This window comes from Elgaria multicarinata, chromosome 5 (genome assembly GCF_023053635.1).
Source record: "Elgaria multicarinata webbii isolate HBS135686 ecotype San Diego chromosome 5, rElgMul1.1.pri, whole genome shotgun sequence".
NCBI classification, from domain to species: Eukaryota; Metazoa; Chordata; class Lepidosauria; order Squamata; family Anguidae; genus Elgaria; species Elgaria multicarinata.
Genome location: NC_086175.1, coordinates 77,178,244 through 77,250,332, shown reverse-complemented (window position 1 = coordinate 77,250,332; position 72,089 = coordinate 77,178,244). Strand labels below are relative to the sequence as shown.

Here is a 72,089-nt window from a genome sequence, read left to right as displayed (position 1 = left end):
CAGGCATTTGGAATTCCAAAACAGTGAGGCAGAGGGGCTGCTTAATAATAATAATAATAATAATAATAATAATAATAATAATAATAATAATAATAATAATTTTCTTACCCGCCTCTCCACTTGGATCAAAGCGGGGAACAATAGTGAATATAAAACACATTAAAAACTGATTAAAAACATAGCATACATGATTAAAACATCTTTAAAACATCCTAAAAACATTCTAAAATTTCACTGGATACGCCTGCAGGAACAGATCAGTCTTTATTGCTTTTTTAAATGCTAAAAGACTGTCAAGTTGACAAATCTCCTCTGGCAGGCCATTCCACAGTCTGGGAGCAGCAGTAGAGAAGGTCCTCTGGGTAATACCCATTAGCCTAGTTTTGGTTGACTGAAGTAGATTCTTCCCAGAGGACCTGAGTGTGTGGGGCAAATTGTACGGGAGAAGGCGATCCCGCAGGTAGCCTGGACCTAAACTATGTAGGGCTTTAAGAGTAATAACCAACACTTTATACTTCACCCAGAAACTAAGGCCGTAGCTAGACCTAAGGTTTATCCCTGGATCGTCCAGGGGTCAAACCTGTTCATCTAGGTGACACACAGGGGATACAGTGCTCAGGCAGGGGCGAACCCTGGATGATCCCACGATAAACCTTAGGTCTACCTGTGGCCTAATTGGCAGCCAGTGAAGACATTTTAAAACTGATGTAATGTGATCACCCCTAGGTGTACCAGTGACCAGCCTGGCTGCCATATTTTGGACTAATTGAAGTTTCCAGTAGCCCTGTGTAGAGTGCATTGCAGAAGTTGAGCCTCAAAGTTACCAGCGCATGCACTACTGTCTTTAGGTCTTCCGACGCTAGGAAGGGGTGAAGCTGGCGTATCAGCCGAAGCTGATAGTAGGCACTCCTGGCCGTCGCATCTATCTGGGCTGTCATTTGGAGTGTTGGATCCAGAAGCAACCCCAAGCTGCAAAAACAGTCTTTCAGGGGGAGTGTAACCACATCCAGAACCTGTTGACACAGATTCTGTGTCACAGGTTCTGCGGCCTTTGACAGCGAGCACCTCTGTCTTGTCTGGATTCAGTTTCAGTTTGTTTTTCCTCATCCAGCCCATTATCGCCTCCAAGCATTCATTCAGAGGAGACACACTATCCTTAGCTGACACTGTTGTCGAAGGCATAGAGAAATATATTTGGGTGTCTTCAGCATACTGATAGCACCCTGCCTTCAGATGATCTCTCCCAGCGGTTTCATGTAAATATTAAATAGCATTGGGGAAAGGATGGCACCTTGCGGTTCGCCACACAGCAGCTCCTTTTTTGAGGAGCAGCTATCCCCAAGCTTCACCATCTGGAACCTGCCTGAGAGGTAGGACCGGAACCACCGAAGCACAGCTTAACACTTTTCCCCAACTGTCAGGATCAAATCGGGCTGGCTGCTTCCTGCCCCAGGTTCTACAAGCGCACATTTCAGATCCTGGTGTCATGCAGAAGTGACAGAAAAGATTAACCACTCTAGGACCATTGGAGGCTTGCTGGCTTGGATATCAGTGGGGCGGTGACTCTGCTCCAGGTTTCAATCACAACCAGTCGAGTTCTTGGATAGCTCCTTTGGAGTTCTGACTGAAATGTGGAGTGGATTCATCACCCCACTGACATCCAAGCCACGAGCCTCCACTGATCCACCTTCTCCCCCTCTCCGCACCCACAACCCTCCCCAACGTCAGAGAAGTAAAGAGTGCAGATCTTCCCATAGGGGAAGGGAGAACAGGTCAAAGATCAGACCTCTGAGATGGGAGCTCTGTCTTCGACCTCACTGGGAGATTTCCAATCTATCCTATAGGCCCTGGGACACTTCCAGGGACCATTGGATTGCCCTGCCCCCTTCCTTCAGCTGTTTCTGCCATCTGAGTCTCCCCTCCTAAAACACCCCCCTTTCTCTCTTTCAAAGAAAAAGAAAGTCCACTTGTTAAACACATTAGTATGTAATGTTCAGTTAAGTTGGGGGTGAATATTTGCATAGAGAAAATGAACTAATGACCAAAGTATTTAGTATTTTGAGAGAAAGACAAACAAAGCCACAAGGATACCTTACTTAGATTTCAAGAGACGTGGGTTTACAAAGTAAACACCCACAATTTCCCCATTTTCCTTTGAAGCGAAGGGGCCAAGTTTATGCCTCTATATATTGGAATGTGAATGGCCGTTCTCTTGGTATTTTCTCTCAAAATCTTTTCATAGCTTAGATTCCTATCAAAGGAAGCTGTATCCACAGGTATAGATAATATGTGAAGATTGAAACAAGACCCTGAGCAGCTGCTTTTCTCGTTAGTTTCCTTATAATGAGTGTGCCACTAAGAGTGTTGTAACTTACAGACTTCAAATGTGCTGTTGGCTAGCAAGCAACTGGTTGGGCAGTAGTAGTTAGCTTGCCATATAAATAGAATTGGGAAAAAAATTTATTCAGCCCACATTGCATAGGAGTAACCCTGTTATTTCTGGACAAAATATTAAGGCAAAGTGAAATATTCTCTGTGGGCTACTTTCCAAAGCAAATCAAAGCTTTCAATCCTGCGGGCAATAGAACAATTGTCTGATAGGCCCTGTGTCATTGTGTTAAAGAAAAACAGTTGCATATAAAAGTTCTATAGGGAAATCAATGAGAGGCAGTGTGGTGTAGTGGTTAGAGTGGTGTGCTGGGACTTGGGAGATCTGGATTCTAGTTCCCACTTGGAATGAAGCTCACTGGGTGACTTTGGGAAATCCCTGACTCTCCACCTACTCTACCTCACAGGGTTGTTTTGATAAAACGGAGAAGAGCAAAGTCATGTAAGCCGCCTTAGGTTCTTTGGAAGAGAAAAAAAGTCATGATATAAATGTAATAATAAATAAAGGTAAACACTATTCAAAATGTCATTTGCTGATGTGTGGGTGTTTACCTCCTCGCACCCCAAATGCAAAGTATCCACTGAATTTATAAGCCTCCCATTGTGAAGTCTGGTGAAAATCTCTCAAAGAATAACAATATTCTAAAATTTTGGGAGGGCAAGTGGAGATCTCAAATATTCTTGAGTTTGGTTTTTTCACCATTGATACTAGATCATATCTGTGCCCAGTTTCAATGGTCCATTCTTTCTCTTTACTTCTTAAAGTAAAAAAGCAGCTATTTATACACAACATGTATAAACAGAAGCCACACAATCAAAGAAATAATCCAGGTTCAGTTTACAGCTGGACATTTTGTTGTTGTTGTCAGACACAATCTACAGGAATGATTCAGGCCTGTAACACTGTTTATTACTTTAATTGAAGCTGCAAAATCAGTGAAGATTTACAACTGGTCACTTATACATTGGTCATCAGTTTTACAGAACCAAGCATTGACCTTGAGTGTTTCATAGTACAGTACAAACCTTGTTCAATGGCTGACACTGTAGCGTTCTCCAGTGTTATTTCATCATGGTAAGGCATGTTCTCAAAGTAAAACCAAAAGTTGGTGACATACAGTTTCAGTTTCCTAATGTGTACTTATGTTACTGATAAATGTATGAAACATAGTGCAAGGTATTCCAGAATACATTGGCCACACAAACAGTCAATAGTGAAGTGTTTAATATAAGGCAAGGAAATGCAAAATTCCATTTTGGTTGGCATTAACAGCAGATTGGGATGAAAGACCTGAGAGATTATAGCACCGTTCTGCTTAGCAGTGTTGGTTCTTAGATGGGGTATTATCCAGCTTTGGTCACTACTTCGTCAGAAGAATATGGGAAAAGACAAGGCTCAAGAAGAAAGAAACAAAAGAGGGTGAAGGCTTTGAAATAGATAGAAACTGACGGAAACAACTAGATATCTTTACCCGGCTGAAACTACTGGCATGGGGAAAGAAATCAGTCTATGTGGGTGATTGCAACAAAGCAATTTTAGCTTGACTATCAGGATGTTTAAAACTATAGAATAAACCAATGTACAAGTGATGCAATGCACATGATACATCCCTCCAAAAATGAAATAAGCAACCACAAGTAGCACATCCAATTTATAAATGTTTACAGATTTAAACTTTTTTAAAAAAGTCTACAATTTAAAAATTTATAGCTTTGAATTTTTTAAACACACACACAGCAGATTTTAAAATCTGAACCGTTTTGGTGTAAAACAACTCCAGTCACAAATAAGAATATGCTACAATGAGTATGCCATTAAAAAAAAAAATGCATACTCTTACTTGTGACTGAAGTTGGCGTTTTATAGCTAAATGTTACACATTTTAAAGTCTGTTTATATATGTTTATGTTTTAAAATGTTTAAAGCTATAACATTTGGCATTTTAGAAGTTTTAGAATTTTTAAATCTAGAAAAAGTTATAAACTGGATGTGCTACATGTGGTTGTTTGTTTTGTTTTTGGAGAACTATTGAATAGCCGGCCCCAGGAAGATATTGCCCGGAGCATAGAATCATAGAACAGCAGAGTTGGAAGGGGCCTACAAGGCCATCGAGTCCAACCCCCTGCTCAATGCAGGAATCCACCCTAAAGCAGTTGTCAAAAGGTTTTAAAGAAAAAGCTGTGGTGCTTTAGTGCAGTGGTAGACAATCTTTTTGGCACTATGTGCCAGAAAAGAAGTCGGCAGTGTGAGATGGTCACTTTTGTACACAGGCAGGAGTGCAAGCTTAGCTTCATGCCATAAGCAGACACACACCTTGGACTTTCCTGCTCATATCAAAGAGAGCCGCGAGTCCCTGCCACTTGTGGTATGCATGCCACAGGCTGCTTGCCCATGTGCAGCATTACTCAACTTGGTGCCTTTCAGATGAACTGGAATGCAATTCCCATGAATCCCAGCTAGCATGGCCAATGCCTATGCTGGCTGGGAATTATGGGAGTTGTGGTCCCACACATCTGGATGGTACCTTGTTAGGAAAGGCCCATTTAGTGCAATATCATCTATCAGTGCTGTGAGACTCAACCCAATGGTTGTTACGATGTCTTCCAATGGTTAGATCTGTCAGCTTTGCTTCTTGGGAGCCCTAGAATATCTACGCCTTCCCCTGCTCCCCCCTCCCCAAATTAGGTGAATATTCATGTGATTGTTTTTCTGTAGCAAGATTTCAATTATTATTAGATTACAATATTTTCCTAAAGGACAGTGACACTGAGTTGCAATGGTTTTCACTGGGTAGTGCTTTTATCTGTTTATAGTTTAATATATCAGATTTTTACCTAATGAGTGGTAAAATGTATTTTGCATTATGACACAATTAGGACATAAATGTTTGACTCTAGTGAAATTAAGTTAGTCTGGATACAGACTGATGTAGTGGAAGTAATAAATGCACACTTGGTACACAAGAATTGTATAGATCCTCTTGCTCATCCATATACAGTATGTATTTTATATAGATACATGATTATACATATTTACACATGTACTTAACTGTATATAAACATCTTCAGCTGTCATACACATTTTCAATGTCTCATTTTGTCATGTGTTTGTATATGTATTGCATCTGAGCTTTGAATTAGAATTTAATAAGCAGGAAAATGAAGCTAAGTGATTTTGCACTACTAGTAGAAATAAACAAAATCTCATATTTTAAGAATATTGCGTTTGAAGATTCCCTGACAACATAAAATGGTGCCTTTGGTTACTATAGACAATGCTCACAGCTGCTTTAATTGTCCTATTGAATCCAGTGTAATAGACACAAGAATTTATTTCCTAATTAGTTATGGAATTAAAATGTTGATTTAATGGAATACCTGCCCCTAAATGTTTTTTTTTTTAACCTTCTAAGGCTGCAATCCTATACACACCTACTTGGTAGTAAGTCCCATTTAACTCAATAGGACTTATTTCTGAATAGACAAATATAGGATTGCACTGTAAAAGTCTGAGTTCACACATCTGTACCTATAAAGTGGAAAGTATGTGTGTATCATGTATGTCCCAAACTGTTTACCCACTTCCACATATGGTGCTGCCTTAATGCTGTTCACCCAGACAGGTCTTCATGTACATGGATCAGAAAAAATCTAAAAACATGAATTTTTGGGATTTAAGTATTTTAAAAGAATTTAATAAAAACCTAGGATTATGCCTGCAACTCCCAGCATGCCTTGGGTGGGAGGCCAGACTTACTGGTCTTTGGCAGCCATTGTGATTCGTAAAATCAGTCAACCCAATTCCACATAGAAGGAAACAACCCACATAAATGGGTTGCATTCATTTGCGGTGCCTCCTCCCACCTGCCATGTTTGGTTTTAAAATCATAAGTAGATACAACAGCACGTCTTTGAGAGGCCAAACTAAGGACATGCTCAAAGGCACCCCATCCTGATATCGCTGTTTTTTCAGAAACTGAGGGAGCACACGCACAGCCTTCACCCTTAAGAGGGAGGGAGGGAGGAAAGGGAAGCACTCTCAACATGCCCAGAAACAAGCTTGACAAAGGGGGGCAAGTGCCCTGCCCAGTTGCAGCCCTTTAGTACAGGCTCCTGATGGAGCACTTTGTGGGTGAGAAGTGTGGGCTGAGGCAGTCCAGCAGGACTTGGCCAGAATTGTGGGCATCCACTGAGGATATGGGTACCTGAGGACTGCCAAAGGCATGCTGGGAGGTGTAGTACTGGCATGTTACCATCTCTCAGTCCTAACTCAGCCCCCACTTTCCTGACCTTTGGCGAACTGTCCTTGTTCTTCTAAATGACTTTCCCCAACTGCCACTAACCCCGCCCACCATTCCATTCTAGCCTCAGCTATCAGTCATTCCTCCATTCACTCTTCTGTTTCAATAGTAAAGTCAGGCTTTTACATAAAAATAATAAACTATATCCAGTAATTCTTGCATCTGTCTTGGAATGTTGTGGTTTAGTTATATCGGGGGAAATGCAGCATAAAAAATCTTATCAAGTTAAAAGGCCTTGGAATTATTATTACTTTAAAAAATCACCTGGCACTTTAAAGCCATTAATGCAGTCACTAGGCAAGCCTGCCTGGGAAAAAGAAATCCTTAAGCAGGGTGCTACAACTAAGAAGGCCCGCTCTCCCACCACACCTCAGAAGTGTTCAAAGATTAATGTGTTATTCAGGGAGCTAGGCTTGTGCCTACAACTCTTAGCATGCCTTGGGCAGGAGGGAAGACTTATTAGGCTTTGGCGGCCATCACCTGGAAGTTGCTTGCCATCCTGGGCCTGAAGGGAGCGTGCTTGGGCTGGCTGGAGCAGAAGGGAAGGAGGTTTTGAGTCAGTCAATCAGCTCCCTCAGAGAGAGAGAGAGAGGTTACCTCATAGGCCTAGTACTGGCCTACCTTGCAGGGTTGTCATGAGGGTGAATTTAATTTGTTTAAAGGTTAACTCACAGGCCTAGCACTGGCCTGCTACTTTAAGATGATTCCCTAGCAGACATATATATAAGCAGAAATTTAAAATTTGGCACGCTGATAGGTCTGGCTGTACAATGTACCAGAAAAATCTAAAAACATTAAATTTTAGATTTTAAGTATGTTTAAAGAATTTAATAAAAAACCAAGGCTTATGCCTACAACTCCCAAAATGCCTTGGGTGGAACTCCCATGAGTCTTCTCTTGCCACCAAACTATGACTCATGGTCATGACCAGTACAAATTGGCATTATTCCTTCAGGACATTCCATAAATAAAATTTCTGCAGCAGGAGATATTGAAAATTTCTTTACGTTATAAACACTATTCACGGACACAAGCAACACTGGGTATATAAGCTAGTTTTAGTATAAACTAAGTTGTAAGCCACGATTCAGACAAAAATAAAGTAAGATATTAGAAGTCATTTGCTAATGCTAAAACAATTGTGTGAAACTGGACAGAATAGTAGTCTTAGAAAATGAAGTAAAACTACATGGAAAGAAAAGCTAATACATTGAAAAATATATTATGTACAAGTGTGATACTTTGTGTGTGTTGCACTTCTTAGTGCCTAGGTTGCTATATATCTGGCTCATTCAAAAAGACTGATAGATAGAAGGCACTATATTTTTAAAAACAATCCTGGCATTGTTAATGTGAAGGAAATTGGAAAAAAATGTTTTATGGAGTGCAGTCAGCAAAATGATCTGTGTACAATTATACATAGCATTGCATAAGCGGCTTGAACTTAAATGCCCATCTCATTTGTGTGTGTGCATGTGCGCATATGTACACACAATTGCAGATGTGCAGTACTGGTAGCTTCCAGAACTTCTGGCCATTTAAAACAAAAACAAACCTTTCTTGAGACATTTCAGATGTTGTATCTGGATAAATCAGGAGTTTGTTGGAAATGTGAGGGAACCACCAACTGTTGGTAGTAGGCAAAAGGAGACCAAACTTCCAAACTGAATCAATTCTGAAAATATTTCAGAATTCCAAATATGGTTTGTGCTATTTTTGTTGCTTATTTCACATCTGCACCAATGAACCCGTCTCTAAACCAATGAATCTATTCAAAGATTGCTGTAGACTAAGTAGCACAAGGATTGTAGTATTTACAATGTGGTTTAAGGAAAGTTCATTCCATTAGCCAACTGCCTTGTTATGTTATGCTGTGTTGCATACTTGACCCCCAGAATGTCATGTTTTTCTTCATCCTTGGACCTCTGTGGCATTCTCTCAGGGCATGTCTAAACCAGTCTTGGTTTCTCTCTGATGGGAACTAATCTGTGGGTCATCAGAAGTTCTTCTGAGGAAGAAACAGAATCAGCTCCAGTACATCTTCACTAGAATCAGTGGAAAAGTCCATGTATAAGAGAAACATGTTGGTTCTGGTTCTGATAATGCAGGCTTGTCTGGAAACCTTCAATGCCCATTATATTTCCCCCTATACTACTATTTAAACAAGCCTTCCCCAATCTAGCACCCTCCAGATGTGTTAAATGACATGCTGGCTGGGAATTATGGAAGTTGGAGTCCAACACATGGGTGGCAGAGATTAGAGAAGGTTGCTTTAAGCAAGTTATTTTAGGTTATATACCCACTGAGCTCAAATTGCAAGTCCATGGAATGAATTGGCTTGCTCTGTTGATGAAGTGGGTTTGAGAACTACAGTCCCATTCAAGCCCACTGAAATCAATGAAAATTAAACAAATAGATGTTTGCTGAGGTCCTATTGACTGTAATACTACCTCGAAGGCATTATTGCCATATAAACATAAAAATAATGTAAAATGGAACTGCTTGTCCTGTTGTCGTAACCATGTTTTGCACTGGCAGTAGCTGCTCTCCTGTTCTTGGGAAAGGGGTTGTGTGACTTGCTTGAGATTAACACCAGTGCTAATAGCTTCAAAGTGAACTAATTGGGCTAACCGGTAACTTGCTGCTTTTGCTCATGTGAGTGAGGCACACCCACCTCAGGCATTATTTTAGTAACAAAACTGCCAATGAAACTGGGAACTACAGTTTGCATGGGATGCCATTTATGCTTAGGGGTCCACTGGTGGGTAAACCATCGAAAGCTCTTGTTTTCAAGGGAGGCAGATGGTTGGCAGGTGTAGTTAGCATCTACCAGATTAAATCACTTGGAAACTACTTCACAGTTTCCCCAGAGGCACAAGATTGAGGTTGAGATGAGAGAGAAGCTACCAACACCTAAACCTTCTCAGATTGCCACCAGTAAGTGCAATGAGAAGCTTTGAGAATAGTATACTGTTGTTTTTAAGAAAGAAAAAGCTGTTGAAGAAAAAACATCTCAGTATACATATACAGATGCATACATGTATTTGTACGCATGTGTGATCTGTATGTTAATATATGTGATACACGCACACTTCCATACACCCAAATATCTTTATTCATACTATTTACCATACACACATCTGCATGCACCACATTCATATACACACACATTCCAATTAAAAAAACCCAACTCAAAACAATATAAAAGCAACCAGTTCTGTGTGTTGAAAAAGTCACATAGTACTTTCCATTCGAATATAAGGTATAAATTAAAAAAAAGAGGGCGAGAAAGACAGACAAAGAAGTGATAGTAAAACCATTTAAATATATAAGAATTTCCACAATTGGCATTTCATGTTAAATAAGAATAAATAAATTCATTACATCCATTCACATACCAATTTGTAAAAACAATAAATTATTTATTTTTTCAGTGCTATGTTGCTTTTTACTTTTTTGTGTTTTTTTTAAATGATTTTTTTTTTTTACATCTGTGATCAGTTACCAACATTTTCCCCCACTTCCTTCCCATAGGATAAAGCGTTTTCATGTGATTGCATCCAACCAGGCTCCATTGGTTTTGGTGGCCATCTTCAAACCACTACTCTCAATGCATTTCATACAATGACATGATGTGGCCTGAGGTTTACAGCTTGGGTTTTTTTTAAGGATAATTTGGGAAGTCATTGCTGAGGCTAGTGCGGATAGCTCTACCCAATGTGGAGATACTCATAATCATGGCCCCAGTTATTAACTTTAGCATTCAATGTGCACCCATTTAGATAGTGGGATTTTCGGAGAAAATGTGAATAACTGAGCTGTGTCTAGATCTGAGTCCTTGGGACTGACCTGCTTCAAACACAGTTAGAAAATATAAAGTGACATAATTGGCACCAGTTTCACATTCATGAGCCCACAAAGCAATGTGGAAGAATTGGAGATGTTCAGTGAAAACTAGTAGTACAGTGTAGGAAAAGGTTAAAACATACTAATCACCTTCTTTTTGCTTGTTTGTTCCTTGCTGAAATTTACCATGATTACCACTTGTCACACATGTCCAAATATCATGCTACAATAAGGAAATTGCAAAATTCACATTTTTTCATGCTTTTATCTGAGTCTGACTAACATATACATGATGTATAGCTTAGACCACTATGTGTTTACTGCATCTGCACTTCAGTTTGCTTCATCCCCTTTGAGTTTTCCCTTTTCTACCTTTGAATAGGTTATATTCAGTCAAAAGTTCCCCACGCTACAGAAAATTTACAGAAAAATTGATTAACTGATATAAGTCCACATATTTCTAGCACCTCAGACTTGGTTTGTAAGGGGTTGGCTCCAGACTTAGACACAGAGTAGACCCACTGAAACCAATGAGGCTTAAGTGTTGCCTAAGTTAAAATCCCATTGATTTCAGTGGATCTACTCTAAGACTGTTCAGATGACACACTAAGCCACAGTGATTAAGGATTTTGAGCTAAACATTATGGCTTAGCGTGTCGTGTGAACCATGACTTAAATATGGTGGCTACAAAACCATGGTTTAAACATGCTCACTAACCATTTGCTGCAAAAAGGTTAGTGGCCTAACCATGGCTTAGTGTGCTGTCTGAACAGGCCCTAAGTAAGACTGAGTCTGGATCACCTATGCTCTTCTATCACCTATCACTTGATGACTTGGAGATATGAAAGCGTTAACTGTCAGTCATAACGGATTATTTCTTTTTATCAAGTACTGTTATTACTTGTAAATGGAAGTGCAACTATGAGATGATGACTTTATTATTGAACTGAAATGTCTGAGTGCTATCTGTTCATATAATTCCCCAAGTGTCACAAAGCTATGGGCCTCACTCAAGTAAATAAATTTATATAAATGGAGTGGTCTTACAATGTGGGCCAGATCAATTCATGCTAAAAATTTCTGCATCGGAAAACAAGTGCTTAGAATGATGTATTCTAACCACTGTTCCACAACAACAACAGAACTGTTGCTGAAGGCAAATATAAATGTGCAAAGATTTTAGATCAAAATGTTAATAAATTTGGATACTTAGGCTACAAGTTTGACTTCGGTGAAATCCAAAACTAAATTCCAATGGAAATTCAAGAAGTTAGAATTGCCTATGCTTTCAATATTTATGGAAGGCAATGGGAGCAGAGACATACTTCTGCTTTTGTTCATATTATAAACTCATATTTAATATTTCATCTATATTATATAAATGTGATCTCAAAGTTAATTAATTTCACTAGACTTCAGATGAGGTATTTATGTTACCTTTCTAAAATGGAAAGTTCATTTGCTTATGGTCTGGGGGAAAAAACATCATTTCCTCTGTGGAAACACTCTTATGAATATTGGCGAGAGCTGCCACATCTTAATGTGGCTTGACTTTCTTGTGGCTCTGACAGCACAATCCTGTACATGTTTACTCAGAAGTTAATCCCATTATGTTCACTGAAGCTTATTCCCTATATGTGTCTATGCAGAAATAAATTCTATTGAGATCAGTAGGGCTTACTCCCAAGTAAATGGGTATAGGATTTCAGCCTTAATCTACAAAAATATGCAATGTCTCCAAAAATAAATATCTTCTAGATTTTTAAAAATAACCAGCCCCCCGCCCCAATGCACATGGGTCCTCCCATCCGTATACTAATTACAGGCATGTAAGGTTTAAGGTGCACATGAAACAATACCCATTCACTTCAACGGAAGGATCCAATCCACATCCTTCATTGAAATAATAGGGCAGTTTGTTCGCACAAGATATCTGTGTCCATATCTGAGCAGGTGCAGATCTCCGAATCGAGGTGTTTGAGTGGTAAATGCACCCCCATAATTAGAAGTATTGGACAAAATACTAATGACATGCAATAAACCACTTGTTATGTTTTTTTGACTTCATCATAGCTTCTGCAATAGATAACCAATTCATTACATGTGGTCAGATTTCCAGTAAAAGCTACGGAGAAACTAACAGGGAAACAAGATGTGGACAGGTTTCAGAATATCTGAGTTAGAAGACACTTAAAGCATGATCCCATGCCTCACCAAAGTCTTCCCTTCCTAATTCCTCAGGGGTGGACAACCTGTGGCCTCAGGCTAGTCTCAAAACCAATCTGCAAGCAATCAGTAGAGACATCTGGCAAGAGTGATCTGTTCCTCCCATGGTAACCTGCTGGGCTGGGGGGTGGGGGGGGAAGCGGTGGTAGCTCCAGCCATTTTTGGCTCTGGCCCTGCCTACCCCTGGCAAACCACTGCTGACACATTCTTCCAGAGGGAAAGTAGCAGTAGGCTGGAAAAGGTTTTCCCAGCCATGTTGTATATGGCGCACCCACATGTCGAGTTCCCTCCTACTGTCCTCTTTCTCCATTCGTCTCCCTCCCACACAGAGGGCTGCATAGATGGCACTGGATTGTGTCATTAATACTTTTCATAGGTTTGTGGTTGTTCTCTAAATGGATAATACAGAATAAAAGTATGCCCCCTTTTTTCTCTTAAAGAAGCATTCTAGCAGCTTCCCCCCCCCCCTTATTGCTGCAGCCAGTGTGCCTGTATGAGAATTTCTCATTAGAAAGGCATTAATATAGAATTAAACTCTGTTGTCAGGAAATTCCTAGAATGGAAATGTATTTCCTGTTGTCAAAAAAAAAATGTATTAAATCGTTCTCTCTCTCTTTTAAGCAGCAAGCTCTTAATTTTCCAGTAAAATATCCACAGCCATTTTTGAAAACGTGACGGAGTTTGCAATGGCTGTCGACATACTTTGGTCAACCCCTTGCGTCATATAGAGAGAATGTTGTTCTTTCGCAAGAAGATCAAGTGATATAAAGTGACACACCAAAGCAAAGATATTTACAAATAGTATAAAAGAAGCTATTGTGGTATCATGGGTAAGTATAACGAGTTGTCCAAAGACAGACTGTGTTAGAGGTAGGTGAGAAAAGGGAGATGAACCTGTAACCTTCAGCTATCCCATGATGACCCATTCACTGGCTTATCCTCTTCTTATTTGCAGATACAAAGGGCTTGTAACAACTAATGCTTAGTGCCTTTGACATATTAAGATCACCTCATTATCACTCAGAGCATTACATATCTTCATTTGGTCCAAATAGGCAGATTCTGCCCATAATTTTCAGACGATATGAAAGTAGCTTGATGTATTGGCTTTTCTCTGTGCTTGAGTAGACCTTATGTCAATATGTCGACTATGACCTAAAACAGACTCCTTTTTAAGAAGCCCACAACCACAGGTTAACATTTTTTGAGCAAGCACTGCTTGAACGCCGAAGGTCTTTGAGACAGAAGGCATCCTTTTGCTAATTTTTCATTCCCATCTTTACACTGGACAGTTCTTGTATGCCAACCTGTATCACATGTTCGAGAACAAGAAAGCCACGGCCCAGTCACCCATTGCGGTTGTGTGAGTGGAGGCGTTAGCTTGTTACTGCTGCTGTTGCTGGTGACATAGTTTGTCATTTGGGTCTGCTTCTTTGGCACGTAGAAACTATAACGGACATCCACTGGTTTAGTTGGGTCGGTTGCAAGGATCTGTACAACCAGGATCTCCTTTGTGCCTGTATGTCCCATGGCATGCAAGAAATCATCTTTGTGACTCCAGCCGCTGTAGTTCATGACAGTTCCATTGAGGTCAATGATGGTTTCTGAGGTTGAGATCATGTACTTTCCGTTGACAAGGTACTCACCATTTTTCTTTTTCAGGGCCAAGTATGCTGTGAACCTACTCTGGTCTTTAGCTTTGAACTGCCGTATTTTGATGTGTGTTGCTCCTTCTGGTATTTTCACGATATCCGTGTAGCCCTTACTGAAACACAAGGAAATAATATTTAGTAAGGAATAGAGTATCCTTTCAAAATCTACTTCAGCCAATGGAAGTATATCACTTCGCTCTGATCTGGGCCAAACCTTGAATGCATTTATCTCTCCTACCCATCTCCAGTAGAAGATGAGCGAATTTAAAACCCAGTGGAAACTTAGCACTTTGGAAATGGACTTCTGTTTTTCTCTCTTTGGTCTCTCAATTTCCCCCTGGAGCCATGTCACTAACGCAGCAATTCTGGATGGGGGCTAATAAAATCAGAGTGGTGGTGAGAGGCTACCATGCAAACTAATGGAGCAAGTTGCTCTATCAGATTGTATGGGAGAGAGTAGAAAGAGGCTTCCAAGCCTTTGGTCTGGACTGGAAAAACTATGGGGAAGAATTTGGATAATTTCCCCATTAATCCAAGTAGAGATTTGGAATTTCCCCATTAATCCAAGCTGACTTCTAATGATAATATGTACTAAAATATTATATATTTTATATATCCTTGGAGAAAATATTATAACATTCCTCTCAGGTGTCAATACAGTTGCATATGAGTCAGTTTCAAAACAAGAAACCTGCCAATAAGTGACAGTGTATATATTTGAGATGTGGGTTTTCAAATACCATTGAATGCCAAGGAATGGCAATAAATCAGACATTCAGCTGTTTCTGTCTGTTCAGGATAAAACGATGATGACCTTAAAGCAGGAGAAAACTAACTGGGAAACATTTAAATAGGCACATGTGCACGCACAGCACACATCACCCTCTCTCTCTGTCTCTCACACACATGTTCAGTGAGAAAAACAAAGAGCAGTTTATGTTGTACTCTATAAAAGTAATTTTAAAAATGGCTACCGACTGCGGTTTGCATTAAAATAAAATTATCTAGAGGATGCCTCAAATACTTTAGTAGGTTGATTAGCCTGCAGTAAATACTAAAATATTTTCAAGATACTGAGGTGGTTTCATAATAAGGGGAAGAAGATTTAAAGAGTTACTAAACAGATGCAAATGGAGTATATAAAGAATTATTATGAGACTGTTGCTGCATTTCAAGGCAACTCAAGTCTGTGTTGGTCAAATGTGCTTCGTTTTAATGGGGCCAATAAAGAATTGCAATAGCAGAGGGAGAGGAGTAATGCAAGCCTCTCTCCTGCTTCCGCCATACAGGTATTCTCCTCTGAAAACCAGACCATCCATGGGAGTGGCCCAATGATACCTGGCTCATGTGATTTGTCTTTCTCGAAAAAATGAGGAAAGCCATCATGCTACTGCACTGCTGGAGTGAATATATGAATGATGACATTCAGAGCCGATTCACATCACTTCTTTAGCCTATTTAACACTGACATAATCATATGATAACAAATAATCTAGAACAGGAGTGGGCGACCCCAGGGAGGGGAGGGGTCCAGGGCTACTTTACACCATGGAATCTTCTCCCCCGCTACCACTGCAGTTTGGTGCTGCAGTGGCATCAGCAAACAAAACTCCTGGTGGCTTGAGAATTACATTCTTGAGGTAATTTTGTCCTTTTTAAGCCTCCATAGCAGTTTGCCACTGAAACTTCCATAAATTTGGGTAGTGTGGCACAGGCCACAACAGAGGCTCTGTGTGTGTGTGTGTGTGTGTGTGTGTGTGTGGCAGTACATGCAGTCCACGAGCCACGTGGTTTGTGTGGTAGCAGTGAGATTGTTGCAAGTGTGTGATGAAGTTATCATTGATCAGTTATTAGGGATCAAGGTACTTATAGTGAACAACCCAAGCAGAATCAAATGATACACTTATTCAATGATAATTACCACCTCAACTGGCCATATTATTGGCTTTTAGGAAACCGGGTGAAGACAAAAGCCCTCTTCAAGTGTTTGAGGACTCTGAAATGCATAAATACCATTCACTATTACAATGAAGAATTCTGCTTATAAACTAATGAATGACCAGATATTTCATTTCTTACCTCTTTTTATTAAAGGTTCCCATAACTTTTGTGCAGCTAGAGTTGTCCCCACCACAGATTCCACATTTATCATACTGGAGCTTTGAGCCAATAATGCCATCACATCCGGTTCTGACACATTTGCCACGGACACAGACAGAATTACTATATGGCCTACATTCCGTTCCATCAATCACCTGTTTTAATGAAGTCATTGCTGGTTAAAGAGTTAGTTATTGGTGATTTGTTAGTGAACATGCTTAGATATCTTATCATTTCTGGCAGATGATTGAGCACTGTGGGTGGACACTAATCTTTTCCATTTAAATGTTCTGGGCTATAACCAGGGATAGTCAGGAATGATGGGAGTTGTAGTCCAAAACACCTGGAGTACCCATATTGGGAAGTCTGGTTGAGATCATTTCTCCAATTACGTAGAGTAATTGCCCATCTCATCTTCCTTGCTAGTAACTTGCTGAGACCAAGAAAACTCAGATGAAGATGGAAATGGTGGTGGCAGCAGTACATTCTGCAAGGTCTGATGTGGATTATGGTGGAGAGGGTGTCATCAGGGGATTACCAGCTGTGCTAGGGAAAGAAGAAGCAACAGACTGGCCAAGGTTTGTTGGGAAAGGAATAAGGGTAGCAGGAATGTCTTGTGGCTCTCTGTTATATGAAGTCTTGAATATAAAGTTCTTTGTAGAGCTTGGACCCCCTTACTATACAGAGGACTTTAAAATACAAATATCACTTCATTTGAAAGATGACCAATTATTGGAGGAATTTTTACCTTTTGAGAGAAAACTACATAGTAGCCAGTTCCTTTGGCTCGACAGGTAAGCTTGCAAACATCCCCAGGGAGCACTCCTGCATACTTGGGGACCCATTCTACGAAGGTTTTGACACCTTTTGCATCCGACTGGTAGCCATTCCTTGCTTCACATTGTTCCTGGCGAAAAGCTTTAGCTGGAAAAATGATCATTCATTCATTACTATTCATGACTGTAAGGATATTCCTTCCAGTGTTGGAAGACGCAGGATCATCTGGGATCTATCTATTGTCAAGAGATAGACAGTGCAAATCTATGGGCCATATCCTACCAAACAAAACAAAACACACCCAGATCTATGGGCCATATCCTACCAAACAAAACAAAACACACCCACATGCGTAATACCAGTGATACTCCACACTGTCACCCTATGGTGATCCACCAATGGCAAACCATTCTAGCACATATGAGCAGCCCTGCCGTGGCAACTTTAAAGCCACCAAACAGACTGGGGGAGTGTGATTGTGATGGTGAGGACTGCCCAGAGAGCTTCGGCTATTGGGCGGTATAGAAATGCAATAAATAAACAAATAAATAAATAATAAATGAGGACACCATGTGTGTGTGTGTGTTTGTGTTGGTGTAAAAAGGGTGTGAGTGGTGGGGGAAGGGTGTGTGTGTGTAAGAGAGAGAGAATTGGGTGGGGGAGGCTATGTGTGTGAGTGTGGGGTGAGGAGAACGCTGGACCCATTGCTTGCCCAGCCCCAGCTCCGCTCACCTGCATACTGCCCCAACCCACCTGCATTCAACCCTTGGGGACAAAAAGGCTGCCCAACCTGCATTAAAGGATAATGTTCCCAGAAAAAGAGCCTTGATGAGCTCCATATGGCTTGTAGGTCTTCTGAGCAACTACCACTTAGTCTAATCCCTAGCAGCCACTATAAATTGTCACTAGTCCTGATGACAATATGCTAGCTCCAGTATCAGAGGCAGTATGCTGGGGAACATGGCGAGAGGAGGCTGTGTACTTGTGGGTTCCTGGTTGGCAGCTGGTTGGCCATGGTGTGAACAGAATGCTGGACTAGATGGACTCTTGGTCTGATCCAGCAAGGTTGTTCTTGTGTTCTTAGACCACCTCTCCAAGCAATGCTTCATTTCTTCTACAGCCCACCAGATCAGGTTACCTTTCGCAACTGCATAGACTGACTGTAGTTACTCAAAAAAGGGTCAATGCTATTTGAACCTCTACAGACATAGTCAAATTCCTTAACCACAGCTATGGAACATCCTCCCTGGAGAGACTGACCTGGGCCGGATCTACACTACTGCTTTAAAGTGCTTTATAACAGTTTTAAAGCGCTTTAAAGCAGTTAAAGCACTTTATAACTGTTATAAAGCGCTTTAAAGCAGTAGTGTAGATCCGGCCCTGGTGTCAACACTGCAGTTCTTTCAGCACCTGGCAAACATGTTTTTGTTTACCCAGGCATTTTAGTTTGTTATAAGTTGGTTTTATGGATTATGGTTATCGTTTTATTGTTGTATTCTTTTTTTGATGATCGTATACCATCCTGAAATTCTAAAATGAATAAAGGATAGTACAAAAATGGTTAAAATAAATAAAACATGACCACGTAAATGCAACGTGACCACTGCACTACATGAAGCAGGGGTGAGGGCAGACTTCAGCCTTGCAGGATCTACTTTATTTCTTCCTAGAACCCTGAGATCCACCACCTAGAATCTGGTGCACGAGGCACATATTTTGAATTAAAGAATTCTAGAGCAGGAATTTGTTTCGACTTCCAGAACGAAAGAGCGCTCACACGCAAGAATCCTCTCCTTGGTATCCTCCGCTGCATAATTTGGGGCAGGATAAGGGAGTCATTTTGTTGCTGGTATTGTTAAGCATCTGAGAGTCAGAAATCCTTGCCAATCTACTGCAAATCACCCAGGGATTTACCAGTCGATCCACACCTGCTTTCTGCCCACCTCTGGCATAGAGTAAGAAATGGCATTTGCATGGCATTTAAGAAGGACTGCAATGTTTGGTAATTCTACCTCCTTCAATTTATGGAAAACATACCATTGGCAGGACAGGGCATGATGTTACAGGAGCGATAGATGGCCCTCTTTCCAGTGCAATACCGACCGTTGTTTCTAGGTGCTGGGTTGTTGCAGTGACGATAGGCAAATTGAACACCTCCACCACATGTACGAGAGCACTGGCCCCACGGCCCCCAGGATCCCCAATTTCCATGGTTTGAAGCCTGAAATAGAAAACATAACATGTTATAAAAGATCATCAGCCAAACCTGGAAAAGAAACCCAAGTCTCACATCACCTGCATGTGAATCCCAGTTTTCTAATTCCATCCCTCCCCCCCCCCACTTTTCAGTGTTTGTTTCTCTTTCATGACACTTGAAATGTGTCATTGGCTAATTATTCGTTTATTTTTCATGCATAATCTGCATGGTGAATCACGGAAATGAAAAGCTAAAAAGAGTACCCAAAGGTCACCTGTATTAACTGCACGTGCTGAGGTGGAACTATCCTAAACATCTCTAATACATCAGCCTTTTGATGATCTATTTTATTCTGGCTTGTATATGACTTCTATGCTTTTACAGATTTGCTGTTCGTAGTCTTCACAGAATGCTAGACTACCTGCAGAGAACCTGTTGTGTGGGTGCTAAGCGATCTCTAGTAAATTCCATTCACCTGTGAGCAGGGAGAGTTCCAATATCAATTGCACCGAATAAAAAGAAAAGCGGGAAGCCTAGAAACCAACATCTCCTTCTGCCAAGGAATAATTCCATTTGAATGCTCATTCACAGCAGCCCCCAAAGTGATTAGATGATTCAGTTTATAACGTTCAACGTAGCAACGTACCGAATAATATTTTTTCTTTGTTTTATCAACACACTTCCCCTGGAGGCAGATCCTTCCTTTTCCACATGGTGTCCCCTCCACAGCAGGGAGCTTTTTGGTCAGGCACACCATCTGACCTTGGCGAACAACCGCACACCACAGCCGAGAGCACACATCCATCCCAGGACACACGGTGTAGTCAGGCCCAAATGCCAGCTTGCATTGACGGATGGCGTCATATGTTTGTCCTGGAAGTTCCTCAGGGCCTAAGATCTGTTTTCGTGGTTGATCCAGTAAACAGTTACCTGAAAGGGACAACCCAGTTTATAATTTGCTTCCTCTCTGTGATGCTTGCCATACCTCCCAGCTTCCAAACTCGATAAAGTGATAGAGATTTCGATCTAAGTCTGTTCACCTTTCAGTTGGGTTCTTTTATAACACCTGGAAGCCCTAACTATAATCTGCTTGTGAGAATATAGTCTCTGCTTCTATAATATACTTTTATCTCCTAGGCTGTAAATTAATGACCCATTCATTTTGGAGTAGTCCCGCTGAGAAAGTGGGTTTATAAATCATAGCAGTAGCAAATATCCCTCCCGCACAAACACTATCCAAATAATAGTTGCTCTGACTTGCATTTCAGTTTACATCTGGCACTATCAGCTCCAGAGCAAGACATGAAACTTTCTCTCTTTTTTGGGACATGTTTCCATGTACCCAAGCTACTCTAAGAGTGGGGTCTTCCATATTTATCAATGGGATCTAGGGACATTTCAAAATAAACAAAGTTGCCATTTGAACATCTTGAGGCACACCACTTCTGAAAAGGTAAGCCTTCTTAAGGAAAGCCAGAAAAAGCATGACACAGAGCTGTTGCCAACAGAATAATTTAAGAACTGGTGGGGGTGGGTGGAGACAGAAACCTTCAAATCAAAACAAAACAAAATCAGCACAAGACAGGCAATATTGAAGTCAAGTGTTCACTGGGCACACCTGAAAAGCAGAGAGAGACGCAAGACCCAAGAGCATGCAGTTCATGATTCCGTTTTCATGGTGCTGCTTTGGTGCCACTTGCTGCTAAACTCTGCAGTTTCGCTGCTGCAGGGTGGTGGCGGGTAATCGCAATTGCAGGAGGCAGTGCGGCCTTTCCGGCGACCATTCAGCTCACCTGGCCTGCCCCCTGCCCATCTTCTGGTGACCAGTCAGTGGTCACCATCCACCTCAGGACACCCCCGGCTCGATACCGAAGTGAGGTCACGCGGCGGAAGAACCGTGATTTCGCTTGCAAGGAAAAAGTCGGGGTAAGTCGGCAACTTTTTAAATGCACAGCTTTGGGGAAAAGCCCCATGGTGGCTGCAAGTTGGCTGCTGCGTCGTATAACTGACACAGTGCCACCACGCAGCCACAGTGGGGCAAAGAAGACATAGAGATAGCCCCCATGACTTTAAGAAATGGAAAGGAACGTGGTACAAGGCATAATGTGTGTGATTTCAAGTATCGACTTAGCAATGTCTTTCTTGAAAGAAGCCAAAGCACCATATAGTTGTCTGGGAAATTCTGTTCTATGGGACAAGTAGTACCTGCAGTGTTTTGTTTCGATATATCTTTTTGTACTTCTTTTTTTATCATGACATTTTACTTTATTTCAGAATAAAGTTAACAAAATAAAGGCAACAAAAAGAAGAATGAACATAATAATAAATCAAATTCACTAAAAAATCAAAGGAATTCACTAATTATAAGTTTATAACTGATATGCTTATGGAATATCTACAGTAAAATGGCCTAAACAGGTGTTCAAAATCTAATAAAGTGAAAAATACAGCATATAAGGGGAGCAGGTGCGAGTGTATGTCATTTTGTGCATGTGAGTGTATTAATCAGAAAGAGATATAGCCAATGGTACTTTGCTGGAATTTTATCAAAAGTTTGAAGAGCTCAAACACACGAAATAAACGCAAACCATGTTGCAAGACCTTGGGGTTCCCCAAAGCCCTATGAAGAGAGACAAACAACTGGGCAGGTTTATCCTGGAGAAGAGAAGATTGAGGGGAGACATGATAGCACTCTTCAAATACTTGAAAGGTTGTCACACAGAGGAGGGCCAGGATCTCTTCTCGATCCTCCCAGAGTGCAGAACACAGAATAGAGGGCTCACGTTACAGGAAGCCAGATTCTGGCTGGACATCAGGAAAAACTTCCTGACTGTTAGGGCAGTACGACAATGGAACCAGTTACCTAGGGAGGTTGTGGGCTCTCCCACACTAGAGGCATTCAAGAGGCAGCTGGACAACCATCTGTCAGGTATGCATTAGGGTGGATTCCTGCAGTGAGCATGGGTGCTGCTGCTGCTTTGGCTACATAAGCAATGGCACTCACAGCATGGACATCTGAAATAGTGGGAATATCCTCCCCTCCCCATACAAGTAAATGGCTCTTATGCCAATACAAGGAACTAGAATATAAACATCTTTCTGTCTTTTTAAAATACCTTATGTGGGTACCTGTGGTTCAATGCAGCATTGTTTCTCTTCTGCCAAAATGGATTACCACAACCTATCTTCCTCGGCAACCAATGCCACCTTCCGTTTTATCATGGATGAAAGCATGCCGAATATAAATATCTCCCAACTTCAATGCCTTAGGAAATATAATCGGGATGCAAGCAAGAAGCCATATTTCAAAACCTTCCTTTTTAAATGAACTGCTCATTTCCCCTGAGAAAGAACTCACCCACTACGATTATTTGCTTTTCCTCCAAGATTAAAATTTAGTCAACACTCCTTTCAGCATCATTTATTCCTCTACTTAAGTTTTCACTTTCTCTGTTGTCTGATAACCTTGAGCCAACTTTTAGCTAGGGTATACTTCACTGCATTTTAAAAATGAAATGCTGTCTCCATGCTACAAGACTAGACATTGCTATGAGATAAAAGTGCCCCTAAAATATCTCCCTTGTGATGTACCGTACTTTGGAACACAAATAGAGTATGATAGCCAAGCAGCTTATATAAAATCATAGAATAGTAGAGTTGGAAGGGGCCTATAAGGTCATCGAGTCCAACCCCCTGCCCAATGCAGGAATCCACCTTAAAGCATCCTTGACAGATCCAGCTGTCTCTTGAATGCCTCTAGTATGGGAGAGCTCACAACCTCCCTAGGTAACTGGTTCCATTGTCGTACTGCTCTAACAGTCTGGAAGTTTTTCCTGATGTCCAGATGGAATCTGGCTTCCTGTAACTTGAGCCCATTTGTCCGTGTCCTGCACTCTGTATGATTGAGAAGAGATCCTGGCCCTCCTCTGTGTGACAACCTTTTATTCTATTGAATTACTTCGGGGCAGATATGCTGGTGTCCCTTATCAAGAACAATGGTGCCCCTGTAGGAATATGGAAGTGGAGACGATAGAGCATATCCTTCTGTCCTGTAGCTTTTATAATTAGGCCCGTCATCTTATGATCAGCCCATTGTTGAGTAAACTGTCCAGAAATCAGACAAATTTTATGTTAAGTTCTGTTGGAAGATAAGTCCTCAAAATTAACTTTGGCTGTTGCTAAATTTCTTACAGTGGCGGCCAGAATTAGAGCTCTCTGTGTATTAGATGAAAGTTGAAAATAGCTCTAACTGTCTGATGTTTCATGTTTGATTCTTGTTTTTTCATGGATCTATGGATCGCAATAAAGATGTATGGTATGGTTTAAGTATCTGAAGAGTGCTATCATGTCTACCCTCAGTCTTCTCTTCTCAAGGCTAAACATGCCCAGTTGTTTCAGTCTCTCCTCATAGGGCTTTGTTTCCAGACCCCTGATCATCCTCATTGCCCTCCTCTGAACACGCTCCAGTTTGTCTGCATCCTTCTTGAAGTGTGGTGCCCAGAACTGGATGCAATAATAAGAAGAGCTGCCATGTTTTATGCAGGGATCCCATGGTCCACTATGCTGAACTATGGTTATGCCATGACTAACAGGGCTGAATTCATTTTCCGTGAAGCTCCCGGGGGGTTGTATCCCAGTAGTGGAACGGACCAAAGGCAAAGGGGGTGGGGCCAAAAATATTAAAATTACAACAAAATACCCGGATATTGTATCTTAAAGTTCTTACTGGCAGTAACTAAGCCTCAGGAGAGGCATTTCAACATTTTAGAATGGGTGCAGGGAAATACACAGAAGTCAGGAAAAGACTAAGAAACGGTGGTTGGGGGAAAGGGGGTGGGGCGATCTGGGGAACACCAGAGGGGATTTGGATGCCAAGAGGAGTGGATTTGGACCCCAGGCCTGAGGTTCCCCAGCCCTGTTCTAAGCAATCCTTAGCAGCAAAGTCAACAGCACAGCAGTCCAATCCGCTTTTACTTCTGACGTAGAAATACCACTTCCCCAGCATCCTTAGAAACTCCTGTAACCCACCAATCACAACATTACACACTAACAATGCCCCCGCATTAGCCATGCTGGTCAGCCATTATTAGCACATTAGCCAATCAATGTACAGTGACAGCCATAGCACCATGATGATGTCATCCTATCCAATCACACACACAAAATTCACAAGTGCCTGTGGAATCACCTCTTTCAGTGACCACCCATGGCCTACTGGTTAGGAGGACAACACTTGCCAAAAGCTCCAGAGCTCTCCTCTGTACAGGGGTTTGAATCCCCACAGAGCCAACATCATCCCACAGACCACCACCGCTTTGCCTGGGAAAAAGCCAGGGCCACACCACAAAGGAAGGTCTGGCCCTGGACTGCAGTGGGATCAAAGGGTTAATGTCCCCATTTGCAGTAACTGCACCACCAGTAACTGCTTTGAATGAGAGATGCAAAAAGGAGGGGGAGCCTAGATCTCTCTTAAAAAGACTTGCTGAAGACTCAGGGAAAAGTGGAATGGAAACAGGGCACCCAAAACCCTGGGGAATCATCTTGCTAAGGTGGCGATCTTGTCCCCTTTTCTCAACCTGTCACTGTCCAACGGCTGACAAATTAGCCTATATGCAGTCTCATCTTGTCAATTCTCTTGTATGTTTAATACAGCATTTCCTTCCCTTGGACAGCTGGAAGCTACAAGGGTTTTGACAAGGCAAGGCCATACATATTTGACTAAGTGTGCACTTGTGCAACCGCAAAAGGCTGTCACACACACACACACACTCTCCTAGGGCCAAACCACCACCACCCAGGTTTGTGATCGGAACAGGAAGGGGGATGGGATGGGATGGGCAGACAGGACCAAGGGGGAGAACAACACACAATAAGCCTGATCGTCCATCAGGTGTACCTTAGGTTGTTCTGAAAATAACCTACACTGTGTAGCGTTTTTACAGGGGGGTTGTGGCATGCAAACTTGCCAAATGATTAAGGCAACTGTCCTGGAAATGCCACTGCACCACAGAGAAGGCCCGCTTCCAGAATGTGCAAACAGTAAGACCTCTTCTGATGATCTTGGCAATTGCACAGGTCTGTATCAGGGAAGATGCTCTGTCAGGTAGCCTGGTTACAAGTCATTCAGGTCTTTATATGCCAACAGCAAGACCATGCTCGGTAGTTAATAGGTAATCAGTACATTTGCTTCAACACTGCTGTCATATGTCCACAGCCACACGCTCCACTCAGCATCCTGGTTGCTGGCTGCAGCTTCTGGACCCAGCAAAAAGGTAGCCTCACATAAAGGGCATTACAGTAATCTAAACACGAGGTTACCAATGCATGGACCACAGCTGGGGGCACAAAAGTCTCTCATGGGGAGGAGGGCATTGGGCTTGAGCATGTGTGGGGCCCTACTGTCTTTTTCAGGTGTTTGCAACAAATGCCTGAATAGGGCTTATATGTGGAAGGCTAAATGTGATGTGTATATTTGACCACATTCTCACAGAAATAGCTTGTGGATAAGTAAGCATGATACATGGGCATAACCCTAGTTCGAGCTCAAGAAAGGGGAAGGCAGACAGATATGGCTTATTCCACAACACCTCCTTACAGATTTAGTTTTTAAAAAATCTGTTAAATTTATTCAAAATGTTATCCAGTATTTGGATACACACCACCCCATTTCTTTGTATTTTCTAGTAATGCACATGTGAAACCTCTGGGTAACAGATAAGATGTACAAATACCCAGGACCCCCAAATTGGTCCTCAGTTAAGGAAGGATTAAACTTAAGAACGGAGTTCTTTTTTCCAAAAAAACATCTTGTCCCAGTTCTTGGACAAACACATTTAGAAGCTACAAACAAGCTTCCTTAATGCTTCAACATTCCGATTAATGGGTTAAAATAGTATTTTTGGTAGCTCAGCTTGTGACCCTCAATATTTACTTACCACATTGTTTATTCTAACAATAAACAGAAAAATAAGCCAGGTACTTTGCAAGTTGGCATTTGCTATGTATGTGCACTGAAAAATGCTAATAGTGACCTGTAAAGAGGCGAGTGTAGCTGCCCAGAAGACAGCTGGTGGCCGCAAGTAATCTCGAAGGCTGTGCTGGAGAAACACGCCATGAACTGCAAATAGAACTGCTCAAGATTACAGTCCACAGCAGGAAATAGTTCTGGAAGATTCAGCTTATGTAGATGCCTCTGGCTGTTGACCTTTCAGACATATTATTATCTGGGAGATCCAGGACAGATAAAAGGACGTACTTCTGCATAGTTAAACTATGGAATTCACTACCACAAGATGCCACCAATTTGGATGGCTTTAAAAGGGGGTGGCATAAACTCCTGGAGAAGGCTATCAATGGCTATGTGCCACTTCCAGCATCAGAGGCAGTAAGCCTATGTTTACCTGTTGCTGGGGAACATGGGTGGGAGGGTGATGTTGCACTGTATCCTGCTTGTGGGTTCATGGTCGACAGCTGGTTGGCCATTGTGTGAACAGTGCTGGACTTGATGGACCCTTGGTCTGATGCAGGACGGCTCTTCTTATGTTCTTATCTAAGTAAGCAATTCTTTCATTTTGCTGTAGTGCTCACCAACACCCTTTCTCATATTATAGATACCATGTGGGAGCTTCTGAACTAAATCGAAGCAGTGGCTGCTGCTTCCCTGACCAGTCCTCTGTCCTGTTCCACCCAGTGAGAGAGAGAGCAAACCAGCAGGCAGAGGCTTGCTGCTTCAGCTTTCTGTCTAGTAGCACTGCTAGGGTGGCCACTCAGACATAATCAAAACAAAAGGACAGAAGAGGTTACAGGCTAGCATACTATCTGCCAGTGCTGATTTAGAGGCAAATGAATAATTTACATAGAAATAGAAGATATCTCACCATGGTGGGAAAGATTGTGACGAAGTGACCTGTATGCCTGCTCAGTCTGTTCTGCAAATGCTAACCGTTCAAGCCCCCTTTCTTTTGATTCTTGATCTTTAAACCAGACTTGGGGTGCTTCTGAACAGAAGGCTCCTAGTGCTAACAATCGACCAGGCACTGTGCACTCATTCCGCCTTTATTTTCCTTCATGGATTTTCCGCAGCAAGGGAAGAGACGGAAGAAGCATTGGAAGAATTCCATGGAAGAGGCAAGCCGATGGTGCCAGAAAAGCCTCATCAACACAGGTTTGGACTGGGCAGCCAATCCAGTGGAAGGTGCCTTCCAATAGAGGACTGTCCTCTCATGGCCATCCTAAGCATCGCAGAACCAAATCCCCACCACCAGGGTGCCCAGAGAGGAGGAGCAATGATAAAGGAAGTAGAAACAACTTCTGCCTTCTTTTGCTGGTTCATTGCCTGCACCACCACCCCCGCTCCACAGGAGACAGTGCTCAGTGAAGGAGGTGCCATGAGGGTTGGCGCTCAAAGGGGTTTCTTGGCTGGTGTGTGTGTGGGTAATTTTCTCCCATCTCTTTTCTATCTCCTACTGCAGGCAGGGGAAGAGTGGAGAGAATCCAATTTACTACTCAACTACTGTTGATTGGCTGCTTTTCCTTCAGAATAAAACTGGCAGTGCTAAGCACCCTTAATGTAACTAATTAGAATTCTACATTTCCGCCAGAAGCAATATCAAAAGCACAATAATAGCAATTGAAAAAAAGAGCTAACATAGCAATGACAGCCACTGACACCCAACAATCACAACGATGGTTGCCAACAAGGCATCCATGTTAGTCATGCATGGAAGGCACCAATCAACAGACAGCAAGAGCAGGAACACCATGACCATGTCACAGAACCCAGTCCACAATACACGCAAGGACTGCTATGAATCAGGGCCTGCCTAGTCAGAGCATTTGATAGCCAGTGGTTAGGAGGCTGCCATGTAGAATCCATACAGGCCCACTTCCAGGATAAAGGTTCACATTTTGCTGGAATATTGGTTATAACGCTGCACATGGCAGCACATTTGTGTAGGAATCTGTAGGAGGCAAACATGCTTTTTGTAAGGGGAGGGCCCCCACTACAACAGCAAGGTCACAGGAGGTAATGCTGTAAACTGCTTCATAGGTCACAGAGCAAGAGCAGTGCAAGGAAAAACCAAAGGTCTGGGGTTTGAGTCCTACTCTAGGGAGAAAGGAAGAAAACAGAAGGATCTATCTACTATCAATTTTTACCCAAGGAGCTCAGGGCAGAGTACATTTCCTCCCCCACTCCCTTTATCCTCACAATAACCCTGTGAGGTAAATTAAGTTGGGAGATGGGCCAAAGTCACCCTTATGGCTGAGCAGGATTTGAAACCGATTCACTCAAGCTGAAGTCCAACAGTTTAAACACATTGGCTGTAAGTACACCTGCGTTTTGGGAGTTCAAAAATAACAATAACAAGTTCATGGGGGCGGCCGGGGGGGGGGGAAGGGAAGGGAACTCAAGAATCCCAGTCTACAGAGAAACATCCTAACTGCACAGCCATAGAAGCAAACAGAAGGTACAGAGGATGGGGCTCTTGTTAGGGGCCAGCTCACTCCTCCTCCCTAAGAGCTATACTGGCATAAGGAACTTCATAGCAATCCCGTCCTTGTCCTATTAGTGTAAGTTGGGTAAGGTTTGCAGTGTAACATATTTAAGGGCACAACCCCATCGGGTTGTTGCCTGCCAGACAGAAGCCTCCAGTCTTAGAGGTTCTGAGATTCCTATGTCCTGTTGGGCTGTTCTCTTCTCACCATCCTCAGAAGAGGAGCCTCTGTGGAGCTTTCTGCTGTGGCTGGAAGGCGGAAGGGGGTGAAGATTCGAGTGGGGATTTTCACATCAGAAGTCATAGCTCTGTCTGTGGCCTCAGGGGTGAAAATACCTAGTATGTCTATGGGTCAAAGGATTGCGCCCTAAGTAAACACCGAAGCAATATAGATATAACTGTAGATATTGGGAAATTACCTAATAAAAGAGCAGAAAGTGAGAGGGTATTATCTATACATGGTACCAGGATAAAAGATCTGATTACAACCCACCACTGAAAGCCATCCCACACAATGTTGCTTTTTTACAAGTTCTGCATGCATACAGTATGTTTTTCATCCATAAGTATTTCAGTTGCCATAACAACGGGATCCATTCGTTCAGTTAGGTCATTTTTATCTAAGCATTCTGGAATTTGAAATGGTTGTTGAAGAGCTGCAGTTGCTTTAGGAACACAGCGAAGAATTTCAAGAGCATTTTGTTGTTGTTAAGGAGAACATGCTTAAGAATACTGAAATAGTAATAGCAGATAAACAAATTAAACTACTAGTCCTTCAACAGACTAGAAACTCTGGGCCAAAGTCTGCACTTACCCTTGGCACACAACACTTTCAGTTCTCGTCCTGACAGGTGGTGAGAAGAGTGGGCTACCTCACATGGTTGTTGTCAAAGTGGATCAGAAATGGATTGTAAAGTACCCTTACTACTTATTTGTAATCTATTAGTATTGCTACTATTATTTACTACTGCTGAACTACTATTACTACTGCTCATTCTACTAACTACTACATTATCATCTACTAGTACTGTTACTCCTTATTTTGATACCAGCAACACGGACATTGCAGCATTGTAGTTAGCAAAATTGGAACGAGGTAACAAATTGGGTCCTATAATTATTCTAGTAGTATAAAAAAATAAGTGAAAGGAGTGTGAAAGTAACTTCAATTCTTATTAGAATAACAAATACATAAGGTTTCCATTTAAAAATAAGTGAAGAATGATGTACAGCATATATCCGATGCCAAGTTCTCCATACATACCATGGCCATCGTCCAGAAATTCTGTTATTGTTGCAGAAGTGCATTTGGACCATGGTTTGGAAGCATCAATGCTTGTTAAGATGGAAGACATAAGTCTCTTATCTTCCATGGAACCATAGTTCTCCTCACAGAATTTGGAGTCGTCATGGGAAAGTCCAAGGAGGTGCCCTGTGAGAAGGAAATAGAAAACTATAATGCTTTACTGCTTAAAAATGTATATTTGAAGACAAATGTTGCAGTCTGAGTATTAGATTTGCATATGAAAATACATCTCCACCTATTTCTCCACATTGTTTTACCCTGTGACAGTGTGATTTTAACACAGTGAACTAGTATACATTATTCTAAAAAAAATAAAAAATAAAAACATCACCGGCTCTTTAGATATTTATAATAAATGTGTTGGATTCCATCAGTTTGCAACTGGGTTGTAACTCCATCCAGTACACTCTACTACCTTAAGGCTGGATTTTCCATGCATTCACATATTTTGTATTAAACACTGCACTACTAGGGCTACAGATCAATACTGCTACAGATAACATTCATGATTCTGACTATAATGTGCTATAAGGTTAGAAAACAAGCAAGCAAGATATCCTATACCAGCGATGACTGCTAAACAAATCTGATGGCTCAAGGGATGTCCCCCTCTCTCCAGCTAATCAGATCTGGGCACATGTCTCTCTTGAACCCCTAATACAACCACTTAGATATGTTTAACAAGTTACCAAATTAGTGTGGGAAACGGCACAATACCCATGTGTAGATGGCAATGTGAGGCAATTTTATATGCACATACATTGGTGCATGTACATGATGGCATGTAGCTTTCCCCAAGGCTTTCCAATGAGGAAAAATGTTCTTGCCCTTCATCTAATATCCTTTGATCCATTTTAGGTTTTATCTACCCTTTTCCACATGCAATTTCTAGCAGGGGGTTCTGGCAGGGACCATCTCTGATACAGTGAAGAGAGAAATATAAAGTAGCAGACCATTCAAGATGGGGGTAGGAGAGGGTTTTTTAAAAAATTAAAATTCGTAGCAAGTATTAAATTCAAAACATCCTTAAGAAACTCTCAGAACCATAACTCTCAGAATCAATATGCGGATGATACCCAGCTCTACCTTTCCTTTTCATCAAACCCAGGTGAGGCAGTGGCTGTTCTGAACCAGTGCCTGGGCACGGTAATGGACTGGATGAGGGCTAACAAACTGAGACTCAATCCAGACAAGACGGAGGTACTGTTAGCGGGTGGTTCTTCTGTCCGGCGAGGTGATGTTTGCCCTGTCCTGGATGGGGTTGCACTCCCCCTAAAGGATCGGGTCCATAGTTTGGGGGTGCTCTTGGATCCAGAACTGTCACTTGAGGCACAGGTGAACTCAGTGGCAAAGAGCACCTTTTACCGGCTCAGGCTGATATACCAGCTGCGCCCTTATCTGGACAGAGATAGCCTAGCTACAGTTATCCATGCTCTGATAACCTCTCGTTTGGATTACTGCAATGCGTTATACGTGGGGCTGCCTTTGAAAACGGTCCGGAAACTTCAACTGGTACAAAACAGGGCAGCACGCTTACTAACAGGGACTGGCCGACGAGACCACATTACGCCAGTCCTTTTCCAGCTTCATTGGCTGCCAGTCCAGGTCCGGGCCCGATTCAAAGTGCTGGTATTAACATTTAAAGCCCTAAACGGCTTGGGGCCAGGTTATCTGAAGGAACGCCTTCTCCCATATGTACCTGCCCGGACCCTAAGGTCATCTTCAGGGGTCCTTCTCTGTGAGCCCCTGCCAAAGGAAGTGAGGCAAGTGGCGACCAGGAGGAGGGCCTTCTCTGCTGTGGCACCCCGGCTGTGGAATGAGCTCCCTAAGGAGGTTCGCTTGGCACCTACATTATATGCTTTTAGACGCCAGGTGAAGACCTTTTTATTCTCCCAACATTTTAACAATCTATAAATTTTAAATAACATGGTTTTAAATTTGTAATTTTGCATTGCTGCTGTTTTTATCTGGTTGAGCTTTTATATTGTATTTTATAGTATGGTTTTATACTGTTGTTTTATACTTTGAATGGTTTTAATTTTTGTGAACCGCCCAGAGAGCTCTGGCTATTGGGCGGTATAGAAATGTAATAAATAAATAAATAAATAAATAACTTGGTAATGGGCATGTAGGTTTTTTGAAGACAGCTCATTCTAAAGAAATGCTTTACCCTAGGGTAGTTTATTATTCAGCTCACAAAAGAGCAAGGAGTTTGACTTTTGTACTCTTGGCCTACAAATAATTCATCACTGAAGCTTCAACAGCAACTTAGCAGGAAAGACAGGAAAGCACAGGAGATAGTCTCTGAAATCTAGAGTGGGATGGGGGAGAAATTGGTGAATGTTCAAAGAACGGCTTCCTCTTGGCCACTACCATTCCATATGACCACATTGGTCCCAATCCTTGTTCCTTTCCCTCCCCCATCAGCCTTCCCTAAACTGGTGTCCCCCATATGTTTTTATTTAAACTTCCACTTGTCCAGCCAACATGCCCAATAGTCAGCTATAACCCTTCAAATCTGGAGGGCATCAGGTTTGGGAAGTCTGTCCTATATGGTACCCATAAGATGCTCATCCTTGATGGAGCGTTCCATTTGAAATGAACCTAGGGGAATATGTTCCCCCTTCCAAACCATCCCCATGTTACCTCCGCCCGTGCAGTTGCCCTTTCAGCACTGCACTGGAAACCTACGTGTCCTTGAAACAAACAAAAAGGCTTATGCACATGTAACAATGGGCCAGACTGTAGCCTCTTCCAAGACGTGGCAGATTCATGTACTCCAATAGATAGGCAGCAATTTTAACACAGAGGGCTCTGTGTAACCTTCTCCTTGTATCCGTACCCAAAGCCTTGAAAGGGTATTCTGAAACAAAGGATGTCTTTAGGGAACACAAAGACAGTGCTGGCTTTGCTGTCTCCATGTCTGATGTTATCACAGAGAGCACATCGAACACATGAAAGGAGTGGCACTGGGACATGCTCAGTGTTTTAAAGGCACTTCAGGCAGGCTACACTCAACACTTTACTGTATTCTGATATAATGGAGCTCATATTATATCCATTTGCAACTGGCACTGAGTTTATTCTGACAAGTTTGATGATATCTTACAGATGTGTTTTTAGGGGCACAAATATCTTCCTGCTCTTCATTCAGCGCTCTGGGTGCTTCCACATGAGGCGTTAATGGTGCCACCGCCCTGTCTCATTCACAGATTGTTTTTTATGAGAGGGAGGGCTGTTTCTTTCAGTCTTTTTTCTTATCGCAGAAAATCCGTTAAGGAAAAAGACACTGAATTGCTGAACAATGCTTTCTAGTTGGTAGTGCTAGAAGCCCTACCAACAAATGACTTTGTCGTTAGATATTCATTCTATTCATTTAGTCCAGGAAGACTGCAGCAACTATGTAAGTCCATCTGGTGGGTTTTAAGTATATATAGCCAGGTTTAAATTCTATATCATAAATGTATCCCTGAAAAAAAAGACCTATATGAGCTCCAAAGCACACTGTTAACCTCTTTGGAATAAAATACTTATTTTGTCTACCCCGTTGCTTTTCAGGTTAAAAATCATAGCACATTTGACGTTACAGTATACATGTGTTTTTCTATAGCTACAACACAGGTGCCGTTCATGTCAGGATAATTTCAATTCCACTATGATAAAGCTTAAGTATATTATGTAGCCTTCCCCAACCTGGTACCCCATCCCCCCAATAAATTAGACTATAACTCCCAGTGGAGCAGACTGTCTTAGAAGATAGTGGTCTCTCCTTCATTAGAGGTTTTTAAGAAGATGCTGGATGGTCACCTATCAGGGATGCTGTATGAGTAAATTTCCTGTTTTGGATTAGATAACTATTAAGTTCCCCTCCAACTCTAGGATTCTATCTTGTTTTTGTTCTTGTTATTTTTACTTAGTGATACATGGTTTTCGTATTGATATTTCCACCTGAATGAAAATTATATATAAGTTTACCAGCAGAGTGATGTTTATACTGCAGTAATGTTCAAAGTAGTTTTTTGAACAAAAAGATGAGAAAAGGCTTTCCTCAGTGCATTCCATTCAAAGAGCAACCAACCTTTCCTGACATGGAACAGTTCTACTCTGTAACAGAATGGATATAATATATAACTGCTCTGTTAATTCCCACTCATTTTGAGTTTAAGAAAATATAAGAGATAATATTTATTTCAAAGAAATGATGCAACAATGCTTGACCTGTAGCCCCTGAAATGTTTAATCTCCTTCTTAGGTGCTGAGTGCTCAGGAGCACCCAGCATCTCACTGGAATTCTTTCCTAATTCCAAGCTGCAGGGATGCTTGTTAAGATAAGAAAGCACTTATATTTGTACATTAGTACGTAGCACCCTTGTGCAGCTGCTGGGGCCCAGCAGGGCACACTGCTAATGTGCCCTAGGCCTGGTTTTTAACCACTCTAAACAGCCCTGGGTAGCCGAGTCATTCCACAATGTCCTTGACAAAGCACCGCTTCTAGGCACTGTAAGAAATAAAAATGGTGGCTAGACATAGATGCCTAGTGCAATTTTAGAGCACTGCTGCCCATTGCCAGGTAAGCCTGCAGGGCCCACCAGAGGAGACAGCCCAACAAACAGCATTTTTCTCAGGATCCCCCCAAGCCTGGAGGAAGCTCGGGTTATGCCCATATTTTTTTTAAAAAAATTCCTCACCTTGAGTGCTCTAGAGAGTAAGTATCTCCTAGGAAGCTTTATGTCTTCTAGAGGCTTAATTCTCATTATGCTAAACCCCCTTGATAGCAACAGGTTCCCGAGAATGTCCTCTGCCCAGATAACATACCCCCATCCCAGTCAGATTGACCTAAGGATGGATTCTACTTGGTGGTAATCAAATTATTATTGCTCACTCTATTTATATTTCATCTTTCTTCCATGATAGAACTCAAAGCAATATGCACTGGCAGCACACCAGTCCATCTCCCAGCCAGGCACTGATGACACCCAGGCTTAATGTCAATGAGATTGCTGTACCATGTGTCTTCAGACTATGCCCTGGGACCTCAACTCATCATGAGGTCTCTGTGTTTTAGGCCCCTTGTATCCCAAAAGATTGTGTCCTGCACTATTAGCCACCTAAATCTGGGGTGTGTGTCAGGTGATGGAGTTGTCTATGCTAGTAATCTTGATGGGTCTTTAGATATTGATAAGGAGGATCCACAGCAAGCCATTCTGTGTCTAGTCCCCTGCTTTGGCGCTCCTGACCCACAAGGATTCACCAAAGTGGACTGATGCCAGATGCCTTCCAGAGATTATACAATATATTCTGATACTTGAATATATCCAAATACAAGATCCTTCGACCAGATTTGGGGGGTGGGGGGTTGAATGAATGAATAAATGCGTAAAAAGATCAACTGGAGCATCTACTGGGAGTGCTGGTGAAAAGCACTGCCCATACATCAAAAGGACCATGGGAAATCCCAAATGCATCCCCTAAATCATGTATGAATTTTATCAGGTTTTTTAACAGATGGTTTCCAAAAGAAATGTAAAACTGCTTTTCTTTTCTTTTCCTCCATCTTGACATGCAAAGCATAGGAAGAATGCAATTCCACAGTAAAGTTCAACACAGAGGTGTGAAAGCAGTGTCATATGGAAATGTTTGGAAAGGAATATTACTGTGCACAGGTGCACTGTATTTTATTCCATATATTCATCAGAATATTACAGTCGCTGCGTAAACCTGGATCAGTGGACACAAGCAGTGACACAGCTTGCTAAGAATGTTAGGTGTTTTGTAATATGTTTATTCAGGAAATCACAGTTTGCATGAAGCATCTGTTTTTCAGTGCAGCCATGCCTCTTGCCTTATTTTCCAGCTGGGATAACTGAGGTAGACAGAGGTCAAGGTACTTGCTGAAGTTAAATCTGCAACTTGCATGTCATCCTTCTGACACTAAGATCTATGCAGTAAGTCATTTATTTGGAACGCAATCCATCTGGCAGGCCCTTTACAATCTACACACCAACGAATCCTCCTCATTACAGGGTGCTATATCCTTCTATTTGTTTTTTTTAGAAGGTGTCAGTGCCTGGCATTCTTGGGCAGCTTTCAGGATCCCAACACCCTGGCATGGCCCACCACTGACATTTGTCCTAGCTCCCCTTTCCAATTTCGTAATGGCCTGACAACACTGAGCAGCACCTGGCAGCTGGATCAAAGTGCCATTTAATTCCCATGGGTCCACACAGCATTGCATTTCTCTTGGGCCTTGTGGGAAATTAAAATGGTGCCCAGCTACAAGTCATTGTGAGGAGCACTGCTGCTGCTTGCCACAGCTGCCAGGTCAGCCAGGGGAGTGCAGTACCAGAAGGTATTTCGTTCAGGGCCCCCTCAAACAGGAATTTAGCTTGAGGAAAATCATTTTGAAAAGATCAACCTTGGAATGCTCAGTACTACACAGCACACAAAAATTCATAAGGACATAAGAAAAGCCCTGCAGGATCAGACAAAAGGCGTATCTGGGGCAGCATCCTGTTTCACACAGCCGCCAATCAGATGTCTATGGGAAGCCCACAAGCAGGACCAAAGTGCAGCAGCGCCCTCCCACCTGGAATCTCGTATTAAGTGGAATATTGCCTCCGATACTGGAGGTCATATGCAGCCATCAGGACTAGTAGTCGTTGACAGCCTTATCCCCTCGCTAGGGGTCCTGAAGAGTTCTTTCGCCCAGTCAGCTATGAGGATGCCTGTTCTATTAGAAAACTCTTTTCCCACCTCTGTTGTATTTTTCCACAAGAGTCGAGTTCATATTCAGGGTTCTATTTTAAAATTCCAGATCCTGATATTTTGCTGGAGTCTAGCACCATGCTGCTTCGGCACTACTTGCTACTGGCGGACCAAAAGAAAAAAAGGCCAGATGGATTGACAACCAGGCTCATGCCATATACTTTTGATTTTCGAAGCCACATTGCCAAGAGCCGAGGTCAATCCAAGCATTCCTGCTGCTTTCCTGAGGCAAGGATACTGACATTTGGCTCTGAATATTTGGCTGCAGCTCCTAAGGTTTCAAGCTCTGCTGTGTAGCTTTTGCAAACATGACCTCTCTTAATCTAATCGTTCACAGAGGTACATTCACACAGAGATCAGCACAACTGCAGAAAGCCTCTAACCACAGCCAAACTCATGGGGAGATGCTGTTGTGTCTGGGGCATTTCCCTGGTCTCGGACAGAACCGTTCGCTTTGATTTTCACATGCCCTCGTTCCAATTAAAAACACTTCATGGCCTCCAATACGAAAAGACCGGATTCCACTTCTAAAAACACCTAAAAGCTGAAGCATTACCATAACTGTAGCACCTGAAGAGCATTGAAGAGTGCCACTGTTCTTAATTGAACGAGCAATGCTCCTCTTCTCGCAAGCCAATTACAAACACAATTCTTGTTTAAAAAGGGGATATTTTAAGTCATCGCTTGTTCATCAGGTGGGACAATTTAATTAAAAGATTTCTGGGCAAGGAAAGAATGTGTAGTCAAAATGTAAATGGGTGCTAACTATCAGCTTTTTGCACGGTTCATGCCCAAAGTTGAAACTCTGCAACAGTTGAAGTCTTTGACCTATCGCTCACCTCTCATCAAGGCTTAGTGCTGAGTGCTCATCTTTTTTTCTCTTTACCGGAGTGAGCATGTTCATGAGGGCTTAGTGCAAATGCTTTGCTAGCACCAGACATTTAAATGGGGAACTTTACAAAAGAAGTAACAATACAAATGCATTAAATATTTTCTTCCCACAGATGTCAGCAGAGCAGCTGTGGGTTAATTATAGTCTCCCTTTTTTGTTTTAGAAAAGCCGCAGAGCCCCATTCAGACACCTGGATATTTGCCCAAACTTTATCTCTCCCAGGGGAAGACCAAGATGAAAGCTAGACATCCTTCACAATTGTTTCTTTTGCCCATAGGACTCCAAAAGATTTGCTCCTGTCTAGCCTGGGGCTTGCTCTTATCTAAGCTATCCTGACAAGCCTTCAACTCAAAGCCTCCTTATTCAGCAGTGGCATTCAAAGAAGTGACTGCGGATTTTATAACATTTTTGCAAGAAAAGAAAAGAAATATGTATACACACACACACACACACACACACAGTGCTGGTATCCTGCAGGTAATAAGCTGCCTTTCTGAAAGTTGGGTGCACTGTGTATGCTGGTATTAAGGCTAATCACTATATAGAATCACAAAATTTGCAGGCGAAATTTAAATGCACCTGTTACAGAGAGGGCTGACTATACCCTGCACATAAATATAATTTTCTGCAGTGATGGAATCAGGAAAAACAACACCCAGCAACAACAAGTGGGACCTGCAATAAAGAACTGCAGTATGGAGTTCTCATGTTCAGGTTAGCCCATCCCATCCCAACATTCGTTTTCTGTCTTTGCCCCGAACAATCACTCATCACTCCATAGCTATTGAGCATGCTCAACCTTTATAAGGCTGGTTTGGGGATTTTTGCCCCCCCGGGTTTTGTTTTCCGAAAGGTTTTTTTGTACTCCTCCAAACCTTGGTTTCCTTGAGCCTGTAAACACATCTCTCTTGCGTGTGGCTATTTTGGGTACAAAAACACAGGCACTCAGATAATTGAGATTGTTGTTAGCATGAACCACCCAGAGAGTTTTGGTGGTATACAGATTCAAATACAATAAAAATTAAATAAATGTATCTGTTATCAGGGGAGGGTCATTTATGCCCCTGCAGATATTTTGGCCTACAACTTCCATCAACCCTAGTCAGCAAGGCCAACAGTCCATAGCCATTAACACTCCTAGCCCAAGAATAATGCAATATACATCTAGCACAATATACATGAGAGCATATCACTGTAGTTGTACTCGGTTTTAATCTGGATGAATTATCACCGCCCTGGTTCTAAACTCATAACTGCTGAATGTCTTAGAATTCCTATTTCTCCCCCAGTTCTGTACTTCACAAGGCTTAACAGGTCCATCTTTTTCCCATTCCAATTGTCGTAGGTTGGTTAAAAGATGCTAAGTGGTTAATTAAGTGATCTTGAAAATGTTCCAACTGGTGGGTCATGACCCAAAAGTGGGTTGTGAGATCAGTCCAGATGGGTCGCAGCAAAGCTGTTGCTGCCATGTTGGGCATGGAGAAAATTGTGGAAGTGGGTCCCATGTTGCAGGTTGGGAGTCCGAGGTGGGTCTCGGTTTTGGAGTTGAAGACCACTGCCCTGAAGGACTAAGATAAAACACTTCAGAAATCAGTCAGTAGCATGTTTGCATGCAAGGATAATATCCACAAAAGGAGAGGGCCCTAACATATATCACATTACGCAGACACAAAGACATGCCTTGTTAGTGTTCTGGTGCATATGTGTGTGTATGTGTATGGCTACATATGTGCATCAAGCTCACATGTTGCCTTAGGACAGTGTAGGAAAACATTGGGCAGCCAAATGCTTTCTTCTCCCTTTTCCCAAGGACATACATTGATGGTTCACTGAACACCTATGCTGGGCATGGAACTTTGGTCCTCATCCTCTCTGCTGATGCCCCGGCTGATGTCTTTTCTGAGCCAACATTCAGCAGTTCACCAGATTGTGCTCCCTTCAGACCAACGCCCCAAGCAAATGTGAACAACGTCCAGTGACAGGGATGGCCCCGTAGTGTTAAGCTGGTTATTCCTGCATATTGGCTACTCAATAAATTTTAAACTATATTCTAAAAATAAAAGCGCCCAAAAGCATTTTAGTGAGCCAGGTTAGTCTGGGCCATCATATGTGAATGAGATCATATCCCGGGGGGTGGGGGGTGGGTTCAGAAATATTTTAAAGCCATATAGATGTTTTCAACTTTCTCCCTCTCCTCTCTGAAGCTGGGAGAACAAAGACATGTTTACCTTGAGACTGACCCTGTAAATCTTTCTTCACATGATGGCTCCCCTTGTAGTAAATGATGTGATTAAAGATTGCAGAAAGATTCGTTTAATGACCAAAGCAATGGACTTCGGAATCTTTGGCTCTCTGCTACTGATCTTTGGCGTAATCATGGGCAGATCATTGCACACTTCTCCACAGTATGGCATTTCACCAAAAAAGTGCATATGGAGATTGTTTTTTAAAGGGCAGATCTTGACTGTAATGAATTCTTCTGTTAAGGAGGAGCACTCATCTCTTACAACTGAATTTAACAAGAGCCACACGTGAAGTAAATGTTCTGAGGAGGAATTCCTCAAACTATTTGAGGAGTAGATCCTTTCTAAGGGCTTTCTATTTATTTTATTTAAAAAATTCTTGGCCGCTTTTCAGGGTATGCAGCTTACAACAATAAAATACATAGATGACATCATGACCCTCCAGTTTCACTTCTGTGTCTAAAGAACGCTTCTGCAGTATCTAATTACAAAAGTGAAAGAAACCACTTTTTTCACTTGGATATATTCAATAGTGCACTAGACCACAGTGCCAGCTAGAGGTTATTTAGCAGAAAAGCAGGAAAGGAAATAGTAGTGTAGTGCTCAGATCTCAATTATGTGATAAAATTAAAAGATTAACAGCATCATGTAGAAAAGCTCTAAGCCAACTAGTAATTTCTCAGATATAACAAAACAAAAGATTTAAAGGCAAAACCATTCATTATGAATTTCTGAATAGCAGAAAATGTCAAATGAAAGGTGAAAGATAACTAGATTGTATTATTTTCTTCAACATAGTAATGAGAGGTTGTGGGAATGCAAATTTTATTTTCACTAATTCAGTTATACATATTTTTCTCAGATTATAGGTCAAAGGCTCAATTCTAAATAGTCACAGTGATAGCTGTTACATATCTGTCCTTCCATAGAAAGTGGTCCTTCTTTTTCAAACATGACAGCACATAAAATCTACACAGAGGTAAACTCATGTCCTCTAAACCGTACCTCTAGACACGCAGCATCCTCAACTCCCCTAGATCCTTCATTTATTCCTTTCATCCCTGGTCTATCCCTTTTGTATTGCCATAAGGTTTCAGGATTCCATCACTTAAACTGAGCAGGGCACATATCTCAAGAAGTTTGGAGGCTGTTGGTGTTCAACTATAACTCATTCCCCACTCCTTGTTCCTGTAGCCCAAGCACCCGGTTTTATTCAAAATCACAACAGGATTCAAATGCTGCGTTGTTTTAAATCTCAAGAAGAATGTGGGTAGAAATGGTTGTTGCTGCCTTGTCTCTTTGGAAGCTCAAGCTTCCCCATAGCCACTGCAGTGCGGCCCTCTTGCTTGCTTCTCCACTTCTTCCACACATACATATACAGAAAAGTCAGCCTCATGCAAAGAAGATGTAGTGCATGCAACTAGCTGGCCTTGAAGAAGCCCTTTTCCTGTAATCATGGAACCTGCCCCAAGCCCCACTGCATGTCCAGTGCTCTTTTCTCTGCATCTTCCATTAGTTGTCTCCAACATTGTTTAGATAAGCTCTGGATGTGATGGGCTGGCTTCTTTCATAGTAGCAGTACTTTCAGCCAGGAATGAAGAAATGAAAATGTATTTGAATAAAAGCCCACGCAACTCATGGCATACTTTTAAAGGGGAGACAATCACGGTGCAGTGGTATCAACTTACACCGTAATAAGTGTATTAGTCTTATAAGTTACTTCTGCTACTAACATAGACACCCCTCTGGAAATTGTTACTATAATGATTCGGGGGCAGGGGTGGGGGGTTGAGTAACTAATAAGCTTGCACATCCACAGATGGTCCTCTGAGATTCAACTCAAGAAACTACTTTGATATTTGAGAACCATGAGTGGGCAGCCTCTGCTAACACGGTCCCTTCCAGACCATTCTTTTTATATTGTTTATGTTTGTGATAGTTTTTAAATTTTGTATACTTTTTAATGTTCACTGTTTTTAACTTCTGTAAACTGCCCAGAGAGCTTCGGATATGGGGCAGTATATAAATGTAATAAATCAAATCAAATCAAATCAGATGTATTGGGCTTCAACCAGGGATGCTGGAGAAATTGTTTGGGGGTGGAGCTTGATGGGTTTCCCTAAGCTAAGTCCCCCAGACTTTGCTGCATTGCTTGACTTGATCTGCAGCACATTGGGCCAATTTATTGATGTTCCAGGAATTTTGCTCATTTTTAAAGGTTCTGCAATGCATGCAAATTTCTGAAAAATGTGCACAAATTACAGTGAATTTGCACAAATTATGGCCAAATTTGAACTCAGAAACTTGTGCAAATTGCAGAACCTTCCCTCAAAATGTGCAAAAAAGTTCCCAAAAAATTGCAGAACAGCCTGCAGCTTGGCTTGCAGATGCAAATCGAATTGTACATGCTGTGGAATTCTGTTGAGCCAAAAATGAACAGGATTTCCCAGTGATGGACATACCTAACTCCAACTCCCATTATTCCCAGCCAACAAGTCTATAGGTTACATTCATTTCCAATCCTACCTGGACATGCTGGCGACTGAATCAGGTATCTCCTGTATGCAAAGCATGTGCTCTACCGCTGAGCTATAGCCCTTTCCCACATCTCAGACTTTAGAAAAATAAGTCGACTTATTTTATGCATTATATTTTAATGTAATACATTTTCTCATATCATTTAAGGAAAATGCATGGATCTGAGCCATCTGAATAGTTCATTTTTATGTTCCCTCAGAGACATGGTACTTCATTATGCATTCACATACACTGTTCTTTTAATTTTAAATATATCCTTAAATATTATTGCCTGGTGCTGAAAGTTGTCAGCTAAACAATCTTTGCCTGCCTGTGTGCTCTGAAGGGGGAAATAGTGTCCCAACAAAAAGCCCATTCAAGTTCACACCCAGAATTCTATCCAGGCTGGAGTGGAATCAGGAACAGGCCTTTGGGATGCATACACCTTCCTCTGTTTCTTTCACTGCCCCCTCGCTCTGGGTTGAAGGGAATGAGTGAACCTGGAGATTTCATGCTCAAATAAATGTGGGATATCCCTGTTCAGTCATGATCTTTAATCCACAATGAGGGAAATCAGGAAGGGCTCCGGAGAGAGCTCACCCCCAATCTGAGGTAGAATTCTGGGGCAAAGTAACATTTGACGAGAGATAGGAAGCAGAGAAGTACTAGTCACCAGTCAATGTCTAGGACTGAATAAACTCATCAGGACCCAAAGAATATATGACAAACATGAAGAATTCATAAAGGCTTCCTATGGAGAAAATTCACACTTTGAACTCAAAAGAGATTTTTCTGAATTTGCAGAATACATACAACTTACGGTCTTTGATGGAATGCTGAATACTTCTTCATGGGCTGGGTGGCTGATGGTACGTCAAGAAGGGAGGCATGCATTATTGGGGCAAGTGGTGAGGATCCATCAGCCACGTGGAATGACATAAAGCTAAAAAAGCTAATTTGAATACTGTTCAATACTTTAATTAGATCTGAACTTAATTTTTAAAAAAAATAAATTTGACTTATGACTGGTACTGTAGCTTCTCAAGAGAAAAGAAACCTCCATAAAAGTGTTCAGTTGCCCTGCTAATATTTTCAGCTTTTTGATGGGTACAGTTAACAAACACAGTGAAACTGTCCAGATGGTTGGCTAATTTACAGCCATGCTTGTTCTCTGCACACCACAGCTGGGTGCTCTGTGAAAGAAAGAAAGAAAGAAAGAAAGAAAGAAAGAAAGAAAGAAAGAAAGAAAAGAAAGGGAAAAACAAGTCCTTAACATGGGTATTAGGCTTCTGGAGAGGGCCATTTTATCTTCCTTTCTTTTTAAAATAAAAAACCATGCCGTACTACTTCTGCAAATACCTGGTTTCATCTTTGCAAGTTTGTGCTTTTTAAAATACACGTTTTGTATTTTAGGGTCTCCTTTTCTGTGAACTACCCAGACAACTTCGGCTATTGGGTGGTACAGAAATGCAATAAATGAATGAATGTGTAAAAAAGCAGCTTTTTAACTGTTTGACAATTTATTAGCGATGTATAAAGTGCTCCAGTATTAAATAAAGAAGTAACAGTGTTTTTGAAAGAGTCCAAAGTTTGACAGGCTTAAGGAATTGTAGTTCAAATAACATTAAAGCAAAGACCCACCACTACTTCTCTCTCTCTCTCCCCCACACACCCACACACCCACACAGAGAGAGGATTTTGATAGATATGTTGGAACCCTAAGCCCCATTCAGGTGTCCAGCCTCTATAGGAAGAAAACATGGGAAGAGAAGGCGCGCTCTAGCCCCACCCTTCTCCTCGTGCGTTTCCATTGCTCTGTACTCATGGAGGCCGGTGGCCTGAAGAGGAGAGCCTCCTGTATCCGTGAATACAGCCCAACCTGGAGATGCTGGGCACTGAACCTGGGGCCTCCTGCATACAAAGCAGGTGCTCTACCACTGAGTCATGGCCTTTCCCTAAATCCTGATTTGCAAGGATTCACAACAGTGCCTCTCACCCCTGGCCCTGCTTCCCAGTAGCCGCTTTGCAGAAATGATGGCCACAGGATTGCACTGATTTGCTTGCTCTCAATGCCCCCCTGACCAATATCCTTTACAAGTCATGGGTGTCTTAATCCCCTTCCTAATCTTTCTCTTGCTGGCCTGACCTCTTCAGCAAGGCCATGACATGAACAAGGAACTACAGTTACGAAGTTGGGCTCATGCCAGAACTGCTTAGCCAAAGCCTCTTCTGCAAGGTCAGCACTCAGCTCTGGAACGTGTGAAGTCAGTGAGCCAAAACATGCAGATTGCATTTCCCTCACAGATGAGTTAAGCCACATGGCACCTGAGTTTAGGAGGCAGTGATCCCTGGTCAGAGGATGTCGAGGTGGTGCTGAAGCTTTTGCACCTGAACTGAGGTAGTTCACTGCAAGAATACCCATCACAGGAACGTTGGAATCTGCCTCAGTGCAGCTCAGACTACTTCCCCATCTAGTCCAGTACTCTGTACTCTGACATGCTGTGGTTCTCCACAGCCTCTGGCCAGTGGAGGCTTGGAAAGCTCCTTTAGAGTTGCGACTGGTTCTGAGTGAAACCCGGAGCGGATTCACCGCCCCACTAACATTGGAGCCACCAGCTTCCACTGCCTCAGACAAAAGTCTTTCCCCTCACCTGCTCCTTGATTCTAGTTCCAGGGATCAAACCTGGCCTTTTCTCCATGTAAAGCATGTGATTTTCCACTGAGCAGAAGTCCCTTCCACAGGACTGGGCTGTTAGTGACTCTTGGGCAGGCTCAAATGGGTTGTTTCACAAGGTGGGAGTTGGGGTGGGGAGGTCAGGGATACATTATTGTTATTACGTTGGCAAATGTTTCCAGCCCAGAATGCCTCATTTGCTTTTAAGGGTGTCTCGGGGCAGCAACTGCATTACTATTTATAAAACCCAGAGTTTCAGATGTTGAGCGTTATCTTTCTGTTCAGTCAAAGGACATTAAGCACAACACCCCTGCGTCTTACCTGCTCGCTGTGTGAAAACTGAACTGGCGCAACGATACTCCCAAAGCAAACTTTACTTTGGTTTGGCACGAGGTACAAGGCAAATCAGTAGTTGGCGTGCTCTGAAAGTTCCCTGAGCCTTGTTATTTCCTTCCAAGAATGCACAGAAAAAAAACACACACCCCTGTTTTCCATTTTTAAATTTAGTGTTCACTCTGTGCAGCTAAAGGTCCTCATGGAAAACATCTTTAGCGACCGTGACTATGTTAACATGCAAGGCAAATCAAGACCAGGAATACACTGCCCACGTTGTTGGTAAACTTGGACCCCGAGTTTACCTGTGGCTGTTACTCTAGGCAAGGAATACCTCAGGTTCAGTGTCCTACAGAATAACATGAGAGACCCTCCATAAAATGAAGGCTGATTTTGGAACATTCTCTCCTTCCCACTTTCTCCCATGCCAAACAACTCCATGTAAAATAAGGACTGTCATTTAAATTTACACTCAGCTGTTCTCTGTCTAAACTCTTTGTGGATCATCTTCCTGATGCGAATAAAAGCTTAAATAGTTGTGGGTTTTCTGGGCACTCCAAAAAGGCAGCTGCTATGTTGATGCATACTGATTGCTGAAACTGACCTGAATTTTTGGAACATGGCAAGCTGGCTTATATGGACTCAGACCACTGGGGCATCTAGTGCAGTCCTGTCTGCACAGACCGCTCTCCAGGATTTTGGGCAGAAGTCTTTCCTAGCCCCACCTGGAGATGTACAGGACTGAATCTGGGAGCCTCTGTCTGCAAAGCATGTGCTCCACCACCGAGCTATGGTCCTTCACCTATGAGGGAAGGTTAGAACAGCTGGGATTGTTTAGCTTGGAAAAAGAAGGCTAAGGAAGAGATGACAGAGGTGTACAAAATTATGTATGGTGTTGAGAAAGTGGATAGCGAGACATTTCTCTCCCTCTCCCATAATACTAGAACCTGGCATCATCCCATGAAGCTGATTGGTGGGAGATTCAGGAAAGATAAAAGTAAGTTCTTCTTCACACAGTGCATAGTTAAACTACAGAATTTGTTACCCCAAGATGTAGTGATAGCCACCAATTCAGATGGCTTTAAAAGGGGGGGGGGTAGACAAATTCTTGGAGGAGAAGGCTATCAATGGCTACTAGTCCTGATAACTACGTGCTACCTCCAATATCAGAGGCAGTAAGCCTATATATACCAGTTGCTGGGGAACATGGGTGGGAGGATGCTGTTGCACCCCTGTCTTGCTTGTGGGTCCCTGGTCGACAGCTGATTGGCCACTGTGTGAACAGAGTACTGGAATAGATGGACCTTTGCTCTGATCCAGCATGGCTCTTCTTAGGTTCTTACATTCTTGATTTCAACATTCATTCAGCATCCAAGCCCCTGAATTCTCTCTCTTTCTCTGCCAATGATCTGTGCAGGGTAGGAGGGGAGCCTTACAGGTTGCAGGTTGGGTGTGCATGTTGGCAACTTCACACCAACCTATGTGCACCCAATCTGGCATGGGTCAGACATGACCTTATCCAAACTGTCAGCCAGCACTGGGAAAGCAGGATTGCAGAGTGCACTGAGGGATTCTTGTATGCTAAGGAGTGCTTGCTAGCTTAGCAAAGCCACTTTGCTGCTTCTACTTTTCCTCGCGTGTGGGGCATGTGGGGTTGGGGACAGGATGTGAGCAAGCTTAGGGCTTGGGTGCTGCTGATACTGAATGGCTGTTCGAAGAGCAATGGTAGCTTGACTCCTGAATCCTCCCCTGAATCTGTATTCTAGGAATTTCCAAGTTTGGAAATGTCACCTACAGCCCCAGGGAAACAGCCTGCAAATGTTTCATTCAGTGCAGGGTACAACTTTAGCTGTGGGGGTGGGGTACTTGATGGAAAACCAATTCCTGTTGAACAACCAATCTGTTAAAAAAAAAACTTGGTATGTCAATCTGGGCCAGAACCAGTAGCATGTGAGGAATCACAAAAGACATTTAAATACAATTAAAATGATAATGCTGCCCCTGGACTCTTCAAAAATTCCAGTCATTGAGACCTTTGTTCACTTTTGCAGAACTATTTGGAGGATCTTATTCAACAGGATTACTATGTGCTCATTCCCTCTTTTTAATCTTTGGTGGATTGGGATGGACTTTTTCCTGTATCCAATTCAATGAAGTTAGTGATCATCCACTGGGGCAAACCACAAGCTTGCAGTTTAGGACAGTGCCATTACCATCTCCACAATGTGTGTGGGGAGGGCAGAGGGGAAGGCTGAGACTAAGACATGATTGCCTGAGGTGCCACCAAGTGGACGGAGTATGGGACAAATGAATACAGAGGGCTTTTCCCCCCCTTCCAGAACCAATTCTGTTGATCTCCTGAGAAGAACTTATGCCTTGACTTTCCCCTCTAATTTATCTCTGTTCTGATTCCACCCAGGTGTACTTTGTGGAAACTGGAGAGGTGTGCTGTGACAAAAGGCATCTCCTTCTGAATGGCAGTTTCCACCTGTTTGGCAGGTCGCATCTTGTCTGTGGGTGGCACAATCCCCACATCTGCCTCCTCCCCTGCATGTTGCTCTATGTTTATAAATATAGACCATGTGGCACCAGTAAATTATGGTGCCAGGAGTCATGACACACAATGCTCAGTGAAGAAAAGGGAGTGTTCCACTGTTGCTTAGGGCCTCTGCCTTTACACTGCAATTTTCAAGCAGAAGTGCAAAAAGGTCCATGAGTTTCTCAACAGTTGTTCAAATAATATTACATTTCAAATTCTTGGGGGATTTTTTTTTTTAAAAATGAGCACTCAATTTTGCCCCCATGATTGGTGGATTATTTCCAAATCAAGCAGTGTGCGTGTGGCCTATCACTACATGCAGTCTTTTTAAAAGGAATCACATGGAATTATATGAATACATGGAAAACTGGTCTATCAGTAGCAATCATAGCCACAAGCCTTCTCTATGCTTAATTCTTCCTATAATCATGTGAATGCTTCTCTAAGTCATACCAAACATGATACAATGCTGTTGTTAAAACATAAAGGGGCTGATATAGTTGGGAGTAGATAAAATCCAAAAATACATCCTTGCAAAATGTTGTGATTTTTAATACGGTGCTTAAGCTACTACTCTGCATAGGAATGAAATGGGAAAATGAAAGAATTAGCTCCTTGAAAAAGAACTTTTAGGGAAATTGTTGCAGTTGATAAGAAAAACAACAGTTAAATTATCTCAAGTGAACACAGCACTGATGGCATGACGAATACTTCATTTATGATAGTAAAAGAAAATCTGAACTTGCCCATATGCACTCCCCATTTGTGTCAAATGATATGCAAAAGTGAATATATAAAATGTGAAATTGCCTAATTTCACACGTTCAAACCAATACGTGAACTGACAATCAGTAATCCCTTGAAATTCACAGTTCTTCAAATTTTGCAATGGAGTTCTTCAATAAAAAATGCATACAAAAATGTATATATTAGGGAAACGTGCACTCAAAAATGCATTTGTTAGTGAATAATAATAGTAATGTAGCAAAAATAGTGAAAGGAATATGAAAATGCCCTGTGTTAGGAGAACTACCTGCAAAAAAGTTTATATTATGCAAAATTGTGTAAAAATGCATTGGGAGAAATGCACCCAAAAACGCATGTGAATTGTCATGAGAACGTTAAAAAACAACCGAACTTAAGATTGGAAAAAATGAGAAAGTAATAGAAATCAAAATGGTCAGATTCATCTATCACTCCCTGCCCCTAACGTTACACCACTTCCAATGGAACCTTATGTAAACAGCACCATTCATTCTGGATAAGCTCCTTGCTATTCAGAAGGATGACATGGTAGAATATAAAGAGTAAGCTACTTAACCCAACCTGCTAGGCATACATACACACACCCATAGAGTAAGCTGTTTCCCCAGCAAGGATGTCTAAATTCTTCATTGATGGGACGAGCACTGCCTGGAAAGGTGACATGTATGGACAGTAGCAGCCCTCTGATTTCCACTCCATTTCTTAAAAGTGACACTGTCAGAAAGGAAACACCTACTGTGTACCTCCACTTGCCTTCTGATCCCCTATTAGTTAACCCCAAAGTGCATATGTACACAGCTTTAATCCCCCAGCGTATCTCTGAACCAGGGGAAAATCTGGAATTACTTGTAAAGTATTTTGGTTACTAATGCAGCTGTTACAAGTGTTGTATTTGGCAACGGAACAAAAAAGGCACTGCATACCAATTTCGTGAGCCACTGTAAAAGCCGCATGGAGGCCGTCATCTTCAATCACTGCACAGCTGCGCTCAGGAGAGCATATGGTTCCAACGTCAGCCATTCCCAGAGTATCACATGAATGATGCCCACATAAATCCTGCCGAGGAAGGGAAGGGAAAGAAAGCATTTGAAGTTACAGTTCTGCACCCACAGGCAGCGACAGCTTTGAGCTGCAGGCTCTTTGCAAGCAGCAAGACGATGATGATGATGATGATGATGATGATGATGATGATGATGGTAACACAAGAATGGCACTGACAAAGGCAACAACAACAACAAGTTAGAAGAATGGGCAGACAGGCAAAAACTGTTTTCTGAAGTACAAGCAGGATTTCAAAGAGGGAAGTCTACAGTCGACTTGTGCTTTGTGATGAATTTCCTGATGTGTAAATATGTTCATAATATGAAGCAAAAGTTGTATGTTGCCTTTATTGATCTGAAGTCAGCATTTGACACAGTTTCTAGACATTTATTGTGGCAGAAATTGGAAATGACAAATATAGACTGTCGTTTATTATTCCTTATTAAAACGTTGTATACTGATACATCAGTGCAAGTCAAGGTTGATCTGGCAGGCCACCTTACCCCCAAAATAAACACTTTTGTTGGAGTTAAGCAGGGATGCATTTTGGCACCTTTTCTGTTTAACTTCTACATTAATGATATGGTAAAGGAACTGGATGGTCTACAGTTTGCCCCTGTCACAATTCTCGATCAAAAACTCTCATTATTAATGTATGCCGACGACCTAGTACTTGTATCTAAAACCCAGGTGGGACTAAGATGGCTTCTCGCAAAGCTTGCTGTAAGAGAAATGCCTTGACCATAAATTACGCTAAGACACAGGTTCTTGTATTTGGGAAGCACCCTAAAAAGCATGTCTGGCATCTGGATGGATATAATATAAATCAAGTGAAAACATTCAAATACTTGGGTTTGGTCCACTCAGAGACATCCTCCTGGAAAGAACAATTGTCAAGCACAAAAATGCAAGCCTTTAGACCAGCTAAGGCGATTCTGAAGTTTGCTGCCTCTAAAGGAGGAAAATTATTAAAACCTGCCTTAACTGTTTATAAAGCCAAAACAATGGCACAAATCCTTTATGGGGCAGAGGTTTGGGGCACCTTGAAGGTGTTAGGCTTAGAACCCAAGCCTAACTTCAAAACAAGGCACCTGCTCCTCACATGCTTGGCCTTCAAGAAAAACTGGTTCTTTTTCTGTAGTTCCTTACATGGCATTTTGGCACCAGACCACCCCTACTACAAATTCAATTACAGTGGTGGTGGTGTGGGGGAGAGATGCAAAAGGACAGGGGTGCCACATGTAGCCCACATGTTGTTCTTGCCCTAGAGTTGTTTACATAATTTAGTTTGGTGGACTCCTGTGTTAGCAAAGCTGTTTATACATATAATATGAATTATGACCAGATACTGAAAAGCAGGTTACTGACATCATTGTTTCAAAAAGCAACTGTAGACCAATTCATCTGTTTGATGTGGCTTCTTATTTATTAAACAAATTAGAAAATGTGGTTGAATATCGTGAACTGCTGGCAAAATTATGCATGGTGTGGAGAATGTGGAAAGGGAGACATTTTTCTTCATCTCTCAAAATACTAGAACCAGGGCTCATCCCATGAAGCTGATTGGTGGGAGCAACAGGACAAATAAAAGGAAGTACTTCTTCACACAGCACAAAGTTAAATGTTGGAATTTACTACCACAAGATGTAGTGATGGCCACCAATTTGGATGGCTTTAAAAGGGGGTTCGATAAATTTCTTGAGGAGAAGGCTATCAATGGCTACCAGCCCTGATGGTTAAGTGCTACCTCCAGTATCCGAGACAGTAAGCCTGTGTGCACCAGTTGTTGGGGAACATGGATGGGAGGGTGCTATTGCACCATGTCCTGCTTTGTTGGTCCCTTATCGACAGCTGGTTGGCCACTGTGTGAGCAGAGCCCTGGACTAGATGGACCCTCAGTCTGATCCAGCCTGGCACTTCTTATGTTCTTAAAGGTTTTAGAGAACTGACAAACACCTTTGATCAGTGCTTCATGTTGGACCATTTGGTCTTTAAATACATCCCCGAACCAAAACAAAATCAAAAACACTACGATATGCCAAATTTGTAGACTTTTTAGAAGCCTTTGATTTAGTTAATGGAGATAGGATAGGCATGAACTTATTTCATACTGTTACACATGGGCATCTACTTTTGTTTGTAAACATAATACACAAATAGAAAAAATAATATGGTGAGGATGGGTTCAAAAGATTACTAATCATGTTCTATTTGGGAGGTGTTTGAGAATATTTTCACAAACAATTTTTATTCACTTACTAATTTTGTTCCTTGCATACTCTATATACAGCACATACAGTGTATATGGTATATGCAGGGCCAACGGCAAGGGTGGGTGGGCACCTGCCCAAAGTCCACACCCCATCAGGGTCCCACTGATGAGAGCCTCCTGGAATTGCTCTTTGTCTTCTCCATTGCAACTTGCTTGTTCACCTGCTTCTTGCTCAGGCCCAGACAATAGAGATAGTGAGGTGGAGGAGCAGAAGATGCCACTGCCCCCTTGCTCACTGTCTCTCTGCCTGTCAAGCAAACAAGTAGCAACATTTATGAGAACGAGGATGAGGAACAATAGGAGCTACTGACAACGGTGGTGAGAAGGCAGACCAAGGCAGGATCTATGCTACTGCTTTAAAATGGTTTATAACAGTTTTGACAACTGTTCAGGCCCAGGACACACTACATATTCTGCTTGGTGTAGATCTGGCCTGAGGGAGGTTACCTTGCAAGTGGGTCCTCAGAAACCTGGAGGTGGCACTGACTATATGCATCACAATCTAGAGCTTGATGGATTCTGACTAGCCATACAAAATTCTGTGACAGCAGGGCCGTTTCCATTGGCCTCTAAATGGGTGCTGCTCTATGCCTGCAATTCTGCTGCATGTGAAGCCCTGGCTATTCAGAGCCCACTGTGCAAGTTCGAGAGCACTTGTAGGCATATCAAAGCTGTTCAAGAATGGCCTAAGATGGCAAATGTGGCAGAATGTTGATTAAAAGCGGCACCTGTGAAAACAATTCAGATGCTCGCTAGGAGCAATTCCAATCATGCCAATTTATATAGTTTAAAGAATATGTGGTTAAGTAAGTGCCTTTTCAATACTGTTGTTTTCACAAGAAACCAGCCAAGAAATCTATCAGCATGATGCCTTATTTCTCCAAATCCCAGATTTCCCTATTTTCATTCAAATATTCCTTTTACTAATTTACCACTTCCATGAAAATTATGTACACAAACTAACTATATTATTAATATCCTGTAGTGACTCTTAGCCACATATGCTTAACCTCTTACTCATACAATTCTGGTAACATTTATACAGGTCGTATAGACACCCTTCTTTACAGGGTTTTTTTAGGTGTGTGTGTGTGTGTGTGTGTGTGTGTGTGTGTGCATATATATGCTATACTATATTTGAGATATTACATGATTCATGAAATGTGCAGAACGCTGGCGAGTTCATGAAGCAGCCAATATTTTTACTGCACTGAGGAAATGAGCCACCCCAGTGCTTAATTCACAGAATCAGCTCTGCTTAGTCCAGGGATCCCCAAACGTTTTCATCTTGTGAGCATATTTGGAATTTTGAGAAAGTGCCATTTATTAATTTAATTAATTTAAAATTATTTTTAAGCTGCGTTTAAGGGTAAAACTCTCCCATGGGTCTCCTCACAGAATGATTGCAGTGGGAGGGTGGGGCATTGGCTACTTGCAAAATGGCTGCAATCACAATATTTCCTATAAACACCCATTTCACAGGAGACAAACTAGTGAGGTTAAAAGTAACATGCCCAAGAACCCAAGAAAAAGTCAGAAGTCAGAACTGCAGCCCAAAACAAAACCACTCTATTGAACCCACAATTTTGTGGGCCAACAGAACACCCATTTCACTGGACACAAGCCAATCTACTTTCTCAAATCACATCTAATAAATTCCACTAAAATTAATGCACCAGCCATACATACATGCACATCCTTTCCCCGCCAAGATCACCAGTTTAGGGTAGCAATGTGTCTCCTTTTACAGAGGACTGTCCTCTATTTGAAGGGCTGCCAGAGGACTGTCCACTATTTGAAGTTGTCCTCTACTTGAAGGGCTGTTTTTCTCCAATTCCAATTGATAAATAAAGAACCGTAAGAACAGTTCTCCATCAGTAGTTAGCACCTAAGAAACAGAATGAACAGGCAGCCACACAGGCCACCTAGTCAGTTTTTCATACTATGGTAAGATGTATTGTTTCTCTCTTTAAATAATAATTATTTGTCAGTTTGCATCTATACAGATAAACACAGCCAAATTTTATGGAAACTGCTAACTCTTTTGTCTTGTTTTTTGCCAATTCCAAAGTGGCGACTCTAATCACCACCCAAACAGGCCTTCCTCCTTCCCTGCTTCACGGGCTTCTCTATTCCCCCCCTTCCCTTCCTTTCCCAGCCTCTCCATCTTCCTTGCACTACCCCCTACCCCCATTACCTACTTTTCTTTCTTTCACGGAGGTACAGCTGATAGTTTGCCCTCTCCTTGGAGTCCATATGTTTGCCTGCTGGTAGCATCCCATCAGAACTGCTCTTTCTCTTTTCTCTACTGCATGAATTTGGCAGAAATATTGCAAATTTCATGACTGATGCTGCAGTTTCATATATAAATTAAGCAGACAAACTGGCTATTTCATGAAAGCCGAAATACTTTGCTAATTTCATGACTGAATAGATTTTTGTGAACAATAGTAGTGAGCAAGATCAAATCATTATAGCATTTAAGTGCCTGCTGCAGTTTTTGGCCAACAACCCAATCTAAAACAGAGTACAGGGGCAAAGAGCTGTCTCCCATTGAAGGAAGTCTGTGTGGTATCATCAGCATGGTAAATTGCTGTTGACAGAACTTATAGTCCTATAGCTATAATCATTCTGCATCAGAAAGGAAAATTCTGCAGATGTGCAAGGAATACACAGGATGCTGTATTAAATGGGGCTGATCTAGCAAAGTTCTTCTTATGTTCCCTTACCTCCTACAAGAATCTGTGATGAAATAGTGCAGGTTGAGAATCAGTGATGTACTGATTAAATAAAAAGAGCTATGTTGCATCAGACCAAAGCCCTATTTAGTCTGGCATTCTGTTCTCACAGTGGCCAATCAGATTTATTTATTACAGAATTTATACCTCACCCTTTAGCCAAAAAAGGATGCCAGAAAGACTTATAAAAATAAGTAGAATGCCAGTCCCTGTCCTTAGATGTACAATCTAAATTTAAGGCATGGCACTCAAGGAATAAGGGATAGGAAGGAGGGGGGATATTTATATAATTAAAATTTGTTTTAAAAAGCCTGTTTGAAGAGATGTCTCTGGGAAGCCCACAAGTAGGACGAGAGTAGTAGCACACTTCTTCTGGTGTTCACACAGCAACTGATATTGAGAGCCATACTTCCTCCAATACTAGAGGTACATATACAGCCATCATGACTAGTAGTCACTGATAGCCTTATCCTCCTTGAATAGAATGTTAGACTCCTTTGGGAGAGTCCCAATTTCGAATCCCTACACATCTATGAAGCTCATTGGGTGACCATGGGCTAGTTGCAACCTCTGAGCCTAACTTACCTCACAGGGTTGTTGTGAGGATAAAATGGGGAAAGAGAACCATGAACAACACCTTGAGTTCCTTAGAGAAAAGCAGGATATAAGTGTAATAAATAAATCTGTCATAAATATATATTTTAACATGTAGAACAGAGTAATGGTAGGCCCACTGACTACTGCACTTCAAACAAAATTAAAGTGGAATAGCTGCATTATTCCCCACCCCCAGCCTCCACAAGTCTTTTGGATTGTTTTGTGTGAATTCTTACAATTACTCTGAATCAATTATCAGAAATTAATAGTCCATCTTCAGTCAAAATGTGTACAAATGTAATATATGCTTCTGTGTGTCACTTTTGAATTTAACGCACTAAAAATAAAGCAGTTCAATTTCAAATCGCGTGCTAAGAAAACTTGGAAAACTTGCAAATTAAACCACTTGGATCCCCTCAAGTTCCACCTCAGATTTCAGCTCTGGATTTTTTTTATTTCAGTGACAGGAATGTTAACTGAAGCACTAGGTGACAAGTACAGTCCTAACCTTTAAAATTCCAAAGTAGTGCAATGGGATTTATTCCTGCCACTTCTAGTACTATAAAACACCTCTTTGTGTATGTACAAACAATAGGGGCATCTGTTCCCCAAAGGGCTTCTTAAAAAAGAAAAAGAATGAAAAAAAGAAAACAGGCATACTGAATGACCTGTTACCAAATACTGTAGCTCAGAAATTCAGCAAGAAATCTCAAAAACGTATGTTGCTTTCTGAGAATAGTAAAGCATACGTACAGGAGATCTAAATTCAAATTATGGCTCAGTGATGGACTCAAAATGTCAATTTACACAGAGACTCTGCTCAGATGACATGCTAAGCCATGGTGGTTAAGCATTTTGAGTTAAACATTATAGCTTAGTGTGTCGTGTGAACCATTCCGAACTATGGTGGCTACATAATAACCATTTGCTGCAAAAGTGTTAGCAGCCTAATCATGGCTTACCATGGAGTCTGAACAGACCCATAATATTCCAAATCGCCTAACCATGGAAAATACTAAACAGGACTTGCTATTAACTCGGATTCTCAAATAATCCCAGGTTTCAAATCCTGTTTAACAGTAAGCCCCAGTAAACATGAACTATCATTAAGATTGATACTGCCATGAGCCTAAATGATAGCCTTATCATTTAAGTAAAGGCCATTGGAGTAAAGGCCATCCAAGTAAAGGCCATTGGAGGATTGTGTTCACAGAATTTATGTGGGAGAGATGAGAAGGTTTAAGAAGGAGCACATGGTTATATGTTTACCAGCCTTCATTGGTAGAGCGGGGGTAGGGGTGGACGAGTGACAGACAAGTTACTTCTACCTTGTTTTGATACTTCATCTATAACAGTGTTGTTTTTACACCAGCTGGCCTTCATAATCTTGTCCTATTTGCTGGCAATATAGAAGTCAACCCAGAACATTACATCCAGGTCAGTGATCTTATTCCATAACATTGCTACTGCCAGATGTAATGTTGTCGTTTTGCACAGAACAGAATTGGAAAAATGGATATAATAAGAATATGGGTGTAGGAAAAGCCGCATGCAAAGTGTGATACAAATATAATGAATTTATAAATAAATGCATAAATGGATACCTGTTCTTTCTTTCCAAGTGTTAACATGCTCTTTACATATCTTGTTTTGTCTGATTTCAATGCTTAGCACATTCTCTTAACAGCATCTTACTCTCATTAAACAAAAACCCTGCATCCTTACTGGGCTTTCTTCTTCCGGAGTCTTTCTGGATTTAAGATGGGCTCCTTTAGATGGCAAATACGTGATTTGGAATTGAAAATTTCTCTTCTCAGCAATGTTCTATATGTTCAATGAAACAGGGCCATCTAGTGGCTGTATTACAGACCACTCTGGCATTTCACACTGCCGATATGATACCATCAACTTTTATTACTGTCCTTCGGTGGTTCCGGTCCTACTTCTCGGGCAGGTTCCAGATGGTGATGCTTGGGGATAGCTGCTCCTCAAAAAAGGAGCTGCTGTGCGGCGTACCGCAAGGTGCCATCCTTTCCCCAATGCTATTTAATATTTACATGAAACCGCTGGGAGAGATCATCCGGAGGCATGGGGCGGGGTGCTATCAGTATGCTGATGACACCCAAATATATTTCTCTATGCTTTCAACAACAGCATCAGCTAAGGATAGTGTGTCTCCTCTGAATGAATGCTTGGAGGCGGTAATGGGCTGGATGACGAAAAACAAACTGGAGCTGAATCCAGACAAGACGGAGGTGCTCGCTGTCAAAGGCCATAACCTAGGTTTGGAGGTGTGTCAACCGGTTCTGGATGGGGTTACACTCCCCCTGAAAGACTGTGTTTGCAGCTTGGGGGTGCTTCTGGATCTGTCACTCCAAATGACAGCCCAGATAGATGTGACGGCCAGGAGTGCCTACTATCAGCTTCGGCTGATACGCCAGCTGCGCCCCTTCCTAGAGTTGGAAGACCTAAAGCTGGTAGTGCACGCACTGGTAACTTCAAAGCTCGACTTCTGTAATGTGGGGCTACCTCTGTGCATAGTCTGGAAACTTCAATTAGGGCAAAATATGGCAGCCAGGCTGGTCACTGGTACACCTAGGGGTGACCACATTACACCAGTTTTAAAATCTCTTCACTGGCTGCCGATTAGTTTCCGGGCGAAGTACAAAATGTTGGTTATTACCTTTAAAGCCCCTACACGGTTTGGGTCCAGGCTACCTGCGGGATTGCCTTCTCCCGTACAATCCGCCCCGCACACTCAGGTCCTCTGGGAAGAATCCACTTCAGCTAGCAAAAACTAGATTAACAACTGTTACCCAGAGGACCTTCTCTTCTGCTGCTCCCAGACTGTGGAATGGCCTGCCGGAGGAGATTCGTCAACTTGACAGTCTTTTAGAATTTAAAACAGCAATAAAGAGTAAGACTGATCTATTCTGGCAGGCCTATCCAGTGAAATTTTAGAATGTTTTCAGGATGTTTTAATCATGTATGGTATTTTAAAATTCATTTTAATGTGTATTTTATATCATGTTTTTATACTGTTTGTTTTACACTTTGAATTGTTTTAGTTTTTGTGAACTGCCCAGGGAGCTTCGGCTATTGGGCGGTATAAAAATGCAAATAATAATAATAATAATAATCTCCAATCTTTTTAAAAGCGGGATAAAGGGGGGAAATGCAGGAGACTTCCTTGAGGTTGATAATATTGTGCAAAGGCCCTGCAAAATTATGCGAGTGGCCAATCAGAAGTGTGCAATAAAAGCCTTGTGTAGAAACACCCTATATTATCGTTCATCATTTATCTAACAGGTTGGACATGCAAGTGGTTTATACTTATTCCTGTTGTTCAAACTCACAGTCCTACAAGATGCATTCTTACTATTTTTATTTCATAAGCAGGGAACTAAGGCAAAGGGACAGCAGCTCAAGTCATACAGTGAACCAATGGATTTGAATACCCGTAACTGCTGATGCTGTTCCAGTACAACATCCTTTCACTTAATCATACAGGTTCCAAAAGAATAAATGTACGACAAATCCCATGACTCACACTTCAAGTGCCACATCTCTTTATTATCCAAATTCATTTTGCAGTCTACGTTGGCAAGACAAGGGGAACCTCCATCCTGCATGGGGGCTGGAAGGAGTGTGTGTGTGTGGGCATACATATAAATGGCGTATGTGTATGAATGGTATGTAAGAGAGTGAAGTGGCCACGCCCGCATTAGGTCCTTGCCATTCCCACTGCTGTCATGTGATCCCCACCAGGATGTCTCCTAGATAGCGATCTGGCCTGGGGCTGAAAAGTTTTCCCCATCCCTGAAGAAGACACATGTGCCCGCCACTGTGCAAATAACACACCTGTTTATCTCAACAACCAATTATCCAATCATTTTGGATATTTCTTAGGCCATTTAGATAAAGAGCATTGTACTGTGCAACCATATTAAAAGAGATTTCAACAGCTGGTCAAAGAGCTTGTTTTCTATTGTTCCAAAGTAGGTGGATCAATATGAGTTCAGGTAGCATGCAATTTATATAGGCCTGACACTATTAATGTATTTATTGAGACAGAAAAAATAAAATAATAATAATAAAGTCACAACGAGTTGTGCAATGTCTTGTGCAACAGCTTGCACAGTGGCTTATGCAACATGTCGTGCAACAATGTGCAGAATAGCTTTTGCGAGAAGAACTGAAGTATTAAACTTACGCAAAGACAAAAGCAGAGTTTCCACAAGCGGTAGAAGTTTTGCACTAGTGGAATGACATCTACAACTCATCATAATTGATTGATTAATATGAACAGGCCCTAGATTCCTCTGAGATTTTGATCATGTTTTTGTTTTCTGGAGAAATTATGTGAATATCCAAATTATCATGCAACACTTAAATAGAGGAAGAAAAAAAGGACCAAGCCTTATACTGGAAAAGACAGTGAGTTTTTAATCTATGAAGTGGGAAAAATAACTTACAATATATTGCTATTTTGGGAATGAATGAGAGAAAAATGTTTTCTTTTAATTAAAAAAAGTAAAGAAAATGCTAAAATTGTTGTTTTTGTCTACTGAAATGTAATAGGCACCTGAGAATTTTGTCTTCTATACTCACTCATTTCACTAGACACTCATTAGCCACAATGAGGCTACTTGAGAAGGCTGTTCAGCACACATAGGCTGAACAGCAACAAAACACTTCCTGAAAGCCAAATTGGCAGGTTTACACATGGGCTAGGACCTTCATGCTCAGAATGTCAAGTTACTATCATGCTGCTAAGGCAGTTGTGAACATACATCTACAGAATCAATTTAGGCAACATGTAATATATAGGTTGGAACTAACTATAGTTTGGATACCAAATCATGGTCCGAGAATTCAAAGATATAAGAAGTCCATGCTTTAGCTCACCTTGCAAAACAAACAGACTCTAGTGCTATCCTTTGGTTTACCTGGCTACCTTCCAACAGATGTTGATAGATAGGCCTTGGCCTGATCCAGATGTGCTAATGCATTTCACTGCCCAGATACTTCTGTATCTGGCCAGTTGGGGTAGCTGAGGATTTGCTATTTTGGCCTTCAACGTCCAACTTTTCTGATCATTGGCCATGTTGGCAAAGGCATCTGGGAGTTGAAGTCCAAAACATATGAAGATTTATCTTCTCCCCATCCCTGGATTAAAGCACTGAGAAAGGTACACTTACTGCTAAGGAACCACCAGTAAGAACTACTTGTCTGTTTTTGTTTTCTGTTTGCTCAGAGCTCTTGTGATGCTTCCAGATGAGGCTTTTATTGTATGATCATCCTGCCTAATTCATGGAATTTTATGTGGTCCAGACATTACTGTCTTCCACTTATAGCCCCCCTTGTTTTCCCACCAGTTCTCCCATTTTTTTTCTTATCACTTAAAATCTGTTAAGGAGAGAAAGACAGAATTGCTGTACAACACCTTCTAATTTGTAGCACTAGGAGCCCTCCATTTAGAATCATCCTGGTTGTACAGTAAAGCAGACTCCATAGGTAGAGCAACAGCCATAAGTACTGTTTGTCAATTCAAGCATCAGATCAAACTATAGTTAGCACAAACCATGGTTTGCAAATCCACTTCAAACCATGGTTTCTGAACCATGTTTGTACCCCATCCCAAACCATGGCTTGTTGGGATGTCATGCCTAACCATAGTAAAACATTTGGTGTGAATCTGCATTTAACCACAATGTTCTCATCACACCATGCAAAGCCTTCCTTTTGGTGATGTAAGAAGGCATCAATTCTGTGGCATATTTTAAGATGAAGGCACTTTATTTACATGAATGACAGTGGAGGGCGACCTTCAGTAAGAGAGACAGAAAATGCAATTTCTTTAACACTATCAGAATCTTAATTATAATAGACATTAAATACAAAAAGTCCATGTAGATATATTGCTGGCATTTGCTGTAATTACAGATTACCCTCCAGCATACCAACAAAGGATATTATTTTTTAGATTACTCCAAACTCAATGCAGATATCATTTATGCGACTTAGATAACACAATGCTTGATGTTAAGTTTCAACATCACTTTCACTGTGATATTAATGGGATCCCATATACAGAGTTCATATAACTGCTGTGAGACAAAGGACAAGGCAATGACCCCGGGCTCAAATGTGATTTTTTTTTTAATGCGACAGGCATGTTAGTTTTATCACTGAACATACCACCCAACAATTATACCACCCAGCTTTCAAAACTTGACAGCTTCTATCTTTGGTGAGAAATATCTCTTTCAGTTTTCACATGACTCAGGGGCGAGTGAGAGGAAAACAGCGGAATTGGGACAAGTCCAAAATGTTGGCTGTATTCTGCCTTCCGGAGCCACTGTTCCAATCGAACTTAGGTGATGACTGAAATAAATTTGGTGGATTATACAGTGCACTAACTAAATGGTCATAAATCATAAGAAGAATGGAGTTGGTTTAGACAGCTGGAGCCTACTTCCATCGGGTATTTGCACTGTGACAGGCAGTCTGGAGAACACTGCTTGAGTGAATAAGCAGTGTTAACAGAGCGAATAACCAGTTTCCAGAATATCTAAATTAGTCATGGGCAGAGAGGATTGATGCTCAACAAATTGGCTAACATCAATGGACTTAACACCCAGAATGCCTTTGGTATGAAGCCTTTAAAGCTCCTGTCAAGGACATGATTTTTCAAACTGATCTAGCTTTGAACCAATTGTCTCTTTCTCCCCCAAACCACCTCTATCAATTATCTAGCTTCAAAGCTGTAGTATTAAACTGGTTTTCTTGGAATAAGCACTACTGAAGTCAGTGGAACTCACCTTCCATGTAGACATGCACAGGACTATGCTGTTAATGACTTTACTAGGACCAATATGAATAAGATTATGAAATAGGAGGGGGGTAGGTTGCCAGAGGCTGGATTGGAGTTCAGGGGTAGTGAAAAGGAGAGGAATAGTAGGGTGACCAGATGCAAAAGACAACAGGGCTCCTGCCCCTCTAAAGACCTACGTGGTTTTGGTCCAGGTTACCTGCAGGATCGCGTTCCCCCGTACAATCTGCCCCACATACTCAGGTCCCTCTGGGGAGAGTTTACTCCAGTCAAACAAAACTAGGCTGACAACTATTACCAAGAGGACCTTCTCTTCTGCTGTCCCCAGATTGTGGAATGGCCCGCTGGAAGAAAATCATCAACTAATCTCTTCTGGCAGGCCTACCCAGATGAATTTTAAACCTAAGAATTTTAAGATGTTGTGATTGTTATTTTAATATTGTATCAGTTTTATATGCTCTTTTAACCAGTTTAATGTATTGTATTGTTCTATTTAATGTTGTTCTCTGCCTCAATCGTGAGGGAGAGGTGGGTAAGAAATAATAATAATAATAATAATAATAATAATAATAATAATAATAATGTGTAGAAGAGGAAATTTCACCAGGGCTCCTTCCCCTTTAATAGTTGGGTAGAAGAGGGAATTTGACCAAGTGCATGACAAGCAACATCTGCTGAAACTCCCTCTTCTATACAACAATTAAAGGGGCAGGAGCCCTGACCCTTTCTCAAGTGACCACCCTAGACAAGAAACAAGGCAGCCAGAATACTTCTATCTTGCTCCATTCCATCTTGCTCCATCTTTACTCCCTTATTGCCATTGGGAGCTTTCAGGCCTGATTCCTCTGTCTTTTCAAACTGTGCACTACTTTTCCCTGTCTCAGGGCCTTGAGTCAGGGCAGGCGATAAATCTACAGATCTAAATAAAGTCAACAAACAAGCATGTTTATAAACTCCACCAAAACAACCAAATTCAGTAACATACTGAATAGTATACATGTCATTACAAATAACAAGATAATTGGGACTTATGTCTATAGTAACACAGAGGTATTGAATTGTTAGGTTACTTCTCCACAGGTAGAAAGATAACATTTGGTAGATATGCAGTCCAAGGCATCCTGATTATTAGAAAGGTCTGAAAATGAAACTTTCCCCCATTACATCTAATGGTCAAAATTTGGGATGTACAGTTTACCTCATAATAGATGTCAGCCTCCTGGTACAGAGCCAAGCAAGCCAAACATGAGACAGAATGTGAGATTCTGAGCTCTATTCTCCCTTTACACCACAGGTGGGGAGCTTGTGGTCCTCCAGATGTTTTGGTCTACAACTCCCATAAGCCCTCACCATTGCCTATGCTGGTTAGGGCTGATGGGAGTTGCGGCCTTTCAGATGTTTTGGCATAGAAATTGTCACCCCTGCTTTACACACTTGTATCTGCCACACACATTACTCCATCCACCAAAGGGCTCCAAGACTGTGCCATTGGTCCTATCGCAATATGATGTGCGCTGACCAGCACTGATCCCAATGACTACATGTTGGGTGTGGATGTCTCCAGCAGGGGACTTCTAAACATGTTGGCTTCCCCATCTTCTGGAACCATGTGCAATTTGGGCTCCAGAATCCATCATTGCAGATATCCTCCATGCTCAACATGTGGATGATGGGAAGAGAGGAAGGTGCACATGATGTTGGGTAGGGCCAGTAGCATTGTCCCACAGCAACATATGGAGCTACTTCACAAGAGTAATGGGGGGTGCTAAAGAGCAGGGTGTGGAGATCTGCTCTAACATAGAAACTATGATTGCAGAAAGTAAGCAGAAGAAGCATATTTTAAAGAGCATTCAAGACTAATCCACAGCAACAAGTGGGCATTAGGCAGCTGCCTGAAATCCAGATTGTGAACTACATGTGTAGCAACTTTTGTACAGCTAGAGACAGGAATAAGGAAGGAGGTGCAATACCTGGCAATTGCTTGAAATCTTCTGCGCTGCTGCAGTCTGCAGCTACTACAACCTCTCCAGAAAACCCAGGAGGTGGTAATGTTAGGATTAATCACATGGTTGAAGACTACTTCATCATGTGTTCAAAGATCCCATGCAGTATACTTTCCAGCAGCTACCATGTAACTTCTTGTCATCTAAATCCACCTACGCTGTTTCTTGGTGAGCACAAGCACGTTTTATTTTCTACCATTCCCTTTTGTTCTTTCCTCTGAGCCCTTCTGTGTCTTCTGTCTTGCTGCACCTTATATCTATGATGGCATTCTTCTCTGTCTTCATCAAGACCATTTCAGCTCTTCCCTTAGGTCAGGGGTGGGGGCACATGTTGCTGACTACAGATGTTGCTGACTACAACTCCCACCATCCCTGACCATTGGCCATGCTGGCTGGGGCACATAGGAGTTCATCACCTGGAGGGCCACAGGCTCTCCTCTTCTACTTTAGGTCTAGATATTACCTCTTCAGCAAAGCCTTTCTGAAGCACTCCATTCTTGCTTCGCATACATCTCTGAGTATCCAACCTCCATCATGCTCAACTTACTAAATAATTTCTGACTGGTTCACTCCCTGCAGGCTTTTCTGTCCTTTTGGCCCTCTAATGAAGACAGCAAATTCCCAGAAACTGTGCCACTTCTACACATTATACAGCAGCCAGTACAAGGTAGGTGCCAAATAAATGCTGAATAGTAATAGTGTAAGATGTAGCAGTTCCAAAGGCTGCTCACTTTCAATAGTGTTCAAAAGACACACACACCATTAACAGTGCAATCCTATCCATGTTTACTCAGAAGACAGTCCTACTATGTTCAGTGGCGCTTACTCCTAGTAAGTGTGTTTAGGACTGAGTCCAAGGAGTCCCTTGATGAGAAGATCAACATAGTGGACAATATTTCACAAAAAACAGTGTATCTATCATTACAATGCACAGTCACAAGAACACATTAAGTATGTTCTGGGCACATACGGACATATGGGCACATACGGACATATCGCCCCTCAAGACAAAAAGGTATCCCACATGAATCGAGAATGCATACTAAAATCCTCTGGAGTATAAAGTGTTTCCATTGCAAGTCTGAAGCTGTAACTGTAAGCACGTTTGCTAGTGAGGAAGTACCCCATGGAGCTCAGAGGGATTTATTTCTAAATAAACATGTTTACAGTTGTGCTGCGCATCCCTCTTAGACTCAATGAACCAGTTTTGTGGATGGTGCTTTGAATCCTAACCACTGTTTAAAACCTCACAATGAGAACATCACCTGTTCAAGGAAGGTGAGGTAAATACGTGTTCCAATAGCAACTCTGCTTTTTAAGCAGGCAGTTGCTTGTCAAAAGTAGTAAGACTTTTGCTACACATATCATTAGAGACCCCTGGCAAGATCAGAGTGAATTCTACGGCAATCTGAAGATTTAGTGGAGGTGGTTATGCATGAAGAACCACATGCATATCATAATGTGCTCATTTGATAGATGATATGCAAATATTAGTCCATTGAAGCTCAAGGTGGCCATGAGTAATAAACAAGGGTGGAAAATGTACCTCATACACTTCATCCATGACTGAAAAACAACCAACTGAGAAGAGGGCATCTGGGTGTACAAAAACTTAACAGAGCAGAATTTGGAGCCCATCAAAACATGGAGCTGTGGCTAAGCGTCTAGTTGCTAAGCGACCTACTTCATACATTCAAAACAGAGTTGTAAAAGTCATCTATCCATGCCAACTGCTGCTACTTTTCGTCTTGTAAAAAACAAAAAACAAAAAATGGGTAAAAGAAAGGCCTGTACACTGTGTGAGATGTTTCTCCTCTGACATTTTTACCTTTAAACTTCTTCATGTTTATAGTCTGCAACTGTAACAGTGATTCATTCACCTTCCAATGCCTTTAGATGGAGGACCTACGTATAATTCTTTATTCTTGAGCATCTTTCTTCCTCCTGAGATAAAAGGGGGGGAACACCCAACACCATTGTTTTCTATTTGAGGCAGACAAATTCTAGTATGGCTTCAATGAATTAAAAACAAATGATTTAGACCTTAGTTTATATAAAATGGGAGAATTCAATTGAAGGGAACAGAAGCTATCATGGTTTTGTCCCAGTACGAAAAGCATAGGACTGGTCAGTTATGTCAGATTATCTTACTTGACTGCAAAACCTGCAGTTGTTCAAAAGAAAGGTCTATGGAACAAGAAGACATTCACACTAAGTATGTTAAGTGGATCTCTATTACCTCTTCATGCTAGAGCAGTCATGTGATTGCTTTGGTGTGCATTCAACTTGAAACTCAAGCTACAGTTACCATCTTATTTCAAATCTTTCAAAACGATTTGGTAGAAGAACCAGTAAATGAGTATCATGGTGGACACACACTAAAATAATCACACAATGCCATCACAAGGCTCGCTGCAATGGGCAGTGGTCCTTTCCATCTCCATCCCCACATCCCCAGGCCATCAACTTTCCCCCCTTCTTCCAGGACTGAATAAACATATGACAAACAAATTGTGTGAGTTAACCAACACAAATTTAAATTGCCACCTTGTGCAGCATAATTCATGTGAGGAAATCTACACACTGGTTATCATACACAGGATTTGTGCTCTAGGTGGCCAGTGAGTTCATATAGCCAATTCACCATGTGCAGATTCAATCTATGCAAGAAAAAAGAAGAAGGCATACATAGATGATAAAGAATACATATATAATTTATGTAACTTTTTATTAGATGAGAGTACGCAACTTTGAGCAGATTCTCTTTAAGGAGCCTAAATAATCATGTGTGATATTGTTTGTGTTTATAAAAGTCTGGGCTGTAACTTTAGGAATTTGAAAGTTCCTTGCAGTCCTGGGAGTTTATGGTTCAAATTGAATGGCTTTAGACATCTCCTGAAAGAACATACAGCACAAGTGCAGCACGGCAGGAACATCATAATATTTCAAGTATTTATAGTAATAATAATAATAAAAAACAGGCTAGGTGTTTTTCTTCTAACCCCTTCACTGGAGTAACTCATTCCACAAACCATCCCAAGCCTCTTTTTTTCTGGCAGTCTCTAGTGATGTAGCAGAGGAAGGGAACTCTAATGGAAAGTTATGTGTTTTTCTGAATTAAAGAAGGAAAAGCGGAAGAACTCACTGAAGGGGACATTTGTGTTAAAAAGTCTTATTGCATAAACAGTGCCACACGTCCAGTAGAGCCATGCCCCTCAACTGGTTTGGCCAAACCTTCTAAATGATCATTCGGAACTCATCCAAAAAGCTGTATGGATAACACTTACCAGTTCAGAACTCTAACAGATTAGAACACCAATTTCCATCCTGTGGAGAATGAGGCATTGCAACCCCACCCTTCACCTAACCTGGTGCACTACTTTTCTGCGGCTGTGTTTACATGTGGTTTGAATTTACGTTCTACTCTCTTGAGCCACACATGTTGTGCCTCTCCAATTTTATTGCTACTTTTCTTTTCATGCTGAAAATGCCATGTTAAATTACCAGCAACTAAGCAAGGAAGTTGTCAGCTCCCTAAGGTCCACATCACACATTTGGTTCCAAAACTAATCTCAAAACAGCCAGATTTGGATTTGAAACAAACAGGTTTAGTTTGCTTGTGTCCGACTGATAGGAGGTGCACAATAATCAGAATGCATCCAGAAAAACAGAACAGTAATCCCATCTGGGAGAGAGGCTTATTGATCCTTAGCATTCTATCCATGATTTATCTTATTACTTAAATTGCTTCAATTTTTCAACACAACTTTCAGCTGAACTTCAGTACTAACATAGAACTTTAAGTTTGATTAGAACTGCATTATCTAACTAGAGAAATATATTGCAACTCTGCTCAGTATCAACATCAAACTTAAAAATGGGAAGTGTTTACTTTAAAAATTCTAATATGACAACACTACAAGTTACATGATGGTATTCTCCTAGAGTAAGATTTCCCTAATGCCAGGACATACCACTGAGAAACTTATTGGGTTGCTTGCGGGTGATATGAGGACATGAACGCTGGAAAAGCCCTTTGAGAGACATGTGCAGCACATCTGGAACAGGACTTTATCTCAGCACTGACTGGCAAAGAAGCGTCACAGGGCAATGCTGAGCTTGTTTTGTGAACCAACCCAAAGTTGGGACCAATTAATCTGATGCTTAGAATCATCAGGATTGTCCAACACCAGGATTTAAGGGTTCTTTTTGGAAAAGCTTGTTGTTGGAAAGTCTGTTTACAAACACCTGTTCAACCTCCTGATTCTGCTACAACATTAACTATTTTATTTCTGCATCATCTCCACAGTGCTCTAATGAAAAATACCTGCTTTTGCCTCCAACATGCACATCAGTGTGAGAAATATTTTACAGCTAGTGAGGGAGGATGCTGAATTTGAAAAGGACACTTGACTCTACCGAACTCCTCCCCACCCCCCATTTGTTTAGAAGCATTTATTTTCAATGTCGTAAGACCTTCAGAGCTCTACTGGACCAAAGGCCTCTCTCGTCCAGCATTCTGGTCTCATGGTGGCCAACCAGATGGCCCACAAGCAGGTCATGAGTGCACAGAGCCCTCCCTTTCATGCAACATCCCAACCCACGCTTGGAATTATTGCAGGATCTTCAGGTAGCAGCTACATCTGATGCTAATGGCACATCATGACTGGTGACATATAAACTAATGGTGACCGTGGGGGTTTTCAGTAAGACTGGAGAGGAGCAGCGGGACATGAGAGCATACTCAACACGAGAGGGGTTAAACAAGAACACAGAGACAGCGGCAATGCAACCACAGAGCCCAGGAGAGGACCCCATGGAGAGAAAAAAGAGTCCAACACACCTGCTGCGAAGCGGAAGAATGAAGCTGAAGGTGGAGGAGAGCTCCCCGAGGTTGGAGGCCTGGATGGGACCCCTCAGCCACGGCCTCCTCCCAAACCTACCTCACGGGTGAAGAGGATGGCAGCGTCGTAATGTTCCTCGTGCTCGTCGTCAAGCTGGTTGTGCTGGTGCTGCCACTTGCAGAAGTTCTTGAGCGTAGTGGCCGCGTTCTTGTTCACCTCCAAGCCCTTCTCCTTGTCCCCCAGCACCACCACCTTCACCACGGCCAAGCGGATGTGGTTCTCGATGCTGGCGTGCCCATAGAGCCGGGAGGCAATGGTGGCCAGCGTCAAGAGGTAGTGATGGAGGCCCTTGCCGTACTTCTTGGCCATGGAGTCGTCGGCCACCAGGAGCAGCTCCACCTGCCTGGCCCTGGAGACCGAGCGCCGTTTCCTGCTCCCGGGGCCCGCCCGCGTCGGGGAGAAAGCCTCGGGGGAAAGCGCCGCCCTGGTGGTGGGATCCGTCTCCCGCTGACCCCGGGGCCCCAGTCTCTCTTGATCCAGCACGGGGGGCCTGGACGAGCCGCGCGTCTCGCAGCTGGGGCGGGCAGGCAGCGTCTCGAAGCTGAAATGCTCCCTGAAGAAAAGGTGCAGCACCCGGGCGGACCCATCGCCGTAGATCCGCTCCCGGGCGGGCTCCTCCTCCTCCTCCCCCGCTTCCTCCGCGTTGCCCCGGAGCAAAGGCTTCACGGTATAGCGGGCGTGCTTGACCGCGAAGTAGCCATCCAAGCCCCCGCACAGGTCGAAGACGGCCAAGGACTGGGGGCTGCCGTCCACCGTGCCCCGGTAGTAGCAGTGGCCTTTGCCCCGAAGCAGCTGTTCGGCGGAGCCCAGCAGCGCGTCCTTCTCCAGATCCAGGAGGAAGCGCTGCCCCCCCGCGTAGAGGATGTAACCCACCTTGCCTCCCCCCGAGTAGGTCCGATCGACGCTCTCCACGAGGCCGCTGGCTCGCTCCTCCGAGAGGAAGGGCTGCAACACTCCCGCCGGTGCAGCCGCCGCGAGTTGCAAAGCTTTATCATAGGCAGGTGCTGAAGTTGCTGGGGGAACCCCAGTGGCGGCAGCAGCTTGCAAGCTTGCCGCCAGCAGGAGCGGCAGCAGCGGCGAGCAAACAAACTTCAGCAGCATGGTGGGCTCTCGCTCTCTCTGCAGTCGGGGAGACTCGATGGCTGGACCCGGGGTGGGAGTGGGCGCAAGGGCGGGTTGTGAACAAGGGCGGCTGCCGCTGCTGCTGCTCTGGCTGGCGCGGCGGGACGAGTCAGGAGCAGCGGCGCCGAGGCGAGCGAGCGAGCGAGCGCGACGCGGCTCTCCCAGCCGCCCGGAGGCATCCGAGAAGTTGGGATACTTCACACTTCTCTCTCGTGCAGCCGCCGAGTCAGCCGACCTCAGCCAGAGAACCGGCACTACCAGCAACGCCGCCCGGAGGATCGCCTTGAACTTCGGTCGTCCCTTGTTTTGTTTTTATTACGGTTTCGCTTGCAGCGGGAGAGAGAGAGAGAGCGACAGAAAGAAAGAGAGAGGGAAGAAAAGGAGCCCTCACTTATCGGCCAAGGGGCTGGGTGAAGGACGTCCCAGATTAAATCGCCGAGTCCCCTCTCGGATGGGAGTTTAGGGATGTTTGAGGTCGCGGTGGTGGTAGTGATGGTTATCCCCAGTCCGCCGATGTGAACAAGAGGAGAAGGGAGAGTGCTGTGAAGATGAGAGGAGGAGGAACAATGAATTTATAGCGGAATGCCATCCTGCAATGGCAATTTCAACAATTCGTCATTGCAGGCTGCCTCTTAAAGGGAGAGCTTCAAAACCACCACTCCCACACTTCCTTCTCTCGTTTAATCAGACAGAGGAAGGGAAGGGGGGGGAGAGAAACGCTGTTGGGGGGGGGAGTGGGGAGAGGAGGAGGAGGAGGAGGAGGAGGGGGGGTTCGCGGAGGTGAGAAAGAGGAAAAGGGAGGAGGGCAATGAAACTGGGAGGAAACGCTTGTGCAAAAGGAACCCCACAAGGTTTCCTTTGAATCATTTAAAGCCACAGTGTGCCTTGGAAGGATGGCTCTGTCTTTATCCAGCTTTCTTCAACCTGGTGCCCTCCAGATGCTTTGGACTACAAATCCCAGCTGAGGGATGCTGGGAGTTGTAGTTCTGGCGCATCTCGAGGGCACCAGGTTGGGGAAGGTTGTGTTATTCCAGACAGCTTTACTTGCCACAGTCCTTTGCAGTCCTTTCCTTCCTGCCCCACCAGGTTTGCTCTGCTTAAAGTGCAATCCTATGTATGTTTACACAGACAAAAGTCCTACAACTTCCAGCATTCCCCAGCCAACCTCCATCTGGCTGGGGAATGCTGGGATTTGTAGGACTTTTTTCTGTGTAAACATGCATAGGATTGCACCTTTAATGTCTTTTGATTTGGTGGCTGAGGTGACTTTATGGGCATAGAAATGAGCTGGGTCTTCTGAAAGTGCCTTTCTCTCTCTCTCTCTCTCACACACACACACACTGTATAGTAGGTCAAATGGCATACAGGTAGCCCTTTTCTGGTGTTCTGTAAAGAGCACACAAGTCTTCTGACATGGGATGGTTCTCTAGCCAGCAGTGCTGAGGCTGAGGGGATATTGCTGTATCCTCTATCATTTAATGCCCTCGTGGGTTGGAGTCTCCATCTCTGCAAACAAGAAAAGCAAACTGTTCTTCCTTTATCTGTATCGCTTGGATTCTGG

At 42.4% G+C, this 72,089-nt stretch overlaps 1 protein-coding gene across 1 annotated transcript; it reads right to left on the bottom strand.

Moving 5' to 3' along the window:
* Positions 1 to 13,383: 13,383 nt before the first annotated feature.
* Positions 13,384 to 70,507, bottom strand: ADAMTS5 (ADAM metallopeptidase with thrombospondin type 1 motif 5). The gene is made up of 8 exons (XM_063127591.1): positions 69,446 to 70,507; positions 49,940 to 50,072; positions 30,247 to 30,414; positions 20,135 to 20,418; positions 19,329 to 19,512; positions 17,263 to 17,438; positions 16,494 to 16,669; positions 13,384 to 14,527 (listed from the first exon to the last, which is right to left on the bottom strand). Exons 1-8 carry the CDS (start codon positions 70,505 to 70,507, stop codon positions 13,957 to 13,959), a joined length of 2,754 nt encoding a protein of 917 aa, XP_062983661.1. The 3' UTR covers positions 13,384 to 13,956.
* Between the last annotated feature and the right edge of the window lie 1,582 nt (positions 70,508 to 72,089).

What these genes read in the sequence shown, in the direction of transcription:
- ADAMTS5 (XM_063127591.1), bottom strand. Translation starts at nt 70,507, where the DNA reads ATGCTGCTGAAGTTTGTTTGCTCGCCGCTGCTGCCGCTCCTGCTGGCG. An exon ending in TACAGTGGCTCACGAAATTG is followed by an intron (nt 30,415 to 49,939) that starts GTATGCAGTGCC and finishes TCCTTCTCACAG; the next exon opens with GGCACCTCCTTGGACTTTCC. An exon ending in CATGCCCTGTCCTGCCAATG is followed by an intron (nt 17,439 to 19,328) that starts GTATGTTTTCCA and finishes TCATTTTTCCAG; the next exon opens with CTAAAGCTTTTCGCCAGGAA.